This window comes from Heterodontus francisci, chromosome 3, assembly GCF_036365525.1.
Source record: "Heterodontus francisci isolate sHetFra1 chromosome 3, sHetFra1.hap1, whole genome shotgun sequence".
Lineage (NCBI taxonomy): Eukaryota > Metazoa > Chordata > Chondrichthyes > Heterodontiformes > Heterodontidae > Heterodontus > Heterodontus francisci.
The window spans coordinates 18,814,766-18,875,713 of NC_090373.1; the positions used below are offsets into that span (position 1 = coordinate 18,814,766).

General features: G+C 44.2%; 1 protein-coding gene across 1 annotated transcript; it reads left to right on the plus strand.

Moving 5' to 3' along the window:
- Positions 1-7,264: 7,264 nt before the first annotated feature.
- eys (eyes shut homolog) lies at positions 7,265-59,458 on the plus strand. Its single transcript, XM_068020142.1, has 5 exons — positions 7,265-7,449; positions 12,238-12,412; positions 25,205-25,377; positions 46,100-46,261; positions 58,223-59,458. The coding sequence occupies exons 1-5, from the start codon at positions 7,350-7,352 to the stop codon at positions 59,419-59,421; spliced, it is 1,809 nt and encodes a 602-aa protein (XP_067876243.1). The 5' UTR covers positions 7,265-7,349; the 3' UTR covers positions 59,422-59,458.
- The last annotated feature ends 1,490 nt before the right edge of the window (positions 59,459-60,948 follow it).

The following is a 60,948-nucleotide window of genomic DNA, read 5'->3' on the forward strand; positions in this document are numbered from 1 at the left end:
AGCCTGCTTCTTATTGAATGGTGGAACAGGCTTGAGGGGTCGTATGGCCTACTGCTGCTCCTATTTCTTATGTTCTATGTTCTTATGCAAAACACGGTATACAGTAACACATGCCATACTGTAACACGTGGTATACTGTAACACATGTATACTGTAACAAAGCCTCATAAAGCAAGCTCGGCAGAATGCCAGTCTAAGAATTCCGAACATCAATCAGCTTTGATACATCACCATTTGGAAATTGTCGATTTCCTCGGTTGCTAGGTGATTTTTTTTGTTGCAGTAGCTAGAGGCCCAGGTCTGTTTAATATCAATTCCCATGATACAGGAGATAATTTGCAACTATGCTAAGGTTTGTTGTGGTGACTGCACACGGATGACTTCACTCTTTATAAGCAAGCTGGCTGTGTCTCAATGCATCACATGCGGGTCAGGCAGTGACTGATTACCTTGGTCATGGTTAAAGGAATATTGATTTTTTTCGACTTTTAAATGTATCCCTGTTCTGTGTGCTTTGATTCAGAGATGCAACATTGATTTTTGTATTCATTACTTTAAAAGCATTGTCAGCCATGGCTCAGCTGGTGGCTCTCTTGCCCCTGAGTTGGAAGCTTATGGATTCAAGTCCCCACTCCAAAGACTTGAGTACACAATCCAGGCTGACACTCCAGTGCGGTACTGAGGGGCTGCTGCACTGTCAGCGGTGCCATCTTTCAGATGACACGTTAAACCATCTGACCTCTCAGGTGGATATAAAAGATCCCATGGCACTATTTCGAAGAAGAGCAGGAGAGTTCTCCCTGGTGTCCTGGCCAATATTTATCCCTCAATCAACATCCCAAACACAGATGATCGCGTTACTGTTTGTGGGGTCTTGCTGTGTGTAATTGTCTGCCGCTTTTCCTGCATTACAACAGTGGCCACACTTCAAAAGTACTGCATTGGCTGTAAAGCACTTTAGGTCGTCCTGAGGTCATGAAAGGTGCTTTATAAATGCATGTTTTTTTTTGATGAAGCCATGTATATAAAAAAATCAAAGGCAGACAATGACCCAGTTCCAGAACCTGATGTGAACGGAGGCAATCAGTTAGTGGGTTCATGTATGTCAATGTTGAATCACACAAACATTAAAGGTTGAAAACCGGGTGATATGCAAGCATACTGCGGAGTTTAGTGGCTTTTGACACTCATTTAACCTGATTGGTCAGTTCTCTTGGTTACAAAGATGTGGGTTTTCCCTTTATTGCGTGTCTTCTTTATGAGCTTTACACAATAACATAAGAAATTATATAACTGCACAAAGAAGCCATTCAGCCCCTCATGCCTATTCCTTCCAGGGAACACTTACAATTATCCCCTTTCGTACTCTGCACAACCGACCTAATCTCCTGAGGGAGGCAACCAACCACAGATGTAAATATTGGAAGAGTTCCAGTTGCCTTGGAAATGCCTTTAAAGTGTTTTGTTAACATTGGCAACAAAGTCCTTGTTGACAGCAAGGCTCCATGCACATTGAATATCAACAGCATCTTTACTGCCAATTTCTGCCTCGTCCATGGCCAAAATGACAGGGTTTTTAAGTTACTTTTTTTATCAATTTACTTTGTAAAAAAATCATATCACAATAATTTAAAATGAAATCTTTTTACTTCATTTATTATTGAGATATGAGAGAGGCTATCAGGTTAGCACTTAGTTACCCTGAGAAGGTGATGGTGGACCTTCTCCTTAAACCCTTCGAATCCTTGTTGTGTTGGTACTTCCACAGTTTTGTGAGGGAGGGAGTTCCAGGATTCTGACACAGCGACAACGAATAAACAGAGATGTATATCTACATCAGGGACTTGGAGGTGGTGTGACATTTCTGTTTTTGTTGTGCTTGGTGGTAGAGGTAACGGGTTTGGAAGGTGCTGTCAAAGGAGCTTTGGTGAGTTGCTGCAGTGCATCATGTAGGTAGTACACACTGCAGCCACTGTGGAGGTTGAAATACAAATTTTTAACGTTGAGTTCATTGAGAAAGACAATAGCGTTTCTTTCCATTTTATTTTTATTATCTCAGTTTGAGCTGCCAGTAAAGAAAGATTTATATTTGTATCAAAAACAAGAAATGCTGGATTCACTCAGCAGGTCTGGCAGCATCGGTGGAAAGAGAAGCAGAGTTAACATTTCGGGTCAGTGACCCGAAACCGGTTCCGAAGAAGGGTCACTGACCCGAAACGTTAACTCTGCTTCTCTTTCCACCGATGCTGCCAGACCTGCTGAGTGAATCCAGCATTTCTTGTTTTTGTTTCAGATTTCCAGCATCCGCAGTATTTTGCTTTTATTTTATATTTGTATCATTCCTTTCATAACCTCAGGACATCCCAACACATTTTACAGGCAATGAAATAGCATAGGCATTGTTATAATGTAGGAACTGCCACAGCAAGCTCCCACCAACAGCAATATGATAAGAACTCTATAATTCATTCTTAGTTATGGTAATGAGGGAGAAGTATTGGTTCAGTCACCAAACAGAACTCCCCTACTCTTCTTTGAAATGTTGCATGAGACCTTCTGCATCCACCTGCAAGAGTAGACAGGCAGTAGTTTAACATTCCTTCTGAAGGACAGCATCTTCAACAGTGCAGTACTTCTTCAATACTAGTACTTCAACCCACAACCGTTTGACTTGGGGACAAGAGTTCTACCAATAGAGCCATCAATAACACACTTGAACGAAAGAGCTTTTGTTTATAATCCATGAGGTGCTGTGCCTAAGATACCCAGACCCCTTTCAAGAATGATCCTTACAACTAGCAGAGAAGAGAATTTGTCAGTTTGGGATAGCTGAAATCTCATTGAAAAGAATGATTTTCAAATCACCTGTAATATCAGTCCCACTGATATTTTATCTAATTTCAATTAATTTTGCAGTACTCTAAAACTAATTTATACAAACAAGTTCCCAGCTTGCTGCATAATACACACTGAACATTCCCAATACAGCCTGCAAAATGAGCATGTGGGCCCCACATAATCCTCACCTGGCCAAATGTTTTTGTAATGGGGGAGAAAGCAGGATGAGATCAGTTGGAGCAAGGTGACCCAGCTTCCCTTTTCTGCTTGTGGCTCGCTTTTTGTTCTTGTTGCAGAGGAAACTCTTGATTTCATTTGCATAAACAAAATATATTTTGCCCCATATTAGTCTTCACGCCTTGTGATGGTTTGCTAACTCTTGTTGTGTCTCTCTCCAGGGTTGAACGGAGATGATTTCCTCGTGCTGGGCCTGCGAAATGGAAGTGTAGTTTACAGCTTTAATTTAGGTTCTGGTGCCACTGTAATAGTCAGTGAGCCTCTGGATCGGCTCCTCAAGATACACGTCGTTCATTTAGGCAGGTTCCTCAAGACTGGATGGTTGAAGGTTGGTATGGGTTGTCAGGCATGGGGAATGGCGTGGAGCAGCTCATACACACCTTCATATAAATAGATCCTTTCACATCCTATCCCTTGCTTAGAGAAGAAGGGATATCCAGGAGTGATAACAAGGTTATGATTTAGTCAAGTGGTCCAATTTGTTCTCAGAATGTGGACAATGCTGACAAGGTTGCCACAGTTGGCCAAGCCTTGTTGCCATGAGAAGGTAATGGTGGGGTCATGTGGTTCAGGTGATGGTTATATGCCAAAGGAGAGGCTCATGTTCTTCAGTACCTTCCTGGTGTCCCTTTCTTATATTACAACAGTGACTACATTTCAAAAGTACTTCATTGGCTGTAAAGCACTTTGGGATGGCTTGAGGATGTGAAAGGCACTATATAAATGCAAGTGTTTCATTTTCTTCTTTTGCAATTATTCTAGAGTTCAGGTGGGCAACTGTTTTCTATTTCTTGTATTGTGTTTTATAGTTGGTGTTATAGTAGATGGCAGCCAGGATGCTTTGGCCAATCATCATAAGTTGGGCAACCGATGGCACCTGTATCATTTAGGGGAGGGAGAAGAAAAGAGGGGAAAACAAAATCAACCCGTATCACAAACAGCACGAGCAAAGAAAAAAATAGGATCAACTTGCATTTCTATAGTACCTTTCTCAACCTCAGGACATCCCAAAGCACTTCACGACCAAGGAAGTACTTTTTGAAGTATAGTCATTGTTGATTTGTAGGAAACCAGTGGCCAATTTAAACATGACAAGGTTTCACAAACCAAAATATGATAATAGCTAGATAATCTGTTCTTGTGATGTTAGTTTGGAGATAAATATTGGCCAGGGCACCGAGGAGATCTCCCCTACTCTTCGAAATAGTGAAAAAAGACGGGACCTCAGTTTAACACCTCATCTGAAAGATGGCACCTCCAACAGGGCAGCACTCCTTCAGTATAGCAAGGCTGCTGAAGGAGGCCTGAAAACCTATTACTCCCCACACTTCTCAGGAAAACAATACATGGCATACTAGCCGTTAAAATTAGGCAGAAGAAAATAGTCATCCCAAATCACCAAAACATCACATAATTTCTCCCTCCCTATTCCTGTCATATCTGCTCAGATGATGACTGTGTTGTGAAATTACATTTTACCTTGTTGCCTCAGTTGGCAGCAATCATTCATGCCTCACTCCAAGTCATAAGCATAGATTCTAGGCCGACACTTAAGTGCTTGAGGTGATTTTTGACCTTGGTTCCCAAGGCGCTCCACCATTGGGGTTTTCCTCGGGTCATGTCTGGGTCTGTTTAGAATCATTGAATGAGATCAATTGTTATGATTAGTCAACAACTCCATTATCGTTGTATCATGTGACCACCAGGATGATAGAAGGCAAACCAGATGGACCTTGATTTTTCCTTGTTCAGCAATTGCTATGATCCTACTGAGGGAGCATTACAGTGTCAGAGTGGCTGTCTTTTGGATGAGAAGTTAAATTGAGGCCTCATCTGCCCTCTAAAGTTGATATATCATGTGGGGCTATTTGAAGAAGAGCAAGGGAGTTCTCCCTGGTGTCCTGGTCAATATATATCCCTCAACCAACATCACTAAATCAGATGCTGTAGTACTTACCATATTGGGATCTTGCTGTGTGCAAATTGGCTGCTAAGTTTCCTTCGAAAGTATTCATTGGCTGGGAAGTGCGTTGGGATGTCCTGAGGACATGAAAGGTGTTTATAAATGCAAGTTTCTTTTTTCTTTATAGCAATAACAACTTGGATTTTTGACCTTTTGTTGTGTACAAAGAGTATTTACAGGGAATTGGGGAAAGAGTAGGTACTGACCATTAGTGACAAAGGGTTTGGAGAGGAGAGAAGAAACACATATTAAGAGGGCTTTTGAACTTAGAGAGGCAGGTGATAAGGTTTGTAGGATGACCCTGCCACTGGCTCTGAAAAGGGAATGAAAAAGTTAAATAAAAATAAAAATAGAATTGAAGGCAATAGGGAAGGATTGATAATGGAAGAAAGGTAAAAAGGATGAGCAGTATTATTTTCAGAATTGTTTAGTTGTTGCAATTATTTTGAGGAGTTCAATATTATTGGGTTGAAATCAAAGTACAATAATACAAAACTGGCTAGCAGAGGGAAGGTGAAATTACCTTGAAACTGCTAGCACATTACATTGAACATCAACACACATTTTCCCGTGATACGCAAATCCATTGTGAGGTTAGTGTGTAGAAAGTGAAGCTTCCTTTCTTCTGCTGGAGTTCCTTGTCGAACAGCTGCAGACGGGCTGGAAGAAACAGAAAGCATAGCCTACATTTTTTAAATTTGTAAATGGACCAATCAAGTTATTGCTAAATCGTTATAGCACTGGTTTGGCCTCAGCTGGAGTTTTATGTTCAATTCTGGGTGCCAAACTTTAGGAAGGATGTCAAGGCCTTGGAGAGGGTGCAGAGGAGATTTACTAGAATGAACTTTAAATCTGAAACTGATAGATCTCTGTTAACTAGATGTGTTAAGGATTATGAAATTAGGTCACAGATCATCCATGATCACATGCTCGAGGAGATAAATGGCCTCCTCCCATTCCTATGTTCCTAATAGTACCAGGGCTGAGTGACTATGTGAAGGGACTAGAGAATCTGGTATTCTTCTCCTTTAGAGTAGAGAAGGTTAAATGGTAGATTCAATAAAGTATTCAAAATTGGGTGGCATAGTGGTTAGCACCGCAGCCTCACAGCTCCAGTGACCCAGGTTCAATTCTGGGTACTGCCTGTGCGGAGTTTGCAAGTTCTCCCTGTGTCTGTGCGGGTTTTTGTCAGGTGTTCTGGTTTCCTCCCACAGCCAGAGACTTGCAGGTTGATAGGTAAATTGGCCATTGTAAATTGCCCCTAGTGTAGGTAGGTGGTAGGAGAATGGTGGGGATGTAGTAGGGAATATGGGATTAATGTAGGATTAGTATAAATGGGTGATTGTTGGTCTGCATGGACTCGGAGGGCCGAAGGACCTGTTTCAGTGCTGTATCTCTAAATAAAATAAAATTATGAAGGGCTTTAATAGAGTGGGTAAGGAGAAACTGATGCTATTAATAGGAGGGTCAATAACCAAAGGACACAGATTTAAGATAATTGGCAGAAGGACTGAAGAGAGATGTTTTTATGCAGAGAGTTGTTGTGATCGAGAATGCACTACCTGAAAGGGTGGTGGAAGCAGATTCAATAGTAACTTTCAAAAGGGAATTGAATAGGTTCTTGAATGGCAGAAAACTACACAGCTATGGGGAAAGAGCAGGGGAGTGGGACCAGCTGGATAGCTCTTTTAGCAAGCTGGCTTATTATTTTAGAAAGGTTGCTATGTTTTTTTAATTGGATGAGGCAGGAGGTAATGTGGAACACTCGGTGGCAGTGTGCAGCAATATAAAATTCCCACCGGGAATATGGAACATTCCACAAACTGCGTAGTATTTGAGAGACACGGGTATGAATTAAATTGACAGTTCCCAAAAGGATGTTAAAAGTCAGGAATTTCCACACAAGTACCTTGAAAATAGGAAGCTCAGGGAAAAAAAACAAGCCACTGCAATTGTGAGTTTGATAGCATTGTGTTTATTGTTTCCATTCCTGCCCCAAGTGACTTAAGTAGATTTTGAGATTGCAATCCTGCAAAACATTATGCCAGCCTCCATTTATTGCTGAGGAAACAGTCTACAAACTAATGTGTCAAGACACCTGAGAGAATGATTTATCCCTTTGCAAGGTCAAAGGTGGCCATTCTGGGAGTTGGAATGTGTGCATTAGGTTTCCTGTCAGTTGGAAAAGCAGGCAGGATAAGGAACTGTTAAAGGACTCGAGGGGATTGTTTCATCCAGAAATTTTTAAAAAGCTGTTTGTTTTAAGGTGGACGACCAAAGGAATAAAACTAGCACTTCCGCCGGGATTTTGATGGGCCTCAATGTTTTCAGCCAACTGTACGTGGGAGGCTACAATGAGTACACCCCAGAACTCCTGCCAAACGGGACGCATTTCAGCGACGGTTTCCAAGGTAACCCTCTCCTCACTCTGTTGGTTGGACTTTCAAATAGGTTGTGTGAAAACTGAACAGAAATTAATTACAATAGCTTTTTTTTTGTCTTTAAACAGTAGCTTGCATTGTTTTGCTAGAGAAATTGGAGAGTAATTTTTTTTTATTTGAAAGTGTTTTGATCAATAAAACTGAGGAAATAGTCTACAAACTAATGTGTCAAGACACTTGAGAGAATAATTTTTCCTTTTGCGAGGTCAAAGGGGACTTTTGGTCATTTGATATCAAATTCCTAATCTTTTTTTTTGAATAAAGCTTACAGTGTGTTATTCTAAATGTTGAGTTTATTGCCCTTAGCATTTCCAAGGCTTGTTGTTTTCTGTCAGAGTTCCAGGACAGTCAAACTATTCCATAATGCAGATAGCAGATCCCTCCATTTTAATTTTAATCCAGATTTACCAACATCAAGTAACCTAAACAGCAATCATTCTGAAGAAATAAAAACAGAAAATGCTGGAAACACTCAGCAGCTCTGGCAACATCTGTCAAGGGAAAGAAAGGAGAAGAGTTAAAATGGCCTTTTGTCGGAACCATTCCAAAAATTCGTATAGGCCTTCTTAATAGGCTTTTTGTAGACTTTTGGGGGGAATGGGTAATGTTTTGAGAATTGCGTTGTACATATTGTTCACTTGAGGCTACCGTGCACACATGAGCCAACGGAGGGAACTGCAAGTGAATGTAAAACAGAATAAGGAATTATGTTCCATGATGTTCATGTGAATATTTAAGTGGCTACAGGGTGACCCAGACTGGGAATTGAATATTCAAGGATATTCGATGTTTAGGAAGGACAGACGAAAAGGAGAAGGAGGTGGTGTTGTGCTGATAACAAGGGATGTGATCAGTACATTAGTAAGGGAGGATCTCAGATCGGAAGAACAAAATGTTGAATCTGTTTGGGTGGAGCTAAGAAACTGCAAGGGGCAGCAAACATTGGTAGGAGCTGTTTATAGGCCACCAAACAGTAGTGGTAGTGTGGGGCATGGCATTAATCAGAAGATTAGAGAAGCATGTAGCACAGGTAATACAGGAAGCATGGGTGAGTTCAATCTGCATATAGACTGGGTAAACCTAATGAGCACTAATGCTGTGGAGGATGAGTTTCTGGAGTGTGTTAGGGATGGTTTTCTAGAGCAGTATGTTGAGGAACCGACGAGAGAACAGGCTATTTTAGATCTTGTATTATGTAGTGAGAAAGGGCTAATTAATAATCTTCTTGGAAAAGAACCTTTAGGGATGAGTGACCACAATATGATAGAATTTTACATTATGTTCGAAAATGAGGTAGTTCAGTCTGAAGCCAGGGTGTTAAATTTAAACAAAGAAAATTATAAAGGTATGAGGGGCAAATTGGTTAAGATGGATTGGGAAAATGCATTAAAAGCTATGACAGTACAAAGGCAATGGATAGTCTTTAAATAAATATTACATACTTTACAGCAACTATACATTCCTTCAAGGCACAAAAACCCCAAAAGTAAAGGCAGCCAAAAGTGGATAACATAGGAAGTTAAGGATTGTATTAAACGAAAAGGTCCATAAAGTTGCCAGAAATAGTAGTAAACCTGAGGATTGGGAGGATTTTAGAATACAGCAAAGGAGGACAAAGAAACTAAAGGAAGGCTTGCCCGTGCACAGTGCAGGGAGTGTCAGGAGGGTCTTATGGGAGGGGCGGCAAGAATCCCAGCTGAGGGGAGGCTGCGGCTTTCCTAGTGGTACCCAGAGGACCACCCCTGCTCCTCCTAGCCTTCGAAAAGAAAGTTTCCCATTCACCTTCAAGGGATTATCCCCACAGCTACCAATCTTCCTTTACCTGGCTAAAATGCAGTCGGGGTCCCATTTCCATAACAAGATCCCATTTGCATTCACTCATAAGGCTCTGGCTTGCTTCTGATGGCCATCTCAGCCATCTGATTACGGTGACCGTAATTGGTGATTAGCAGGAATGGAGTCTCAATGTTACATTTTAAACTCCATCATCATCAGCAGCCCCCACCCCACCCCACTCCGCTCCCCAAACACTACCTGCACCAGTCCTGTTCCCACTGGGTGAGACAGGTTAAAATTTACTCCTTTTGGTTAAAGAGTCAGCTGTGGCTCAATGAGTCAGGCTCTTGTCTCTGAGTCAGTCAGAAGGTCAAAGGTTCAAGCCTCACCCTGGGACTTGTGACCATAATCCAGATTGACACTTCCAGTGTGGCACCGAGGGAGTGCTGTGCTGTTGAGGTGTTAAACTGAGTCCCTACCTGCCCTTTCAAGAGGATCTAAATAATCTTGTGATATTATTTGAAGAAGTGGAGGTGTCCTGGCCAGTATTTATCCGTGAACCATGATCTGTGCATTTATTTCATTGTTTTTTAATACCATGCAGTAAATGGCTGCTATATACATTCTCCTACAACAGCGGCTACATTTCAAAACTATTTAATTGGGCATGAATGTTTTGCCATCTATTTTTTAAATCATATGCTTGATGGCCAGTGGTTGCTTGTGAGAGGGTTGGTATTTTACTGATCAGCACTGACTTCTGGTGACCCTGCTGCAATTGTGGAAATTCAAAGCATCCATTGTTTGTATTGTTGCAATGCCAAGATATCATGCCAAGGAACTGGTCCTGAATCTTCCACCTACAACAACAAGCGACAACTTGCAATCATACAGCACCTTTGCAATGCGCAAGTTGGCTGCCGCTTTTCTCTGCAATGGCTAGAATTTAAAAGTACTTCATTGGACGTGAAACACTTTGTAGTGTACTGTGAACATGAATACAAGTATTTTCTTTCCTTCTTTCCTCATACACAAAGACAAAGGGACCCTTCTTCAGCATGCTGCTAAGAAAAACCTAGTTCAAATTCACGGTATTTGGCCTAAAACAAATTGTGCAAAGAAAAATTATGGTTTGCGGCAAGATGAATTATTGCTGCCATCACAGAGGCAATAATGTTTCAGAATCTTACATTCGGCCCATCATACCTGTTGCGGCTCCTTGCCAGAGCTGTCCAATTAGTCGCACACCTCCAACTCTTTTCCCCGCAACCCTACAAATTTTTCCCTTTCAAGTATATATCCAATTCCTTTTTGAAAGTTACTATAGCATTCTAGATCATAATATGTCGGTGTGTTAAAAAAATCACCTTATCGTTTCCACCACCCCCGGTTTCTTTACAAGTTATTTAAAGTCCTTGGTTACCAACCCTCCCACCAGTATAACCTATTTCTCTCTGCTGTCCACTTTATCAAAACCCTTCGTAATTTTGAACATCTCTATTAAATCTCCCCTTTATCATTTGTGCTCTAAAGAGAATGATCCCAGATTTTCTAGTTTCGCTACTTAACTGAAGTCCTGAAGTATGCAGTTCCTGCACTTAAGTGGAATGATTGAAATGAGAGTGCATTGCTGAATATGTTGCTCAAACGTTTCTTTTCAATTTGAGCAACCGTCCTATGCATTGCCTATGGAATGAGGTGAGGATGGAGATGGAGTGGGCAAGATGTCCAGATCTTAGGTGGCAGAACAGTGAGGGTGTAACTGTGGTTGAATTGTTTTATGTATAATTTTATCTGGCACATTGTCGATGGCTTTGTTGCAATACTTTTGTATCAACCGCACTAGTGTTAGTCAAGAATTCCTGCTTTGGAGTTTCCCAGATTGTTTAGCGTGTAATGGCATTAGGTAATGTGCCCCTGAGCCATACAAACTCACAAGGTCCCCAGTTTAATTCCCAATCTGCCCAGAAAAACATTTAGGGTAGTACAATTACCCTTAACTGACCCCCCAACCGCACCCAAGGGTAAAGAGAGAAAAATTCAGCTATGGTCATCTTATATAGAATTACATTGACTTTACAGCACTAAAACTGGCCATTTGGCCCAACTGGTCCATGCTGGGTGTTTCTGCTCCAGCAGAGCTTTCTCCCATCCTTCTTCATTTCACCCTAGCAGTATATATTTCTCCTGAGTGATCCATAATGGAAAGAGGAAGGGTGGAGGGAGGAATTATAACAAAAAGTATCAGCCCCTTATCTAACTGCAGACGTTCATGTGAGTCGTGACGAGCAACTCCAGCTTCAGGCAATAGTTCTTCACATGTTGCTTCATATACTGCATAAAATTAATTCAAATATGGTGCAGTCTTCAATCAAGAAGCAATAGGAAAACAGGAATAGAAGTAAGAGTGTCAGTCCCTTGAGCCTGCTCCACCATTCAATGAGATCAAGGCTGATCTGTATCTTAACTCCATCTACCTGTCTTGGTTCCGTAACCCTTCAATACCCTTGTCTAACAAAAGTGTGTCAATCTCAATTTTGAAATTTTCAATCGACGCCCAATCTCAACAGCTTTTTGCAGGGGACAGTTCCAGATTTCCACGACGCTTCATCTGAAGAAATACTTCCTGACATCACCCCTGAACGGCCTAACTCAAATTTTAAGGTTTATGCCCCCTTGTTCTAGACTCCCCTCCTGATGAAATAGTTTCTCTTCATCTAGCCTGTCAATTTTTTAAAATCATCTTAAACACCTCAATCAAGGGAATACAAGCCGAGTCTAACCTTATAATTTACCCCTTTAAGTAAACACAAGTGGTCAGGGTTGACAACAGATCTTCTGAACCTGATTGTGAGGTTAACATTTATACTGCAAACGAAATTTAGTCATTAAAGGAACCAAAACTAAATTAGTCGAAATCATTCAAATCCTTTTTTAAAAATTAAAACTAGGTTCATTTTTTTTTTGCGCCATTCAATGCAGGTTGTATTTATGAGTTGCAAGTTCGAGCTGGCAAGGACAGATGGTTTAGAGCACCAGGAAGTCCAGAGGGCCATCCTAATACAGGCCGGAGTGTAGGCCAGTGTGGAGATTCACCATGTGCTCGGATGAAGTGCAGGAATGGAGGGACCTGTGTGGAAAAAGCTTCCACAGTCTAGTAAGTATGAAATTTTACCAAACCGCTGTTTGAAATATGATCTGGGCTTTTTTAAAATTTAACTTCTTTATCAGATATCGAGGGGTAGAGCTTACACTTATTCCTGATAGTTTGTGTTGTGGGACCACCTCAAGAAGCTGTAAGTGAAGATCACCGGAGGAAGTGATTTTGCATCACACATGACCAAAGAGTTGTTGGTGTAGCCCACCAGAGTAATATGGGTGTAAATATGCTCGTTTCTTGGAGGCACCCAAGATCACGTCGTTGGCACCAGCTGGACCTCATTGTCACAAGGCGAGCCTCTTTAAACAGTATTCAAATCACACGCAGCTTCCACAGTGCGGACTGCGACACCGACCACTCCCTGGTGTGCAGCAATGTTAGACTCAAACCAAAGAAGCTGCATCACTCCAAGCAGACGGGCCACCCGCGCATCAACACTAACAGAATCTCTCATCCACAGCTGTTACATAGGTTTCTAAATTCACTTGAGAAAGCCCTTCAAAACACTCCCACAGGGGATGCAGAGACCAAGTGGGCCCACATCAGAGACTCCATCTATGACTCAGCAATGACCAACTATGGCAAATGTGTGAAGCGGAATGTAGACTGGTTTCAATCTCACTTTGAAGAGCTGGAACCTGTCATAGTCGCTAAGCGCATTGCAGTGTTGAACTACAAGAAAGCCCCCAGCGAGTTAACATCCGTAGCACTTAAAGCAGCCAGAAGCACTGTACAAAGAACAGCCAGGCACTGCGCAAATGACTACTGGCAACACCTAGGCAGTCATATTCAGCTGGCCTCAGACACCGGAAACATCAGAGGAATGTATGATGGCATTAAGAGAGCTTTTGGGCCAACCATCAAGAAGATAGCCCCCCTCAAATCTAAATCAGGGGACACAATCACTGACCAACGCAAGCAAATGGACCGCTGGGTGGAACACTACCTAGAACTGTACTCCAGGGAGAATGTTGTCACTGAGACCGCCCTCAATGCAGCCCAGTCTCTGCCAGTCATGGACGAGCTGGACATACAGCCAACCAAATCGGAACTCAGTGATGCCATTGATTCTCTAGCCAGCAGAAAAGCCCCTGGGAAAGACGGCATTACCCCTGAAATAATTAAGAGTGCCAAGCCTGCTATACTTTCAGCACTGTATGAACTGCTTTGCCTGTGCTGGGACGAGGGAGCAGTACCTCAGGACATGCGCGATGCCAATATCATCACCCTCTATAAGAACAAGGGTGACCGCGGTGGCTGCAACAACTACCGTGGAATCTCCCTGCTCAGCATAGTGGGGAAGGTCTTCACTCGAGTCACTTTAAACAGGCTCCAGAAGCTGGCCGAGCGCGTCTACCCTGAGGCACAGTGTGGCTTTCGTGCAGAGAGATCGACCGTTGACATGCTGTTCTCCCTTCGCCAGCTACAGGAGAAATGCCGTGAACAACAGATGCCCCTCTACGTTGCTTTCATTGATTTCACCAAAGCCTTTGGCCTCGTCAGCAGACGTGGTCTCTTCAGACTACTAGAAAAGATTGGATGTCCACCAAAGCTACTAAGTATCATCACCTCATTCCATGACAATATGAAAGGCACAATTCAACATGGCGGCACCTCATCAGACCCCTTTCCTATCCTGAGTGGCGTGAAACAGGGCTGTGTTCTCGCACCTACACTTTTTGGGATTTTCTTCTCCCTGCTGCTTTCACATGCGTTCAAGTCTTCAGAAGAAGGAATTTTCCTCCACACAGGATCCGGGGCAGGTTGTTCAACCTTGCCCGTCTAAGAGCGAAGTCCAAAGTACGGAAAGTCCTCATCAGGGAACTCCTCTTTGCTGACGATGCTGCATTAACATCTCACACTGAATAGTGTCTGCAGAGACTCATTGACAGGATTGCGGCTGCCTGCAACGAATTTGGCCTAGCCATCAGCCTCAAGAAAACGAACATCATGGGACAGAACGTCAGAAATGCTCCATCCATCAATATTGGTGACCACACTCTGGAAGTGGTTCAAGAGTTCATCTACCTAGGCTCAACTATCACCAGTAACCCGTCTCTCGATGCAGAAATCAACAAGCGCATGGGAAAGGCTTCCACTGCTATGTCCAGACTGGCCAAGAGAGTGTGGGAAAATGGCGCACTGACATGGAACACAAAAGTCCGAGTGTATCAAGCCTGTGTCCTCAGTTCCTTGCTCTACGGCAGCGAGGCCTGGACAATGTATGTCAGCCAAGAGCGACGTCTCCATTCATTCCATCTTTGCTGCCTCCGGAGAATCCTTGGCATCAGGTGGCAGGACCGCATCTCCAAAGCAGAAGTCCTTGAGGCAGCCAGCATCCCCAGCTTGTACACCCTACTGAGTCAGCGGCGCTTGAGATGCCTTGGCCATGTGAGCCGCATGGACGATGGCAGGATCCCCAAGGACACATTGTACAGCGAGCTCATCACTGGTATCAAACCCTCCGGCCGTCCATGTCTCCGCTTTAAAGACGTCTGCAAACGCGACATGAAGTCCTGTGACATTGATCACAAGTCATGGGAGTCAGTTGCCAGCGTTCGCCAGAGCTGGCAGGCAGCCATAAAGGCGGGGCTAAAGTGTGGCGAGTCGAAGAGACTTAGCAGTTAGCAGGAAAAAAGACAGAAGTGCAAGGGGAGAGCCAACTGTGTAGCAGCCCCGACAACCAATTTTATCTGTAGCACCTGTGGAAGAGTCTGTCACTCTAGTATTGGCCTTTATAGCCACTCCAGGCGCTGCATCACAAACCACTGACCACCTCCAGGCGCTTACCCACTGTCTCTCAAGACCAGGAGGCCAAAGAATATATATATGTATATATTCATAGAGTCAGAGTTATACAGCACAGAAACAGGCCCTTCGGCCCATCGTGTCTGTGCTGGCCATCCAGCACCCAACTATTCTAACCCCGTATTCCTGCACTTATATGTTCCAATTAAGTTATAGTAAAAGCCCACATATTCTTTGGATATTACTTGGCGACCTGTGAATCTTAAAATAGCGCACATACCAAAGGAACAAGTAATAGTACATGGTGGCAATGTTTGGGATATATTTTTCTGAAGAGCATCAAATATTATATCATGGCAGCATTTGATTTTTTCTGAAGAACACACCAAGAGAGAACAAGTAACAGTAGGTTGCTTACCAGGAGTGCAGCAGGCAGAAGACCTCACAACAATGCAGCAAGCTAGGACTGCAGACAGGATCCCAGGAGTTATTGAAACTCTGAGTACAGTAGGCAAATTACAAGAAGATCTGAGCTTTCAACTAATCTGGCAATGTGTCGAAAATTTAAAAAGAAGTAGCTGTAACCATTATTGCATTAGTTTTCCAAGGTTTTTTGTGTCGTATGTGGAGCCGAAACCAAAAAGATCGGGAAGTGCTCAGCAGCACCACTGGAAGTCTCCAGCACAAAGTAAAAGGCTGGTTGTGGCAGCTGCCAGTACTGCAAACTGCAGCTCTCTACAGAGGAAAAAACACTGCTCTCTCAGTTTAAAAAAAAAACAAAGGAGCTGTGTAAAGAAAGAAAGCAGTTCTAGTCTCTCACTCTTAAAAAGGGCAGGCCTGCAAAAACAAACCTGTCTAAAAAAAGAAACAGCTGTACCTATGATACAGGAAACCTGTAAAGAGAGAGCCTGTAAAAGAATTGTGCCTGGTTAAAAAAAAATGTGAAAAGCCTATATTTGTGAAAAAAACAGGATCTTCCAGAAAATAGCCCTCAGGTATCCAGTTATGGATTAGAAGGAGTGGAACATAGTGTCTAAATTTAAACTGCTTCACCAGTAGGTGGAACTATGTTTTCTGGATCAAGAAGTGAGCAAACCAGAGAAACAAACTGTAAAAAGCAGAATCACACTGGGCAACAAGGGTCTGCAATGAATCAACACATCAGGATTGTTGGATGATGATCAGAAGAACCTTAGAAAGCTATGGACATTCCTGGAAGATCAACTCACGCTAAAGGTCAATTTCAGAGTACATAGGCTTAAGCTTATGACCTACTGGCAACGGCAAATGAGTCCACTGACCATTTTGTTGCAAGGTGCCGAGACAAAGTTCAAGAATGTGACTTTGCAGATATGGAATTGTCGGGTCGGGTTATAAACTTAGTAATAGCTTTTACCCCACGAAAGTCCTTTCAAAAAGACTTGCTAGAAAGAAGAAAGGGCACTCTATAGATGCACTACTTAATGATGGAAAGAAATTTGAAACCATCATGGCAGGGTGCCAATAGTTACAAGCGTTGGTGGTGGCTATGACAATTGGTGTAGTAACCTTGAGGCAAACGTGGCCTGACACGTTCAATTCACAGTTATGCTGCATACCAGGACATGTGCAAAGCTTGTGGCATGCGGGGACATCGGGCAAGGCAGTGCAGAAGGTCGAGCTCAGATACTGCACACAGGAATGATGGCAGATTATATGCAGAGAGAACGTCTGCAAGACAGGATGGCAAATGCAACAAAAGGTACGGCAGCACGCAACAAAAGCCCAAACAGTTACATCAGGCCAGCAGACAGTTAGATTGCCAGGAGGACACAGGTGAAGAGTGCACTCATGCGAACAGCGAACAAGCATTTCACATAGTTAATTTGGATCAACATTTGAATGCTATCACACAATCTGAGGCATTCACCATGATTAGGATTATATGTCCACAGAAGAGTGACAAGCATAAGCTCAGAGTGAAAATTGACACCGGAGCCAGTGCAGATATCCTGCCCCTCCGTATACTGAAGGACGTGTATTTAAAGAAATGGGAATCTATGGTGTTGCCCACATGGCTAGGCTGACGGCCTACATTGGTTCTCCAATCAAGTAATGAAAACCTTGCTGTGCAGCTATGGGAGCTCTGAATGCCTACCGCAAATGTTTTATATTGTAGACACAACTAGACCAGCTATCGCAGGACTTCCATTGTGCTGAGATTTACGCATTGTCACAATACATGAGATCAGCACTGCACTGAAAGGTGTGGAAGGTTGCAACATGGAGTGCATTGAATTGTTTAGCAAACTGAAACTACTTTACCCAGACATCTTTGATGCAATCATCAATTTCTAGGATGATGCCATATTTCATGTGAGGGAGGATGCAGTTCCTACTATTGGCATGCCAAGGAAGTGCAGCGTGCACATTCAAGAGAAGCTTAAAGTAGAGTTGGACGAGATGAAGCGCAATAGAGTCATCCGCCGAATGCACCAGCATTCCGATTGGTGCAGCTCCATTATTTGTGTGCTGAAGAAAGATGGCAATCTCAGGATTTGCTTAGACCTGCGATGACTGGATTTAGCTCTTAAGAGATGCCTGTATAAAATCTCGACCCTGGAGGAGCTGATTCCTAAGTTTACTGGTGCTAAGTATTTTTCAAAGCTTGATGCAAAGCATGGCTACTGGTCCGTCCACTTAGTCAAGAAGTCTCAGTTACTCACAACTTCTGGAACTCCATTTGGGAGATACTGTTCAGATGGTTACCGTTTGGTCTGTGCAATAGAGGTATGCAAAGGAAACCCGACCCAAGTCCGAATGCTGGACCCGGAAGCCCGACCCGACCCCGACCCCGACAACATGCCATCGGATCCAGTTGGGGTCAGGTCGGGTAGCAGGCCTTTACCGTTGTACTGATGTAAAGGCCTGCCACCCAACCCGATCCCAACGGGTCCTGATGACATGTGTCAGGTTCGGGTCAAGTCGGGTTTCCTTTGCAACATTTTCCAACAATACGTGGAGATGATAATGGAAAATGTCCCGGGCTGTATCTGTATATCTGATGATATTGTGGTTATGGGGCAGACTAAAGCAGAGCATGACTGAAACTTGCATTTGCTAATGCTGGCTGCTCGTCATGAGGGCCTTGTGTTTAATAGCAAGAAGTGCCGGGTCAGCGTTGGGCACATCAACTTCTTTGGGTCAATATATTCCACCACAGGAATTTACCCAGACCCAAATAAGATCAAAGATGTCGGAATCATGCCAACTCCTCAGGACCAGGAAGACCTACAACAGTGTCTAGCGCTGTTCAACTTTTTGGCCCCGTACATCCAAAATTTTGTTGAGTGTGGGAGGAATGCCACAGGTAAGGAGCATCTTTGGCTTCTTCACAAGTGTCAGTTTCACAACTGACAAGTGCTGAGAGGGGGGACAGCACTTCTGAACTTCGGACAGTTTCAGGGTTTTCCGGTGAGTTCCGATTTTTTTTTAAAAGCATGACGGAAAACCCGAATCTGTCCGAAGTTCAGAAACTGCTGTTCCCACTCTCAGTACAGAGGAGGGACAGAGAGAGGGGAGGGGCAGAGAGTGAGAGGGGGAGGGAGAGAGAGAGAGAAGGGAGAGAGAGGGGGGAGAGGGAGAAAGAGAGAGAAGGGAGAGAGAGAGGGGGAGGATGGAAGAGGGAGGAGAGAGAGAGGGGAGAGAGATGAACCCAGAGGTGAACGAGATGGACCCAGGGGGGAAAGAGAGGGGAGAGTGATGGAAACAGAGAGGGGTTAGGAATGGACACAGAGAGGGAGAGCGTGAGTGAGAGGGGAGAGAAAGAGATCAAGATCACTCCAGACAGATGGACATCTATCCAGATTCTCTGCACTGCTACATCAAGTGTGTGGGCAGACATTGACTACTTGTGCAAGCAAAAACAATGGCAGGTATCTCACGAAGTAGGGAGCAATGTGTTTTACATCGTACTGTGTTTGGATGGCATTAGGTTGGCTATACACTTTATATACAGATTAATTGCTCCCATGTTTATGGCTGAGTCAATAATTTTGTCAAATGTCCGTGGTGCAACATCTTGGTGCCTATCCCTGGATTAGGTGCCTGCATCACGCAGAAAGGGAAGCCAATCGCCTTTGCATAGAAGGGTTTGTCACAAACCCAGTCCAATTGCTCTAACATAGAATGTGAAACCTTAGCTCTGGTTTTTAGTATCACTAGGTTTCACACCTACTTTATGAAAAATGGTGTGTCAGTCCCTGGGTCACATAAACAGACAAATGACAGGTTTTCTTGTAGGTTTATAAAAAAAGATAACTATTTTAAAAACAATTCCTAAAATGCTCGCAACCTTCACCCACTCATGCATTCACACACACATTGTCATGGGAGTGCTTTTTCTTTCTCTGTTTTTAAAAAACTAAGAGGGTCTGTATGTCTTTAAGACTGAGAGCAATTTTTATATTCTCTGGGAACAGTATGTGTGAGCTGCAAGCCTGTTCTTAAGCAACAGGAAGAGAGAGAGGTCACATGCTGTATTGTATCAGTTTGACTGTGTATAAAGACTGGCTAGAACCGGGTTGATCTGGCAGACCAGCAAAGCATGCTCTCCCTGAAGGAAGGATTTGTCTCTCTCTCTCAGCAGAAAATCTACATTGGCCTACAGGCTGTGTTTCACCTAAAGAGGAAAAGACTCCTGGAAAGGAATCTTTGCATTGTTGGAGGTAGCAAATTCCTTTTTACTTCCAGTCTCTGAGAAGTCTCTGCCTCAGGAGTGACTTTCTGTTGCCTTTTGTGTTTCTGGGAGTTCTGGAATTCTCAGGAAAATTTCCACTATTAGACTGCTAATTTAAAAATCCAAATAGACCTGTTGCTACACTCCTTGTTGAAAGATTTGTGACACGCCTGCTGCAACCAAAGTGCCTTGAACGCCTATCCATTACAGACTGTTCATCAAACTTGCCTGGAGACTTTGAGTGGCATCTGACTATTCGACTCTGGGACATCTCACCGAACATAACCCATCAAGACTTACAACCCAGTTATTTTGTTATTCTTGAGAAACAGCTCTAATTTAAAACATCATTTAAAAACCAGTTAACCGTTGGTTTTTGAATATATGTGTGTGTGCATGAGGGTTAGGAGGAATAAGAAGTTATAAAGTCTTTTCAGACATAGATTTATCTCAGTATTGTTTAAGATTTAGTTTATTAATAAATAGTTAATTTGTTGTTGTTTAATGATACCTGGTACCAATAGTGTATTGTATTCTGAAGGTTAATAAAATGTTTAATTTGGCTAATTTCCAGGAGGTGGGAAACTTTAATAATATGCTGTGACCTGTGGTGTAATGGAACTGAAATGACAGTGTATTACTCCAGCCTCAGTCGTAACAATGTATATACACAAAAATAAGATAGGCAGAGAGAAATGGTCAGATGCAATTACTGTTGAATCTTCTCAAGAGGAAAGTCTTTTATTAAAGGTGCAGGCCTGGATGTTTGCTGTATTGAACTTGTTGAGCTGTTGTAGGGTTCTAGTAGTTAAAACCCAGACCAAAATTGGTGTGATTTTGGTTTACCTTCACAGATGGAGAGTCCAAAGTCACTTTGTAATTTCTCTGCTGTAGTGGTTGTTCAGTTCTTGTTCAGCAGGGTCCTTCTGTTTAGCTGTGGCTGGAAACTGGCTTTTTGTGGTCTTGGCTTGATCTACCTCTCTCTCTCTCCCATGGGGTCACCTTCTAAGGTAAAATCCATCACATTTGAGTTTCTGTTAGGTAACACATGACCCTCTCCTCTGGTGTGACCACGCAATGGACCAGGATATGGAAAACATGGCCACCTATTGATGTCTGAATGGGGATCATTTAGTTATAATGGTGTTACTTCCTATCTGTTCATTTTGGTTTTGAGTGTGAGTCAGTCTGTCTCCAGAACCTTTTGTTACTTCATTCATGTAGCTAGGAGTCATCAATATGCAATAGGTCCCTTTCAATATCAATGGGTTCTCCCCAGAGCTATTTCAGATGAGGTTAACAAGTTTCATCCTCAACAGATGGAGGTGTATATTTCCAGTACAGCAAGGGTCATGTGACTGCTACTCCATTTTGTCTGTGGGACAAGTGTGGTTCAGTTTAACAGTTGACTTTTTATTTTCATAATTCCTCCAGTTCATTGATTATTTCATCTCAGCTCCTTCCAAGCATGACAGAATATAGAGACATTGGAGCAAGTGCAAAAAAGATTCATGAGGGTGATACCCAGAATACTTATCAGGAAAGGCTGAACAGGCTGGGACACTTTTCTCTAGAAAAGAGACGTCTGAGGGATAGAGGTCTTTAAAATTGTGAAGGGACTTGATAGGGTAAATATAGAAAAAATGTTTCCACTTTTGGGGCAGCTCAAAACTAGGGGGGCATAAATATAAGATGTTCACTAATAAATCCAATAGGGAATCCAGGAGAAACCTCTTTACCCAGTGAGTGGTTAGAATGTGAAATTTGCTACTACAAGGAGTGATTGAGGTGAATAGCATAGATTCATTTAAGGGGAAGCTAAATAAACACGAAGAAGAAAGGAATGGAAAAAACTGCTGATAGGGTTAGATGAAAAGGGGTAGGAGGAGGTTCCTGTGGAGCATAAATGCCAGCGTAGACCAGTTGGGCCAAATGGCCTGTTCCTATTCTGTAGATTCAGTGCAACACAATGTACTGCCTGAAAGGGTAGTTGAGGCAGAGACCCTCAACCCATTCAACAGGAGTCAGGATATGCACCTCAAGGGCCTTGGCTATGGACCAAATGCTTGAAGGTGGGATTGGAATAGGTGGATTGTTTTTCGGCCGGCACAGACACAATGGGCCAAGTGGCCTCTTTCTGTGCCTTAAACTTTCTATGATTCTATGATTCTAATATATTCCTAGTCTGAGTTAGAGGCTCAGATTCAGTATGTCAAATGAGCACAAGGTGTAGAACTATAATTGAAGCAAGCACAGTAGATGAGTCAGAGCTATTGGCTGCGGAGGTGGATTAGAACGCGATCTTTCAATACTGACCTCCGTTTCGAAAAAGACTGAAGGCATAAAAGTTTCCCTGTCTGGTAGAGTGCAAAAATATATGAGTTTGTGTTCAGTTTCTACTAACCAGTGACTTCCCATGTTTCTTCCCTCACTTCCTGCATGCCACACACACATGTACGTATACATACACAAAGATGGTCACTTTGGGCCTGATTTTTAGGCCGCACTGGGGCCAAGAATGGAGACAGGGTAGATGCTAAAATTAGCAACGCTGGCCAGCATGCAGGTTCCCTGGCTCCATTCCCCTCCCCACCCCTACCCTCCACCCACACACCCCCGGGCCATTTTCCCAGAGGTGGGATGGGGTGGTGGTGGCAGGGCTACCCACCCACACATGACGGCTAGTCGATTGGGCTCATTAAGGGCCATGCAAGGTCAATTGAAGGAGGCGAACTGGGATTTTCCAGTCGCCCTCCAGGTGTGTGGAGGCAGCCTCCCAGCAGCAGACCAGGGAGCCAGCACTCCAGGCAGGCCTCGAGGCCCTCCCTGCCTGCCTGGGCAGCCGTAGGCCTTTCTGTGGAGGGGTTCCTACACTGCAAACCGCACCCCCCCCGCCCCAACCCCCCAGCTGCAAAAGCCATTTTTTATTTTAAACTTTAAAAAATTGGAGAGAGACCGCCTCCACTTTGAAACGTCCTCTCCTTCACTTAACCTGCCAGGGCATCTTTCTGCTGTTTGCAAGCTCGAAGGCCTCTGATTGGTCTTTCAGCTTCGAGAGCGACCCCCCCCACCCCCCACCGCCATCCTTATTTGGACGGCAAGCCCACCCTCTGGCCATTAATTGGCCACTCTGGGGAAAATCACATTGAGTGAGTGTTTCCCACACAGTCCAGGCTTCTGACCCTCTTTGAGCCTGATGGCAGGATTCAGAAGCCTGCAGGGAAAATCCAGCCCTTTGTCTCTGAATCCCCATCGGGCTCTCTAAAGCTGTCTCAATCTACCCAATGTACTCTAAGTGTTTTCTGCGATCGGTGGGCACCAGAGGGCCTGGAGTGCAACATCACCACCGGGAACGATATTTCAGTTTGATTTAGTTAAGTTTCCTTTATAGTTTGTTTTTTGTTACTGTACGGTACTGGTGCCACTTCATTGGCAATATCTAATCCCTTCCCTTAATTTGTGTTTCAAAAGAGGTCTAAGTGTTTTCTCCCTATTGACTGAATATAACACAATGGCAGCAAAACAGTTAACTTGCTCAATTGACACTGTTTGCCAGGCAACGGGATTTGCTCAGCACTTCAAGTCAAGCCTATTGGTTAGCTGCCTCATTGTGAACGTTCTAGTAGATAATTACGTAAATGAGATATTGTAGTCACAAGGTAACTGAATCATTCGTTCTATTAAGCCCTACCATCAGTTCAAGAGAAACATATGTTGTGCAAAACCCATTGTTTACTCATTTCCTTGAATAAGAGAGACTCCAATTGAATGTGACACATTCAATAACACAAACTTACCTGTGCAATAGTGCTGCAAGTAATCTGAGTATGAAGCATTTAAGGAAGCCAGATAGAGGCAAAACAAGAGGGGCCAACTTTAGCCATTAATTGAGAGCAACAGCAGATCCTGCCTCATACTTAACACAATCTTTTTAACTGGATGTTCTTGCAGGATCTTATAGCCACTGTGTTTAGTTGAATTATTGTTGAGTCTAGGAGGGAAACAATGCCATGAAGAAATCTATCTTGTTTTTAGACTTCCTCAGAGAGTGCAGACAAGAGAAAATTCATCATACTAATTGCCTAAAGAGAGAGCTTGCTTCCCATGTTGTAGCAGCCAAGGCCAGTGGCAGACAACATAATAACCCCTACTACCTGTTTCATCATATTAACATTTTTTATCAGGGTATTCTCAACAGACTGCAATGTTCTGGTGTGGACATTGTCATATGAATTACATAATTAATAATCTCCTTTGCTCGCCATAACTTTAGGCTTTTACAATGGGCCTTTCTTTTGTCTCTGTGGTGATACCACAAATAAATGTCATGACACATGGTGCAATGAGAAACTATCCTCAGATCAGCAACCAGTTCAGTTAATGCTGACTCAAACCCACTGCTGCCCAAAGAAATTCCACCTACTCTCTTCCAAAAACTTAAGCTCTGCAGCCCGTAATCTAACTCACACCAACTTGTGCTCGCTGACCTACGTTAACTGGCAATACACGATTATCAACATTCTCATCTTTGTGTTCAAATCCTTCCATGGCCTTGCCCCTCCCTATCTATCTGTGCAACCTCTTACAACCCACCGAGAGGGTTTTATTCCACCATTGGTGCCTTCAGCTAAGCTCTGGAATTTCCTTCCTAAACCCCTCTCTCCTCCTTTAAAACTTACCTCTTTGACCAAGCTTTTAGTCACCAGTCCGAAAATCTCCTTATTTGATTGTGTCAATGTTTGTCTGATAACACTTCTGTAAAGAACCTTAGGACATTTTTACTGTATTAAAGGTGCTATATAAATACAAATTGTTGTTGAGACTTTGCTTCAATCTCCATTAAGCTGTTTTCTCTGTATTTTGGGAGGGTGGGGGAATATTTCATTTCTCACCGATGGAGTCTCACTGAACACGACTACGGATTAGAGAATCAATGGGTGCTTCTCATGTTCTAATTTCCCTACTTTCTGAGAGCAGAAGGATCAACCACTTATAGGCCTCCTCCTATCCTACTCTGAAACCATACCATGGTACACACTGAACTTCTGCTCATCGAAATAGTGCCACGGGATCCTTTCCTCTCACCCGAAAGATGGCGCCTCAGTACTGCACTGAAGTGTCAGCTTGAATTTTGTGTTCGAGTCTCTGGTGCGGGATTTGACTGTCTGACTCAAAGGATAGAGCCATGACTGGCACTGTAATTTACTACAACCCGAGTACAACTAATCTCAATGCTGCTGAGCTCTGGAAATATGGTGCTGTTGCATAATAACCATCGCTATTGTTAATTCTGAAACCCTGTTTTTTTTCTCTCTCAAATGTAGCTGTCGATGCGCCCCTGGTTGGAAGGGAGCCTTCTGCACAGAAACTGTCACAGTATGTGATCCTGAGCACAAACCTCCGCAACAGTGTGCACCGGGAGCTCCCTGCATCCCACTGCCTGAAGGTTACACCTGCCGTTGCCCTTTGGGAACCACAGGAATCCATTGCAAGAAAGGTATCCATGTACAGCATACATTACATTTGTCATTCTTATTGCTTATATTACATTATTGCCGAATATGGTACATTCATTTCAACAATCTACTACATTACCGTCATCGGTACACTTGTGCTTTAGTACCATAACTAATTTGGCAGCCAGATATTAGGTGAGCTGTTAAGTGGGCAGGAAGAGGGAGAGGGTGGGGGGGAATGTGCAAGTAGAAACAGCAGAGTCTGAAAGTGGTGGAACATTGCTTTATGCTAGCTGCTCTCATAGGGTGAGCCCTTAGCTCAGTCGGTAGCACTTTCATCTCTAAATTAGAGGTTGTGGGTTCAAGTCCCATTCTAGAGACTTGAGCGCAAAATGTAGGCTCATTCTCCAGTGTGATACTAAGGGAGTGTTGCTCTGTTGGAGGTGCCATCTTTCAGATGAGCCATTAAACCAAAGCTCTGGCTGTCCTCTCAGGTGAAGTGGTAACAGATCCCATGGTTCTATTTTGAAGAGCAGCGGAGTTCTCCCCGGTGTCCTGGCCAATATTTATCCCTCAATCAGCATCACAAAACAGATTATCTGCTCATCGTTACATTTCTGTTTGTGGGATCTTGCTGTGCACAGCTTGGTTGCTGCGTTTCCGACTTTACAACAGTGAATACACTTCTAAAGTACTTCATTGGCTGTAAAGATACTGCAGATAATGATGATACATTACATTTTTTTAAATTACTCCAGACATCAACATTCCCAGTGCACAATCCCCCAGAATTTCTGCAGGGTTTTGCCAACAGGCAATCCCCAGGGAAATTACGATACTGGCTAAAAACGGTCATTTACAATGTTTCTCTGAGTTTTCGCCATGGTTACAACAGAAGGTTAGGAGAATCCTATGAAGGTTCATGGCCATTGAGTGTAAGTGGGTGTAATCACATTCTTTTATGCAATTTTTTTCATTGGTTTTGCTCCCACTTATGAGAAGCAGTTTACTGCAGTGGGCCAAGTTTTATAACCAAATTTTAATCCTTCCTACTGATATTTCTTTCGGGCCCAGTAGACAATTCTGTTGAAAATGAAAGACCGCATTATTTTGGAGCTGAATCTGTCAATTATATTTTTTTCCTTTTGTAATTGGAAATCTGGCAGAAATAACAGAAAAAATAATATGCGGTAAAGGAACAGAAAATGAAAACTTGTACTTTCGCATCCACAGGATGACCTCAAGCTCTCCATGGGCAATGAATTACTTTTGCGTAGTGATCACTGGTGTTATGTAGTCATAAAAAGGTGACCATTTTGAACACAACAAGATCCCACAAGTTGCAAGTTAATATGACTAGTCCATCTGTGTTTGGTGGTATTAGTTGGAGATGAAGCCATTGAGAGTTGAAGGACTTCAAACCCTTTCCAGTAGTCTGCAATGCCTAAAGTAAACCACATCCCTTGTAATGTTGTCTAATTGTAGATATTAAAGTACATTGTCATTTTTGCCCCAGACCCATGTTGCATTTAAGGAAGAGTTTCAGTCCCGTTGATACTGTTCATAATTTCTAGATAGGCGTGCTAATCCAAGAATTGCATTTAGCTAAGTAAAATGATTGAAAATTCCATGGCTCACTGGCTTCTATCAGCATTGCCTCTGAACCGGCTTCTAAGGAAAGGCATGAAAATAGCCTAGTATGAAGAATCCTCTGATTTTTCTCCCCTCTTCGTCTCAGCTCCCACTTTCCGAGGGGGTAGCACATGCCTACTGTTTGGCATCTCCTTTCAGTGGAACTTGCATAGAATCACAGTCACAAACTCCCACCAAGTAGACTGTGCTAGCTCACAGTTCTAACTTGCACACACAGTAAGTCTGAGACTCGGATTAAGCAGAATAGATCAAGTCACAATCTTTAGTTGGGGTGGGGAGGGAAATCCTTTAGATTGAGACCTTTAAGTGAGTGAGTTGCTGTGCAGGTTATTCTTTTAGAAAAGTGTGAAAACAAACTGTGAATCTATCTCACCAGGAAACAAAAATCTAATATCACAGTACCCTGTTTATAAACACTGCAGGCTCCACATCTGTCTCTTATTAGTGCTAGAGCAGCTGGCCTGTAGTAGCTGTTAATAAGCTTACCTCATTCTGCTGGTGTTCTGCTCTAAATGGAGTTACTGCACAATACTGCTATGTACAGACCACTCCAGAGAGTGACTGCTTATTCCAGCCTCTGTTAAAGAATCTCAGCCCTGGTTCAGTGGGTAGCATTCTCACCTCTATGGCATGTGGTTGTGGGTCTCACTACAGAAACTTGAGCACATAATCCAGGCTGGTACTGCAGCACTGAGGGAATGCTGTGCTGTCAGAGCTGCTGTCTTTTGCATGAGACATTAAACTGAGGCCTCGTCTGTCCTCTCCTGTGGATGCAAAAGATCCCACTGTTTCAAACAAAAGCATGGGAGTTATCTCCGGGGAGTAATTGCCCCGGCCAATATTTATCTTTCAATAAACATCACAAAAACAGATTATCTGGTCATTATCACATTGCTGCTTGTGGGAGGTTCTTCTTCTTTGGCCTCCTTGTCTCGGGAGACAATGGGTAAGTGCCTGGAGGTGGTCAGTGGTGTGTGGAGCAGCGCCTGGAGTGGCTATAAAGGCTAGTACTAGAGTGACAGACTCTTCCACAGGTGCTGCAGATAAAATTGGTTGTCGGGGCTGTTACACAGTTGGCTCTCCCTTTGCGCTTCTGTCTTTTTTCTTGCCAACAGCTAAGTCTCTTTGACTCGCCACTCTTTAGCCCCACCTTTATGACTGCCCGCCAGCTCTGGCGATCACTGGCAACTGACTCCCACGACTTGTGATCAATGTCACAGAACTTCATGTCACGTTTGCAGAAGTCTTTAAAGCAGAGACATGATACCAGTGACGAGCTCGCTGTACAATGTGTCCTTGGGGATCCTGCCATCTTCCATGCAGCACACATGGCCAAGCCATCTCAAGCGCCGCTGGCTCAGTAGGGTGTATAAGCTGGGGATGTTGGCCGCCTCAAGGACTTCTGCATTGGGGATACGGTCCTGCCACCTGATGCCAACGATTCTCCGGAGGCAGCGAAGATGGAATGAATTGAGACGTCGCTCTTGGCTGACAAAAGTTGTCCAGGCCTCGCTGCCATAGAGCAAGGTACTGAGGACACAGGCTTGATACACTCGGACTTTTGTGTTCCATGTCAGTGCGCCATTTTCCCACACTCTCTTGGCCAGTCTGGACATAGCAGTGGAAGCCTTTCCCATGTGCTTGTTGATTTCTGCATTGAGAGACAGGTTACTGGTGATAGTTGAGCCTAGCTAGGTGAACTCTTGAACCACTTCCAGAGCACAGTCGCCGATCTTGATGGATGGAGCATTTCTGATGTCCTGTCCCATGATGTTCATTTTCTTGAGGCTGATGGTTAGGCCAAATTCGTTGCAGGCAGCCGCAATCCTGTCGGTGAGTCTCTGCAGGCGTGAGATGTTAAAGCAGCATCATCAGCAAAGAGGAGTTCCCTGATGAGGACCTTCCGTACTTTGGTCTTCGCTCTTAGATGGGCAAGGCTGAACAACCTGCCACCTGATCTTGTGTGGAGGAGAATTCCTTCTTCTGAAGACTTGAAAGCATGTGAGAGCAGCAGGGAGAAGAAGATCCCAAACAGTGTAGGTGCGAGAACACAGCCCTGTTTCAGGCCACTCAGGATAGGAAAGGGGTCTGATGAGGCGCCACTATGCTGAATTGTGCCTTTCAAATTGTCATGGAATGAGGTGATGATACTTAGTAGCTTTGGTGAACATCTGATCTTTTCTAGTAGTCTGAAGAGACCACGTCTGCTGACGAGGTCAAAGGCTTTGGTGAGATCAATGAAAGCAACGTAGAGGGGCATCTGTTGTTCACGGCATTTCTCCTGTAGCCGGTGAAGGGAGAACAGCATGTCAGTGGTGGATCTCTCTGCTCAAACGCCACACTGTGCCTCAGGGTAGACACGCTCACCAGCTTCTGGAGCCTGTTTAAAACGACTCGAGCGAAGACTTTCCCCACTATGCTGAGAAGGGAGATTCCACGGTAGTTGTTGCAGTCACCGCGGTCACCCTTGTTCTTATAGAGGGTGATGATATTGGCATCGCGCATGTCCTGTGGTACTGCTCCCTCATCCCAGCACAGGCAAAGCAGTTTATGGAGTGCTGAGAGTATAGCAGGCTTGGCACTCTTGATTATTTCAGGGGTAATGCCGTCCTTCCCAGGGGCTTTTCCGCTGGCTAGAGAATCAATGGCATCACTGAGTTCCGATTTTGTTGGCTGTTCGTCCAGCTCATCCATGACTGGCAGAGACTGGGCTGCATTGCGGGCGGTCTCAGTGACAACATTTTCCCTGGAGTACAGTTCTCGGTAGTGCTCAACCCAACGGTCCATTTGCTTGCGTAGGTCAGTGATCGTGTCCCCTGATTTAGATTTGAGGGGGGCGATTTTCTTGATGGTTGGCCCAAAAGCTCTCTTAATGCCATCATCCATTCCTCTGATATTTCCGCTGTCAGAGGCCAGCTGAATATGACTGCATAGGTGTTGCCAGTAGTCATTTGCGCAGTGCCTGGCTGTTCTTTGTGCAACGCTTCTGGTTACTTTAAGTGCTATGGATGTTAACTTGCTGGGGGCTTTCTTGTAGTTCAACACTGCAATGCGCTTAGCGGCTATGACAGGTTCCAGCTCTTCAAAGTGAGATTGAAACCAGTCTGCATTCCGCTTCTCACGTTTGCCATAGGTGGTCATTGCTGAGTCATAGATGGCATCTCTGATGTGGGCCCACTTGGTCTCTGCATCCCCTGTAGGAGTGTTTTGAAGGGCTTTTTCAAGTGAATTTAGAAACTTATGTAACAGCTGTGGATAAGAAATTCTGTTCGTGTTGATGCGCGGGCGGCCCTTCTGCTTGGAGTGAAGTCGCTTCTTTGGTTTGAGGTTACTGGGAGGTTACTGTGCTCAAATTGGCTGCCGTGCTTCTTACATTACAACCGTGACTACAATTCAAAAGTACTTCCCTGGCTGGAAAGGGGCATCCTGAAGTTGTGAAAGACTCTATAGACGCAAGTTTTTCTTTAACAGGATCATCAATGCACACATGCTCTCGGTATCAGTAGCATTGTGAGCTGTCAATATGATAAACATAGACATTGATACGTGGTCTGTTTATTGATCAGGCTCACTGACCTAAGCAGATTTATTTAATGCTGTTCCTCTGTTGTGTTCTGGGAAGAGGGTGAAGATAGAAAGCTCCCGACTGATTAGTTGTGTCAATGTGACTCTGATTACTAACATGCGAGCTGGCACAAGAGAAAAAAGCAGAGTAAGGATTTTGGTGGTTGAGTTGAACCCACACAGAAGGGCCATTGTGCAGATGTTAATTGGCAAGAGTCGTCAGATTGCTCATTGCAATCTGCCTGTGGGGTTTATTCAAGGTAACAAATTCTAACTGCAGCTCCAAGAAAGTCAGGCTACAATGAATCAGCAACCAGGAAAGACAACATAGCTTTGAGCTTTTAGAACAAACTGCTATTTAAAAGGGATGTACGTGATTTTCTATTGCTGATGGTAAAATCCCCAATAAAAAAGAAAGAACTTGTATTTATCTAAAGCCTTTCATGACCTCAGGACATCCCAAAGCATTTTACAGCCAATGAAGTACTTTTTCTAGTACTTTAGAACTTTTTCAAGTTTAGTTTCTGTTCTTAGAATCACAGAACTGTTACAGTGCAGAGGGAGGACATTCGGAGGCAGTGCATTCCAAACCTGAACCACTCGCTGCGTGAAAAAAATATTCATCATGTCACTTTTGCTTCTCTTACCAAATACTTTAAATCTGTGCCTTCTCATTCTTGGTCCTTTCACGAGTGGGAACAGTTTCTCCCTATCTACTCTGTCCAGACCCCTCATCATTTTGAATACCTCTATCAAATCACCTCTCAGCCTTCTCTTCTCGAAGGAAAACAGTCCTGACTTCTCCAATCTATCTTCATAACTGAAATTCCTCATCCCTGGAACCATTCTCGTAAATCTTTTCTGTTCTCTCTCCAATGCCCTCACGTCTTTCCTAAAGTGCAGCGCCCAGAACTAAGCGCAATACTCTAGCTGAGGCTGAACTAGTGTCTTATACAAGTTCAATATAACTCCCTTGCTCTTGTACTCTATGCCCCTATTAACAAAGCCCAGGATATTGTATGCTTTATTAACCACTCTCTCAACCTGTCCTGCCACCTTCAATGACTTACGCACATATACACCCACGTGCCTCTGCTCCTGCATCCCCTTTAGATTGTACCTTTATTCTGTATTGTTTCTCCATGTTCTTCCTACCAAAATGTATCACTTCACATTTCTCTGCATTGAACTTCATCTGCTACAGGTCAGCCCATTCCACCAACTTGTCTATGTCCTTTTGAAGTTCTACACTGTCCTCCTCACAGTTCACAATGCTTCCAAGTTTCATATCATCTGCAAACTTTGAAATTGTGCCCTGTACACAAAGGTCTAGGTCAGTAACATATATCAGGAAAAGCAAGGGTTCCAACACTGATCCCTGGGGAACTCCACTACAAACCTTCCTCCAGCCCGAAAAACATCTATTACTCAGCCAATTTTGTATCCATGTTGCTACTGTCCCTTTTATTCCATGAGCTATAATGTTGCTCACAAGTCTGTTGTGCGGTACTATCAAATGCCTTTTGAAAGTCCATGTACACTGCATCATCGGCATTGCCCTCATCAACCCTCTCTGTTACCTCCTCAATCTGAGCTCCCTCTCAGGTTCCCATCCCCTGCCAATCTAGTTTAGACCCTTCCCAACAGCACGAGCAAATCTCCCTGCAGGGATTTAGTCCCAGTTCTGCTAAGTTGCAACCCATCCATCTTGTACAAGTCCCACCTGGTCCCAAAGCCTCAGAAATCTGATGCCCTCCCTCCTACACCAGTTCTCCAACCACATATTCAATCGCTCAATTCTCCTATTCCTATGCTCACTTGCACATGGGATGGGAGTAATCCTGAAATTACTGCTTTTGAGGTCCTGCTTTTTAATCTCTTCCTAGCTCCCTAAAATCTGCTTTCAGAACCTCATCCCTCTTCCTACCTATGTCATTGGTGTCAATGTGGACCACGAACTCTGGCTGTTCACCCTCCCCCAAATGAATGTCCTGTAGTTGCTTCATGACATCCTTGACCCTGGCACCAGGGAGGCAACACATCATCCTGGAGTCACAACTACAGCCACATAAACACCTGTCTGTTCCCCTAGCTAATGAATCCCCTATTACTACTGCACTTCCACTCTTCTTCCACCCCTTCTGTGCAGCTGAGCCACCTGTGGTGCCACAAATGTAGCTCTAAATAATCCAACAGTTTCATGATTGTTATTGCTAAGACTAACTTTTGATTCCAGATATTTTTATTATTTGAATTTAAATTCCCCAGCTGCTGTGATGGGACTTGAAATCACATCACTGCAGTATTAGTCCAGGCTTCTACAGTATTAATCCAGTAACATTCCCACTGTGCTACTGTCCCCATTGTTGTTTCTGTTGGAAATAAACAACAATGAGATAAATGACAAAATATTCTGTTTTAATCATGTTGGTTAAGCATAAATATTGTCCAGAGCACCAGGGAGAAATCCCCTGCTCTTATTCTAAATCTGCCACGGGATCTATTACCTGAGAAGGTAGACGGAGACTGGACTCAAGGTCTCATTCAAAAGGCAGCACCTCTGACAGAGCAGCACACCCTAGGTACTGCACTGGAGTATCAACCTGGATTATGTGTTCAATTCTCTGGAGTGGTACTTGAATGCATAAGCTTCTGACTCAGAGATAACGTTGCTATTAGGGGGGAGTTCCAGGTTTTTGACCCAGCGATGACAAAGGAATGATGATATATTACCAAGTCAGGATTTGGAGGGGAACTTGCAGGTGGTGGTGTTCCCATGCACCTACTGCTCTTGTACTATCAGGCAGTGGAGGTTGCCGGTTTGGAAGATGCTGTCGAAGAGCCTTGGTGAGTTCTTGCAGTGCATCTTGTAAATGGTACACACTGCTGCCGCTGTGCGCCAGTGGTGGAAAGAATGAATGCTTAAGATGGTGAATGGGGTGCCGATCAAGCAGGCTGTTTTGTCCTGGATGGTGTACAGCTTCTTGAATGTTGTTCCAGCAAGTGAAGAGTATTCCATCACACTCTTGATTTGTGCCTTGTATGTGATGGAAAGGCTTTGAGGAGTCAGGAGGTGAGTTATTCGCTGAAGAATTCCCAGTCTCTGACTTGCTCTTATAGCCACAGTATTTATAATACTGGTCCAGTTTCTGGTTAATGGTAATTTCCAGGATGTTGATGATGGCAGATTTGACAATGGTAATGTCGTTGAAAGTCAAGGAGAGGTGATTAGACACACTCTTTGGGGAAATGGTCATTGTCTTGCATTTAAGTGGCAGTTAACACTTGAGCCACATATCAGAGCAAGCCTGAATGTTGTCTTGCTGCATGCAGGTATGGATTGCTTCATTATCTGAGGAATTGCGAATGGTACTGAACATGGTCTAATCATTAGCGAACATATCCATTGACCTCATGATGGAAGGAAGGTCATTGATGAAACAGCTGAAGATGTTTGAGCTGAGGATTCTACCCTGAGGATCTCCTGCAGTGATATCCTGGGAATGAGATGATTGGCCTCTGTCACACACACAGGAAGTGCTTTGATACAAAAACCATGGATCAATGCTGAAGAGTTATGAAAAATGGACTTTGTCTTTAAAAAGTAAACCTTTATTTTACAAAGTGAGCAATGGTTCAAATGGCCACTGAAGAAAAAGGGATTGGCCTTTTGTGTAACCAAACTGTCTAACAAAGACAAAGGACAAATCTTCAAAGCTGAAAGGTCAATGGAACCCATCTTACATCTATTCCAGAATTCCAGAATTGAATGTCTCCTTCTGAAACAAAGGAGGTGTCGTCCTGGGCCATTGTGCGACCACCATGGGGTAGAAACCAAAGCATTTCTTAATAGGAGGTCAGAGATAACAGCTTTTCATTAAAAAAAGAGACAGCCAGAGAGAGAGAAAGAAAGACACTCACCCAGGAGAGAAGCAATATCTAACAGCTTACGCTCCAGCCAAGTCAAAAAACAAATGCCCTGCTAAGAAATCCAACACCTACATTATACAGCAGTGACAGCTAGAAATAACCCAATGTCTTCAACAGAACCTTCAAATCAAGAGAGAAATCGACACTCATCTCAGGCCTGCATCCATCTAGAACTTGATTTCCAAGAGAATTCAACAGATTTACTGTAACTTTTTCCCCCTACTAAAAGCCTTCACTTCTCTATCTGTCTCTTCTTGTGTGTGTGTGTCTGTGTGTGGGGGGGTAAATGCATGAGTGAGTGCAGTTGTGACAGTTTCGCAATAAGTATTGATCAATAAACAATTGATTTTCTGTTTTTTAAAACCTGCAAGAAAACCTGTCGCTGTCTATTTATTTGAAAAATAAAACACCAAGGGGCTAAACTCTAATACAAATACACTTGTTGTAGTCAGGTGGGGAGTCGAACAGTGGGACCCATCCATATCACACAACATGGTTGTAACAGATTGGGGGCTTGAAGCCAGGATCTGAACTGCTAGACAAACGAGAGATTTGGAAAAGGGAAGGACATTGACCTCTAAAAATTGTGGAAAAATAAACAATCAGGTTTTCTTGTATTCTTCTGTTTTTTTTTCTCTATGGTGCTAGAAACAAAAGAGATGGGCATATTTAATGCTAAGGAGTTTGTCGAGCAGCGAAGGATTTCCCATGATAAGTTAAACCAATTAAGTGTTACAGATTTAAAATGTTTAGCTATAGAGGTGGGAATCACTTTCAGACAAAAAGCAAAAAAACCTGAACTAGTGAAAAGTCTAGTTAACCATTTTAAACTTACCTCTGAACTAGAAGAGGACAGCATAGAACCAGAAACTGAAAAAATAATTCTAACTAGAATACAGTTGCAGCTGAAAAGGGAAAAAAATATTGTTTCAGTTACACGAGGAAAGATAAAAAATAGAATTTCAGTTGAAATGAAAGGAAATACAATTGCAGAGGGTTGAGTTACAGAGACTGCAAACCCAAAATGAAAATGCTCCCAGCCACTCAAACCTTATCCCCAATTCAGAACAAAACCTTGATGTGCTGAGACACTCACGGTTAGTGCCAAAATTTAATAAGGAGGAGGTTGAGTCATATATTATCTCATTTGAGAAAATAGTTACCAGGCTAAAAGACCGAAAGAATTTTGACTCCCTTCTTACAAGGCGAGTTTGTGGATACAGAGTTTGTGAAGTTTTTTTTCCCTGTTATCAGAAGAAAGTTTTTCTGATTATGAACAAACTAAAACTGCAACTCTAAATACATATGAGCTGGTACTGGAAGCATATAGACAGAAATTCCGACCCACACGGAAAAGACCCACACAGACTCACACTGAATTCGAAAGAATCAAACATATGGCTGTTGATCGCTGGATACGATCTCTCAAGCTTAGACCCCTCATATGAAAATTTGAGAGAAGTGATGTTGCTGGAAGAGTTTAAAAAGAGCATCCCAAGTAGTATAAGAACCCATATCGAAGAACAAAGAGTCACAAGAGTAAGGGAAGCAGCTAAAATTGCCAACAGCTATGAATTAATACACAAATCCCTAACTCCGAATAAATTTGCGTCTGGTAACTCATACAAGCTAGGGAGAGATAGCAGGGATACAGAGGAAGCAGAAATGGGCTCGAGAGAAAAGAAGAGCAGAGAAGGAAAACCTGACCAGTCTCCAACTTTTAAAAGAAGGAACCTAGGAGATATTCCAGTCGGGGTCTGCCTGACATGTTTCCAGTGTGGAAAATCTGGGCATGTCCAGGCCAATTGTTGGTATGCCAAAAAAAGCAGGAGGCATTGCAGTCAAGGCTGTGTTTGTGGCTTTGAAAATGATAAGCCTGTGTTCTATTATAACTCACGAGCAGAGCACATACCAGAACCTTTTGCACAAAGGAAAAATGACTCCTTTTGCATCCCAGGCACCAGACAAAGAGATAACTATCTTCAAAGATACCAGTTGTTTTCAAACCCAACTGGCAGCCAAACTGACAGAAATGCCATCGGAAAGAACAAATATCCTGGTATTTGTAAAAGGGCTTACTGGCAAAGTTCCCTCAGTTAAAATCGACCTACAGAGTAAGTTGGTCACTGGGGTAGTGACAGTCAGAATCATTCCAAGCTTACCCATGCAGGGGTTAGACCTATTGCTGGGCAATAACTTTGCAGAAAGCACAGTATTTTACCCAGAGGGTCCAGAGCAGTCCATCGAGACTAAAGAAACTGAGAGGAGGAAACAAAACTCTGTACATCAGCAGAGGGCTGGGGAAGTCCCAAAAACCCCATTGGGTGTGACAGAGCCAGAACAATTTAAAAGGGCCCAGATAGAGCCATAAGAATTTAAGGAAGCTAAACTAAAAGCTGCAAAAGCTGAAGGAAAAGCAACTGAGACATGGTTAGCTGAAACCTTTTTTAAACATTTAAATAGAGACAAGGGAAGTTCCCAAACAAAATAGCCAAGAGATGCCTCATTTCGTTAAAGTGCCACAGGGAAGTGCAGTGAAAGTTGGACAACCATCTGCAAGCAACAGTTTCGCAGAGGACATGGAGAAGATTAGGAAACACCTATCACTGAAGTAAAAGGAAAAGAAAAGAAAACATACCCTAAAATAAACCACACTTGTGAAAATCACAAGAAAACTAAAAAAGAGGTCAGCATGGATATACCCACTGAAGAATCACATGATCAGGTTCCAAATCCAAAACTAATCAAACCCAACAGTTTAGATTCAGAACTCAGCAAGAACAAGGGACAGGAAGAAATCCCAAATGCCTTGCAAGGGTTGAAAAAAACAATTTATCACCCACTATCACCCTAGAAATAAGAACTATCAATGTGCTAGAATCTGAATGGTTAACACCATGCATTGTGGAAGCAATAGTTAAGGGGTTAAAGCTTGTACAAACAGGGAATCTTACAACAAGCAGTAACGGAAAATTGCAGACTACATGCTTCACCAACAATCACATGGTCCTGGAGATTAACATTCCTAAAGTAGTACAAACTGATGTGAGAGAAACTACAACCCCATTTGATAACACACGACCAAAAGAAATTAAATTTTTGATGGTACCTCATCCAAAGGAAGGATGATGAATAAACTTAAACTTGAACCTCAAATGGCCATTACAAGCAATGCCAGCTGTAGCAATTGTAAGATGGAGTGAAGAAAATGAATATGTACAGTGGTGTGACCAAAAACATTCTTACTGTTTCATTTTTCCATCTTTCTGAAGTGCGATGATACAACATTCATGAACTAACTCTGAAGAGTTATGAAAAATAGACTTCGTCTTTAAAGAATGAACCTTTATTTTAAAACGTGAACAATGGTCCAAAACGGCCACCGAAGAAAAAGGGATTGGTCTTTTGTGTATTCAAACAGTCTGATAAAGACGAAGGACAAATCTTCAAAGCTAAAAGGACAATAGAAACACCTACATTCCAGAATTGAATGTCTTCTTCTGAAACAAAGGAGGTGTGAAGTAGCCACAACCTGGGCCATCGTGTGATCACCTTGGGAAAGAAACCAAAGCATCGCCTAACAGGAGCTGAGAGATAACAACTTTCCCTTAAAAAAGACAGCCAGAAAGTGAAACACACACACCCAGGAGAGAAGCAATATCTAACAGCTTGCCTTCCAGCCAAACCAAAAAGTAGATGTCCTGCTGAAAAATTCATCATCTATATTATACAGCAGTGAGAGCCTTCAATCAAGAGAGAAATCTACACTCATCTCAGGCTTGCATCCATCTAGAACTTGATTTCCAAGAGAATTCAAAAGATTTATCATAACCTTTCCCCTCCCACTAAAAGCCACCTTCCTTTTTCCCTTCTCTATCTGTCTCCTGTGTGTGTTGGTACGTGTGTGTTTCTGCACACGCGCGAGCGAATGTGAATGGATGTAGCTGTGACAATTTCGGGATAAGGCGTGTTGATTAATAAACAATTGATTTTCTGTTTTTTAAAACCTACAAGAAAACCAGTCACTATCTGTTTATTTGAAAAATAAAACAACAAGGGACTAAACTCTAATACAAATATCAGATGGGGAGTTGAATAGTGGGACCCATCCACATCACAACACGTGGTCGTAACAACTCCAACAATCGTAACCATCTTCCTTTGTGCTAGGTATGACTCCAACCAATGGAGATTTTTCCCCCTGATTCCCATTGACTTCAGTTTTGCTCGGGCTCCTTGATGACGCAATTGCTTAAATGCTGTCTTGATGTCAAAGGCAGTCACTCTTACTTCACCTCTTGAGTTCAGCTCCTTTCACCAGGTTTGGACCAAGGCTGTAATGAGGTCTGGAGCTGAGTGGTCCTGGCGGAACCTGAGCATCAGTCAGCAGGTGAGTAAGTGCTGCTTGATAGCACTGTTGATGACATCTTCCCTCACTCCACACCAATGATTGAGATTAGACTGATAGAGTGGCAGTTGCCCAGATTGGATTTGTCCTGCATTTTGTGGACTGGACATACCTGGGAATTTTTTTACTCAGTCAGGTAGATGCCAGTGTTGTAGCTGTAGTGGAACAGCTTGGCTAGAGGCATAGCTAGTTATGGAGCACGTCTTCAGTACTATAGCTGGGATGTTGTCAGAGCCCATAGCCTTTGTTGTATTGAGTGCCTTCAGCCATTTCTTGATACCCCGTGGAGTGAATCAAATTGGCTGAAGACTGGCAGTGATAGTGAGGTTTTAAGGAGGTGGGTGAGATGAATCATCCACTCGGCACTTCTGGCTGAAGATTGTTGCAAATGCTTCAGCCTTGTCTTTTGCACTGATGTGCTGAGCCCCCCCCCCCCCAATCATTGAGGATGGGGATATTTGTGGAGCCTCTTCCTCCAGTTAGTTGTTTAATTGTCCACCACCATTCACAGCTGGATGTGGTAGGACTGCAGAGCTTAGATGTGATCCGTTGGTTGTAGAATCCTTTAACTCTGTCTATAACATGCTGCTTCCACTGTTTGGCATGCATGTAGTCCTGTGTTGTAGCTTCACCAGGTTGGCACCTCTTTTTTAGGTGTGCCTGGTGCTGCTCCTGACATGATCTGCTACACTCTTCATTGAACCAGGGTTGGTCCCCTGGCTTAATAGTAGTGATGTGAGGGATATGCAGGGCCATTGGGTTACAGATTGTGGTTAAATACAATTCTGCTGCTGCTGATGGCCCACACGCCTCATGGATGCCCAGTTTTGCCAAGTAGAGATAGGGTGGTGGGGTGTAGACACCTGCAACCTGACCCTTCTCTGTCATTCCAGGCCACCTTACACAGTGCTAACCAAGGGGCCAACTCTGACACCAAAGGTAGGGTTACCAACTCTCCAGGGTGGGCCGGGCATCTCCAGGAATTGAAGATGAAACTCCAGGACACTGCTGCAAATAACACCCAGAAGAAAAATCATAGGGAAAATAAAGAAAATTGTTGTTTGTACTTTCTTTGAGCAATTTCATTTATTTGCTGTAAAAATATTGGGAATGGGGAAAATTGACTGTTTGACCGACAGTCAAGAGTCATCCAATTGAGTAACAACAGCCCTGCTGTTTACAGGGAGGTGAGGGGAAGCGTGGGCATGTGTTCAGAGCCAGAAAACGCAGAAATGCCAGGTAGGTGGAGGTCCTGCTGCTTCAATGGCAGGAATGCATTCGACAGTCACTGGGTACTGTCCCTGGTGACCAGGGAAGATTGGAGTTTGGTGGTCATGTAGCAAGGTGGAGAGGAGGCAGAGGTACAGACAGGAGGGGGGGAGAGGGAGAGATTGAGGGGAGAGATCTCAAGGAGGAAAGGATTGTGCAGAGGCGTGAGGTGGGAGTAGATCATTTGGGGAGAGCTTGGATCAAAGGTTAGCCTGGGGATGGGGGAGGGGGGGGATGGTGGCGTGGGAGGTGCTGGAGAGAATCAATCCTGCTCCAGCTGGCCCACAAGCAGTGCTGGAAAGATATGTACCTTCTTGAACAGACAGCATTCCGCTCTAGATACTGGGTTATCCGAGCCCTGGAAATCCCCAGCCCACAGCCATTAAATCCAAATCACTGCCTAAATCTGAGTAAAGCAGTCTCAGTTCAATATTATAATTAAGGACCCGCCTCTCAAGGCTAGATTTCTCAACTGCCTGCACCACCCCCCCCCCCCCCCCCTCTCACCACCCCCCCCACCCCCCACCCTGGTTAAACCAGATATAGACATATGTGTGGCAGCATGGGTTCAGGTTTTCCAGCTTTAATAATTTAGCTCCCTCCCCACCCAACATGTCCTTGGCCATCCTGGGGGGTGTAAAATTGGTTCTAAAGTGTCTGTTTACACTTGGCTTGGGCAGGTGGGGCACGACAAGGATGGACATGCCAGGTGGGAGTGTGGGAGTGGGGCGGTTGGAGGCATGAAATCCCCTCATGAAACCTCTGAAAATACATCCAAGCAGAGTTGGCAATCCTACCCAGAAGGTCATGATTCCAGGGTATATGCCAGGATGAGAGGTGACTTGATAGAGGGGTACAAAATGATGAGAGGCATAGATAGAGTGGATAGCCAGAGACTTTTTCCCAGGGTGGAAAGGGCTATCACCAGGGGGCATAATTTTAAGGTGATTGGAGGAAGGTTTCGGGGAGATGTCAGAGGTAGGTTCTTTACACAGAGAGTGGTGGGTGCGTGGAATGCGTTGCCAGCGGTGGTAGTAGAAGCAGATACATTAGGGGCATTTAAGCGACTCTTGGATAGGTACATGGATGATAGTAGAATGAAGGGTAGGTAGTTACTTAGATCTTAGAGTAGGTTAAAGGTTCGGCACAACATCGTGGGCCGAAGGGCCTGCACTGTGCTGTACTGTTCTATGTTCTATGATCTCAGGGCTTTTAAGAGCCTCAGAATCAGGGGCCAAAGTGGTCTGTTGGCCAGACTCGCACTTTTAGCTCCAGCTGGCTGTGAATGAAAAGACAAACCTGAATGACGTTACAAAAACAATTTACTTCTTAAGGCAGCTAAGCTGCATCTGTTACCTTATTCACGGCAGGGCGGGGGAGGGCTATTTACCAGACATTACGGCTTTGAAATGAATCAATTATATTAAATTTTAGCAGAGAATGGCAGATTCCCAGAAATGATTACAAAGCAGTAATCTCCTCAAGGGGTTTAGGTGATGTCATGGATCACAAGAGTGACTGAAGCTGTTTATAATGCTTACTGAATCCCTGAGATCATACAATAGCCTCACCCTTATCTGCTGTTCATATGGTGGATTTGGCTTGGGAGCTTGAGTGACTTCACCTACCTGTGTTCTGGGTAATTCAGTTGCTTTTTGCTAGGCTAGTTCCTCAGCTGTCATCCCAGCTCTGATGCTTCCCTTTCCACTAAGATGCAGTGACCACCATGTCATATCTACCTCTTAGTGAAGACACAGCAGGAAGTCACACTTCACAAACCAGACTCAACCTATTCGAGCTGACACCCTGTACTTAGGAACAGGCAGGGGCTGTTTTCTTTGCAAAGGGAAGTCTGAGGCGTGACCTAATAGAGGTGTTTAAAATTATGAAGGGGTTTGATAGGGTCAATCTCATTTGTAGGAGAGATGAAAATCAGGGGTCTTAAAATAAGATAGTCACTAATAAATCTAATAGAGAATTCTGGAGAAACTTCTTTGTCCAGAGAGTAGTTGGAATGCGGAGCTCACAACCACATGGAGAAGATGAGGTGAATAGCATAGATGTCTTTAAGGGGGAACTAAACAAGCACAAGAGGGAGAAAGGAATATGCTGACAGGGTGAGATTTTTTTTTATTCGTTCATGGGATGTGGGCATCACTGGCGAGGCCAGCATTTATTGCCCATCCCTAAATGCCCTTGAGAAGGTGGTGGTGAGCTGCCTTCGTGAACCGCTGCAGTCCATGTGAGGTAGGTAGTGCTGTTAAGAAGGGAGTTCCAGGATTTTGACCCAGTGACAGTGAAGGAACGGCGATTTAGTTCCAAGTCAGGATGGTTTGTGGCTTGGAGGGGAACTTGCAGGTGGTGGTGTTCCCCTGCATCTTCTGCCCTTGTCCTTCTAGGTGGTAGAGGTTGCATGTTTGGAAGGTGCTGTCTAAGGAGCCTTGGTGCGTTGCTGCAGTGCCTGTTGTAGATGGTACACACTGCTGCCACTGTGCGTTGGTGGTGGAGGGAGTGAATGTTTGTAGATGGGGTGCCAATCAAGTGGGCTGCTTTGTCCTGGATGGTATCGAGCTTCTTGATTGTTGTTGGAGCTGCACCCATCCAGGCAGGTGTGGACAGGCTTTTGGGAGTCGGGAGGTGAGTTACTCGCCGCAGGATTCCTAGCCTCTGAATCGCTCTTGTAGCCACAGTATTTATATGGTTTCTCCAGTTCAGTTTCTGGTGAACAGTAACCCGCAGGATGTTGATAGTGGGGGATTCAGCGATGGTAATGTTGTGAGATGAAGTAAGATGAGGGAAAACTCATTGATCATAAACACTGGCATAGACCAGCTGGACTGAAGGGCCTTTTTCAGTGCTGTAAATTCTATGTAATTGATCCTTATGGGTCAGGCAACATGGGATGGTCTTTGAGAATTCTTTGCAGCCTTTCACCAGTCCGACTGTAGTTTTTTTGCTCTGAATGGTCCAGCCTGTTGTTCCTGCTGCCTTGATAACTCTGATGCATCCTGAGCTCATTTTATCTTCGCTGATAAATTTGTATATCTGATGATAATTTGTTAAATGCAACTTTGTTGAAGAGGAATGTTGTTTGTTGTGGTCATGTACCTTCACCAAATGTTCCTTTTGACCCCTTGTCACAAGTATGTTTCATAACATCAGTGGATCCTCCTGTCCCCCCTCTTCAGATTCAGAAATGCACAGTTCAGTCAGTGGCTCTCCCAATGAGAAGCTCTCCCAGCTTGTTTGTCTCTTCCAGTTCCAGTATCGATGACCTTAGGAAACAACCTCCTGCCTTTACTAGACAATGAATGACGGCAAGCTTTATGCCTGCCAGATCTGCCAATCCTTCCTTCTCTCAGCTCCACTACGACTTCTAGTTTCCTACTTTCCACCCTTTCACAGACCTTCTTTCCTCCCCTCCCCCCTTTCCCTGCCTCCTGTATTTGTTTAAAAACCTGTTACATCTCTAACTTTTTCCAGTTCTGATAAAAACCTGAAACATTGGCTGGACATTTTCGTTGGGGGGGCCCTATCCAACGGCTGAAAAGTCGGTAGCGATCCTGCTTCCATCGGGCCTGGGGAGTCAGACCGGATTTTATGCTCCCCCGGCTTTTAATTGGTCTTGGGTGGGAATTCCACCTCTTTGAGACAGGAAGTCCAGTTTTATGGAGCTGCCGGCCAATCAGCTGGCCAGCAGCTCTTAGTCCCAGCAGCGCCACCGGGAACGGTGGCCACTGCTGGGACTGCATCTAGCCATCGGAAGAAGATGAAGCACGGCCCCTGAAAAAGGTACGTTTTTAAGGCCTCGCTGGGGATAATTGGTGGAGGCAAGGGGGGGAGGTCGGTTGGGGGGGGGCCGCCGGGGGTGGGGGGTGTTGTGCGTTGGGGCCGGTTGAGGCTTCGAGGGTGGCCCTCAGTGAGGCACAGTGTGCCCAATTCGGAGGGCCCACCCCCCAGCAAGAAGGCCACCTGCTTTCATCAAGTGGGCTTTTTGAGGTCTCAGCCACTGCCAGCCAAGGGTAAAATACCCGTGGCTCCAGGTGGAGGCCTTTAATACCTGTTAATTGGCCACTTAAGGATCTTGATTGGCCTGGGGCGGGCAGGCCATTTCTCACCGCCGATGCCCCACGTAAATTGGCAACGGGGTTGGGAGGGGGTCAGGAACCCTCCCCCCTCCCCCACCTCCCGCTCAATTTTACGACCCCGCCATCAGCCTGCTCATTTGGGGGGTGCGTACAATTCTGACCATTAGCTCTGTTTATCTCTCCACAGATGCTGCCTGATCTGCTGACTATTTCTGTCATTTTCTGTTTTTATCTCTGATTTCTAGTCCTGATGTTATCCCTCTACTTAAGCATACCTTGTTCCTTTGCTATCTCAATCTCTCTCACTCCCAATACACTTTTCCTTCTGTTTGGATATTGGTTGATGTTTATCTTATTCCTAAGGAAGGTGATTCCATATTACCCTGTCAGCTGCTGTCTTAACTGTGCATTTAATAATTTCTAAAGTTATGGATGTTTTTTCAGGATGACAGTACCACAGGTAAAAGAAAAGAAAGACTTGCACACCGGTTGGCCCAAAGCACTTTACAGCCAATGTAATACTTTTGAAGTGTAGTTAGTCACTGTTGTAATGTAGGAAACAGGGTCGACAATTTGCACACAGCAAGCTCCCACAAACAGCAATGTGATAATGACCAGATAATTTGTGTTTTGTGATGTTGATTGAGGGATAAATATTGGTCAGGACACTGGGGAGGACTCCCCTCCTCTTGAAATAGTGCCATGGGATCTTTTATACCCATCTGAGAAGGCAGACAGGCCTTAGTTTAATATCTGCTCTGAAAGATGGCTCCTCTGACAATGTTGCACTTTCTCAGTACTGCACTGGGAATGTCAGCCTTGACTTTTGTGTTCAAGTCCTAGAGTAGAACTTGAACCCACAACTTCCTGACTTAGAGACAAGAGTGCTACCCACTGAGCTACCGCAAGCAAAGCTCTGAAATGCTCTTGAACACTTTGGTGATTCATGAGATTCTTTTGGACATCACAAAACTATTTGACTCACTCGATGCAATTTTAAACATGTTTTCCCACATTTGTAGGTATTAGTGTACTGGAGTGGAACAGTTATCCCATGTTTCTGTTTAAAGAGTTAGCAATACAGAAATACAATCTAGCTCTCCCTAAGGTCACTTCAGTATCCTTACATTAATTTCTCTTCCAGGACTCTTCTACAAACTCACAAAATAAATCAATTAAAACTCATTTTTGACCTTAGTTTAACAGTGTGCAGTAAGCAAAGGAAGAACTTGCATTTGAAGTGTAGTCACTGTTGTAATGTAGGGAACTTCTACAACACTGTGCTCTGTGTCTTTCTGAATTGTTTGTAAAGTTTCTGAACATTGCTAATCTTGGTAAAGGAAACTTTAAGTTCAGCTGTCTGGTCCATTGATGCATCAAAATTGACATTTGCACACAGCTAGATTCAATGTAATTACTTCATTCACTATTTTTTTCTGAAGTTGGCAAAGATTATGGCCCCATTTCCCCCTGTCTTAGCTGGTGATGTAAGCATTTGTTCTATAACTGAAACCTTTTCCCATTTAAATATTACAGTCACCAAGACATTCTATGGAAGATTCAAGTCACAAAATGCTCCCTTGCATAATGTTCCATTTGCATTACTGAACCCATTTCCCCTTTTGATTTAGGAACTGCAAGTAAATAGACTGAAATGTCATATTAACCCAGTATATTAATGTTTCCTTCTCTAGTACACCATTCTTTTGTAAATCATGCTTATATTTTGTGATTACTTCAGTGTCTTTCTCCTCGTAAGTGCAGACTTTTGTTCCTTTCTGAGTGAATTAGATTTTATTTATCCTGCAGATTTCCATTCCCCATTCCCATGTTAGCACTTGTCTTTTCCAGCTCTTATTATCAGCGACCCCTCCTTCAGGAGTAATGAATCTTCCTGGATGGCATTTTCTCCTTTTAACATCCGCCACAAGACCCACATTAGGATGCAGTTCCTCCCACGGTCACCAGGTGGCATCTTGTTCTACACTGCACAGCACCTCAGCCCTCGCTCAGGTAAGGCCCAGTCCTTCAGAGTTAACCCTACCCTGTGCCAGACTCCAGCATGTAATGATAAAAGCTGTAGACTAACATGAAGACGTGCTTTAAAAGACAGCAAAATCCTGCTATTGTTTGTCTCGGAGTTGCTTTCAGGCAGATTAACTCTGAATTTCTAAGTGAATGAAAGTACGTTTTCCACTCATTGCTGCTTGTTTCTGTTTATCCTCGTTGCTGTTACTCTTGCACGTACTAATGAATCAGATATAGGAACAGGAAGAGTCCATTCAGCCCCTGGAGTCTGTTCCGCCATTTAGTTAGACCATGGCTGATGTGTATCTTAATTCCACCTTGGTTCCATATGCCCTTAATACCCCTACCCAACAAAAATTTATCAATCTCAGTTTTGAAATTTTCAATTGACCCCCGGCCTCCATAGCTTTTTGGGGGAGAGGGTTCCAGAGTTCCACGACCCTTTGTGTGAAGAAGTGCTTCCTGACATCACCCCTGAACGGCCAAGCTCTAATTTTAATGTTATGCCCCCTTCTTCGGGACTCTCCCACCAGAGGAAATAGTTTTTCTCTATCGACCCTATCAAATCCCATAATCATCTTAAATACTTCAACTAGGTCACCCCTTAATCTTCTATACTTAAGAGAATACAAGCCTAGTCTGTGTAACCTGTCCTCATAATTTAACCCTTTTAACCCCAGCATCATTCTGGTGAATCCGCAGTGTATCCTATCTACAGACAGTGTATCCTTCCTGCGGTCAATGCCCAGAACTGAATCAGAAATATCTAGGTTTCCAATTGATTGGTTAAGTTGGATCAGAATCCCATAGAGTTGTGTACTCTATTATGTAGTTATTGTACTTCAAGCATCTGGCAATTAAATCAAAATCGGTCCAACTATTCAAACGTTGGATTTGAATTTTCCTCTTTCTGTTGGAATGCATGAACTGTTAGTTCTATGGGTGATCCTGATCCTCTTCTCGGTTAATATCTTCACACATACCAGGGTTGCTAACCCTTCAGGATTACTCTGGAGTCTCCAGGAATTACAGACTAATCTGCAGAACACCGCCTCGAGTAAACCCAGGAGAAAAATCATAGGGGCAATAAAAGTATAGCTTTTTAAAAATTTCTGTGAACACTTTTGTTTACTATTCATAACAATCTTAGATATGATTGGCTGTTTTACTGACAGTCAAGAACCATCCAATGGGAAGAGTCTGTTCACTGTCAATGGACCAATGGAGGGAGGGTGGGATGGTTGGAGGTGGGAGGGTCAGGTAACGATATCTGCAGGAATAAGGCCAACCAGAGTTGTCAACCCGAGCATACACACATGCTCACATCCTTCCAGCAAGGTCACTAGATAATGACCAGGAGTTGGAGTCTCAGCTGATTTATTTCCCATTGTTTTTATATTTTCCATGCCAAGTATCTTTGTGGTCTTATTAAATGGCACCTTTTACTTAATGACACAACTGAGACAGGGCTCCTTCCTGAGAGAGTTGTGGATAAAAGACCTGCACCCACCACTCATTGAGTCAGTGCACTTTGATCTCCTCCTTGGCTAATTCCCACCAATAATTAGGCTTCTAATTTGAGTGGTCTGGGTGATGTAATGGATCTGAACACTGAGATGCAGGATATAACCCGCGGGACTTTTGTTCACTTCTCTCGACTGTTTCCCCCCTGCTTCACAAGTACTCATCGCCTGCTCTGATGGTGGCTTTAAGTCCTGAGCAGATGTAGAAGAAGCAATGAACCCACAACACAAAATAGGAAAACGGTGCCATTAAATAAAACTGTCTCACCAGAGAGAGAGAGTCCACAAGGGTACATCAGGTGGAAAGTGAAAACACAAGAAACTGGGTGCAGTAGGAGCTGTTCTATGGTGGGGCCTTCTGGAATAGAATAGAATATCTATTGACACCACTGTGTCAGCCAATGAGCAGACGGCACTGCGGCACTTATCGAAACAGTCTATTAAACAGCAAACAATGTCTATTAATTCACCTAACATAAAAGCAAACAAAGTCCACTTAAACAGCGCACTAAGGTAAATAGAACTCTTGGACCAAAACTGCAGCAATGTCTCCTGATAAAAGCAGGATTATTTCTCCAGCAAAATGCAGTGAGTGGAGGATAGTTACACAATTCAAATTATATGGGTAAAATCATCCCAGTCACTTACAGCAGTGCGATCTCCAGGCGTGATTGATGGGGACGTTATCTAATCATCTCCTTTCTGTTTGAGATTAGTGATGTCGCTGTATGAGGCTGTTGGCTATGTTTTACACAAACTGAAAAAATTTGACGATGAGTTTGAAATACTGTCATGTTCCTGTTGTCTACACCTTTCGGTCAATTCCACCGAGTTATCCATTGCCCAAAATGCACTCACAATTTAAACCCAATTTCTGAACCAAGAGTGCAAGGGGCAGGGTTTCATTTTTAAGAAAAAATACATTTTTAAAGGCATCTAGGGCCGTGGTTTCCTCCTAGTATCAACAATAACAACAACTTGCATTTATCTAGCACCTTTAATGTCATAAAAGATTCCAAGGTGCTTCACAGGAGCATTATCAGTAAAAGGATGACACTGAGCCGCATAAGGAAATATTAGAATAGGTGACCAAGTGCTTGTTCAGTGGTCAGTTTTAAGGAACGTTGCAAAGTTGGAAGTGAGGTGGACAGGCTGAGCGGTTTAGGGAGGGAATTTCAGAGCTTAGGGCCTTGGACAGCTGAAGGCACAGCCGCCAATGGTGGAGCGATTAAAATCGGGGATATGCAAGCGGCTAGAATTGGAGGAACACCAATATCTCAAAGAGTTGTGGGGCTAGAGGATGTTTTTAAAAGCGCACAAAATTTTGAAAAGAGCCCGACTTCTAATTTGGCAGACGGATCATCAAGATAAGCAAAAGAAACACACATTAAATAACCTGCCTTAGCTAAGCCTATACAGGCCTTATGTAACTACACCCAACTGTAGCAGTAATGCGATCTTCATCACATCTTTTTGACCACAGCGTAACATTGCCCTCTAAAACTGTTCAGTCATCAAAAAATGGTAGACTTATAGTACAATCCTTTATTAGTTATGGTCGGCAAAGAGCTTGTAGTTTTGCAAAAGAGTAAAAATGATTGCTCAGAGGATTAGCAGAGCCCTGAAGCATGTAAAAAAAAAGCTTCTACGGTTTACTGTGCTGACAGCTAAATCTTCAGATTGCACTGGTCTCTGGGGGATATTCTGAATGTCAATATTATGGTTTAAAAATAATGTGGCCCTTTCAGCGTTGAGCTGTTTACCAAGCACGGAATGCATTGCTAATTATATCTGGGAGGTGGCAGTACCAGAAGCCTTAAATGTCAGGAATTATAAATGTCTTTCATTTAAGTGTACGTTTCCCTGGTTAAGTTTGCTGCATTAGGGGAATTGAGGCTTGAATGACCCGCCCAGAGAATAAAGACTATTTCATTGGTCCTACAATCTGTTTTGATATTGCACCATTCTCTTCAGCGGGCATTCTGAAAACTGTCAGAATAGTAAAGAGGTCACCCTAAACAGGTTCTGCTGATGAAACAGCTTGACATGCAAAATGGGAACAGCTCTGTTAGAGCAGGAGTGTTTCAAAGGGGGTGCGCATGTGCACCATGATTCTTGAATATACTCGGAGCTTACATAGAATTTACAGCATAGAAACAGGCCATTCGGCCCTACTCGTGTTTCTGCTCCACATGATCCTCCTCCCACTCCTCTTCATTTAACCCTATCTGCATAACCTTCTATTCCTTTCTCCATTAACTGTTTATCTAGCTTCCCATTAAATGCATCAATGCCTTCACCTCCATTACTCTGTGTGGTAGTAAGTTCTATCTTCTCACCACTCTCTGGGTAAAGAAATTTCTCTGGAATTCCCTATAGGATTTAGTAGTGACTATCTTACATTTGTGGCCCAAGTTTTGGTCTCCCCCACAAGTGGAAACATCTTCTCTATGTCTACCCAAACAAACCCTTTCATAATCTTAATGACCTCTATAGGGCCAGCACTCAGCCTTCTCTTTTCTAGAGAACAGAAGTCCAGCCTGCTTAAGAGGCCAATCAGTATGCAACAATAAGGGGGTAGCAGCACAGTGGAAATATTACTGGGATAATACTGTGGTGACATGAGTTCAAGTCCCACTACTGTAACTGGGAGAATTTAGATTCAATTAACTGATAAAAATCTGGAATAAAATGTTAGCCTCATTAATTATTAGAATTAGAATTAGAATATTACAGCGCAGTACAGGCCCTTCGGCCCTCGATGTTGCGCCGATCATCTGACCTACACTATTCCATTTACATCCATATGTCTATCCAATGACCACTTAAATGCCCTTAAAGTTGGCGAGTCTACTACTGTTGCAGGCAGGGCGTTCCACACCCCTACTACTCTCTGCGTAAAGAAACTACCTCTGACATCTGTCCTATATCTTTCACCCCTCAACTTAAAGCTATGTCCCCTCGTGTTTGCCATCCTCATCCGAGGAAAAAGACTCTCACTATCCACCCTATCTAACCCTCTGATTATCTTGTATGTCTTTATTAAGTCACCTCTCCTCCTCCTTCTCTCTAACGAAAACAACCCCAAGTCCCTCAGCCTTTCCTCGTAAGACCTTCCTTCCATACCAGGCAACATCCTAGTAAATCTCCTCTGCACCCTTTCCAAAGCTTCGACATCCTTCCTATAATGCGGTGACCAGAACTGCACGCAATACTCCAGGTGCGGCCTCACCAGAGTTTTGTACAGCTACATCATGACCCCGTGGCTCTGAAACTCGATCCCCCTACTAATAAAGGCTAACACACCATATGCCTTCTTAACAGCCCTATTAACCTGGGTAGCAACTTTCAGGGATTTATGTACCTGGATACCAAGATCTCTCTGCTCATCTACACTACCAAGAATCTTCCCATTAGCCCAGTACTCTGCATTGCTGTTACTCCTTCCAAAGTGAATCACCTCACACTTCTCCGCATTAAACTCCATTTGCCATCTCTCAGCCCAGCTCTGCAGCCTATCTATGTCCCTCTGTACCCTACAACACCCTTCGACACTATCCACAACTCCACCGACCTTCGTGTCATCCGCAAATTTACTAACCCACCCTTCTACACCCTCATCCAGGTCGTTTATAAAAATGACAAACAGCAGTGGCCCCAAAACAGAACCTTGCGGTACACCACTAGTAACTAAACTCCAGGATGAACATTTGCCATCAACCACCACCCTCTGTCTTCTTTCAGCTAGCCAATTTCTGATCCAAAGCTCTAAATCACCTTCAACCCCATACTTGCGTATTATCTGCAATAGCCTACCGTGGGGAACCTTATCAAACGCCTTACTGAAATCCATATACACCACATCCACGGCTTTACCCTCATCCACCTGTTTGGTCACCTTCTCGAAAAACTCAATAAGGTTTGTGAGGCACGACCTACCTTTCACAAAACCGTGCTGACTATCGCAAATGAACTTATTCTTTTCAAGATGATTATAAATCCTGTCTCTTATAACCTTTTCCAACATTTTACCCACAACCGAAGTAAGGCTCACAGGTCTATAATTACCAGGGCTGTCTCTACTCCCCTTCTTGAACAAGGGGACAACATTTGCTATCCTCCAGTCCTCCGGCACTATTCCTGTCGACAATGACGACTTGAAGATCAACAACAACGGCTCTGCAATCTCCTCCCTGGCTTCCCAGAGAATCCTAGGATAAATCCCATCTGGCCCAGGGGACTTATCTATTTTCACTCTTTCCAAAATTGCTAACACCTCCTCCTTGTGAATCTCAATCCCATCTAGCCTAGTAGGCTGTATCTCAGTAATCTCCTCGGCAACATTTTCTTTCTCTACTGTAAATACTGGCGAAAAATATTCATTTAACGCTTCACCTATCTCCTCTGATTCCGCACACAACTTCCCACTACTATCCTTGATTGGCCCTGTTCTAACTCTTATCATTCGTTTATTCCTGATATACCTATAGAAAGCCTTAGGGTTTTCTTTGATCCTATCCGCCAATGACTTCTCGTGTCCTCTCCTTGCTCTTCTTAGCCCTCCCTTTAGATCCTTCCTGGCTAGCTTGTAACTCTCAAGCGCCCTAACTGAGCCTTCACGTCTCATCCTAACATAAGCCGCCCTCTTCCTCTTGACAAGCGCTTCAACTTCTTGAGTAAACCACGGCTCCCTTGCTCGACAACTTCCTCCCTGCCTGACAGGTACATACTTATCAAGGACACGCATTAGCTGCTCCTTGAATAAGCTCCACATTTCGTTTGTGCCCATCCCCTGCAGTTTCCTTCCCCATCCTACACATCCTAAATCTTGCCTAATCGCGTCATAATTTCCTTTCCCCCAGCTATAATTCTTGCCCTGCGGTATATACCTGTCCCTGCCCATCGCTAAGGTAAACCTAACCGAATTGTGATCACTATCGCCAAAGTGCTCACCTACATCTAAATCGAACACCTGGCCGGGTTCATTACCCAGTACCAAATCCAATGTGGCATCGCCCCTGGTTGGCCTGTCCACATACTGTGTCAGAAAACCCTCCTGCACACACTGGACAAAAACAGACCCATCTAAAGTACTCGAACTATAGTATTTCCAGTCAATATTTGGAAAGTTAAAGTCCCCCATAACCACTACCCTGTTACTCTCGCTCCTGTCGAGAATCATCTTCGCTATCCTTTCCTCTACATCTCTGGAACTATTCGGAGGTCTATAGAAAACTCCCAACAGGGTGACCTCTCCTCTCCTGTTTCTAACCTCGGCCCATACTACCTCAGTAGACGAGTCCTCAAACGTCCTTTCTGCCGCTGTAATACTTTCCTTGATTAACAATGCCACACCCCCCCCTCTTTTACCCTCTTCTCTGTTCTTTCTGAAACATCTAAATCCCAGAACCTGCAACATCCATTCCTGCCCCTGCTCTACCCATGTCTCCGAAATGGCCACAACATCAGGATCCCAGGTACCAACCCATGCTGCAAGCTCACCCACCTTATTCCGGATGCTCCTGGCGTTGAAGTAGACACACTTTAAACCAAGTTCTTGCTTGCCAGTGCCCTCTTGCGTCCCTGTAACCTTATCCCCTACCTCACTACTCTCAACAGCCTGTACACTGGCACTGCAATTTAGGTTCCCATTCCCCTGCTGATTTAGTTTAAACCCCCCCGAAGAGCACTAACAAATCTCCCCCCCAGGATATTGGTACCCCTCTGGTTCAGGTGAAGACCATCCTGTTTGTAGAGGTCCCACCTACCCCAGAAAGAGCCCCAATTATCCAGGAAACCAAAACCCTCCCTCCTACACCATCCCTGCAGCCACGTGTTCAACAATTATGATCATGAAACTACTGGATTGTTATGAAAGAAAACCTATCTGATTCACAAATGCCCTTCAGGGAAGGAAATCTGCTCTCCTTCCCCAATCTGGCCTACATGTGACTCCAAACCCACAGCAATGTAGTTGAGTCTTAACTGCCCTCTGAGCAGAGGTGACAGCACAATGGTATACAGTTGAGAGGAGATGGCCCTGGGAGTCATCAACATTGATTCCAAACCCCATTCAACTCACCTGACATTGGGTCAAACATAGGCAAGGGAACCTTCTGCTGATTATCACCTACTGCCCTCCCTGAATAAATCAGTACTCTTCCATGTTGAACACCACTTGGAAGAAGCACTTAAGGATAGCAAGGGCACAGAATGTATTCTGGGTGGGGAACTTCAGTGTCCATCACCAAGAGTGACTCAGTAGCACCACTACATCAAGTCCTTTAAGTACATATCATTGAAAGGTTGCAGCACAGAAGGAGACCATTTGGCCCATGCTAGTTGGCTCTCAGCAAGAGCAACTCAGCTAGACCCACTCCCATGGCTCTTTCCCCACAGTCCTTCACATTTTTTCTCTCCAGATATTTATCCAATTCCCTTTTGAAAGCCACGATTGAATCTGCCTCCACCACTCCCTCAGGTGGCACATTCCAGATCCTAAGCACTCACTGTGTAAAATGTTTTTCCTCATGTCGCCTTTGGTTCTTTCGCCATTCACCTTAAATCGATGTCCTCTATTTCTCAACTCTTCCACCAATGGGAACACTTTCTCCCTGTCGAGATCCCTCATGATTTTGAACACCTCTATCAAATCTCTTCTCAACCTTCTCTTCTCTAAGGTGTCTGCCAGACTGGGCCTGCAGCAGGTGGTGAGAGAACCAAGAGGGAAAAACCTACTTGAGCTCTTCCTCACCATTCTACCTATCACAGATGCATCTGTCCATGACAGTATTGGTAGGAGTGACAACTGCACAGTCCTTGTGGAGACAAAGTTTCATCTCCACAATGAGGACATCCTCCATCCTGTTGTGTGGCATTACCACCTTGCTAAATGGGATAGACACAGAACAGATCTAGCAACTCAAAACCGGGCATTCATGAGATTCCCTGGGCCATCAGTAGCAGCAGAATTGTATTCAACCACAATTTGTAACTGCGAGGCCCAGCATATCCCGCACTGTACCATTACCATCAAACCAGGGGATCAACCTTGGTACAACGAGGAATGTAAGCGTGCATGCCAGGAGTAGCACCAAGCATACCTAAAACTGAGATGCCAACCTGGTGAAGGTACAACACAGGACTACATGCATGTCAAACAGTGGAAGCAGCATACTATAGATAGAGCTAAATGCTCCCACAACCAATGGATCAGATCAAAGCTCTGCAGTCCTGCCATATCCAGTCGTGAATGAACATAGAACATAGAACAGTACAGCACAGTACAGGCCCTTCGGCCCACGATGTTGTGCCGACCCTTTAACCTACTCGAAGATCAAACTACCTACATACCCTTCATTCTACTATCATCCATGTACCTATCCAAGAGTCGCTTAAATGTCCCTAATGTATCTGCTTCTACTACCACCGCTGGCAGTGCATTCCACGCACCCACCACTCTCTGTGTAAAGAACCTACCTCTGACATCTCCCCGAAACCTTCCTCCAATCACCTTAAAATTATGCCCCCTGGTGATAGCCCTTTCCTCCCTGGGAAAAAGTCTCTGACTATCCACTCTATCTATGCCTCTCATCATCTTGTACACCTCTATCAAGTCACCTCTCATCCTTCTTCGCTCCAATGAGAAAAGCCCTAGCTCCCTCAACCTTTCTTCATAAGACATGCCCTCCAGTCCAGGCAGCATCCTGGTAAATCTCCTCTGCACCCTCTCTAAAGCTTCCACATCCTTCCTATAATGAGGCGACCAGAACTGAACACAATATTCCAAGTGTGGTCTAACCAGGGCTTTATAGGGCTGCAGCATAACCTCACGGCTCTTAAACTCAATCCTCCTGTTATTGAAAGCCAACACCCCATATGCCTTCTTAACAACCCTATCAACTTGGGTGGCAACTTTGAGGGATCTATGGACGTGGACCCCAAGATCCCACTGTTCCTCCACACTGCCAAAAATCCTGTCTTTATGCCTGTATTCTGCATTCAAATTCTACCTTCCAAAATGAATCACTTCACACTTTTCCAGGTTGAACTCCATCTGCCACTTCTCAGCCCAGCTCTGCATCCTGTCAATGTCCCGTTGCAACCTACAACAGCCCTCCACACTATCCACAACTCCAGCAACCTTTGTGTCATCGGCAAACTTACTAACCCAGCCTTCCACTTCCTCATCCAAGTCATTTATAAAAATCACAAAGAGCAGAGGTCCCAGAACAGATCCCTGCGGAACACCACTGGTCACCGAGATCCAGGCTGAATACTTTCCATCTACTACCACCCTCTGTCTTCTATGGGCCAGCCAATTCTGTATCCAGACAGCCAAATTTCCCTGTATCCCATGCCTCCTTACTTTCTGAATGAACCTACCATGGGGAACCTTATCAAACGCCTTGCTAAAATCCATATACACCACATCCACTGCTCTTCCTTCATCAATGTGTTTTTTCACATCCTCAAAGAATTCAATAAGGCTTGTGAGGCATAACCTGCCCCTCACAAAGCCATGCTGACTATCTCTAATCAAACTATGCTTTTCCAAATAATCATAAATCCTGTCTCTCAGAATCTTCTCCAATACTTTGCCCACCACCGACATAAGACTGACTGGTCTGTAATTCCCAGGGTTATCCCTATTCCCTTTCTTGAACAAGGGAATAACATTTGCCACCCTCCAATCATCTGGTACTACTCCAGTGGACAGTGAGGACTCAAAGATCATCGCCAAAGGCGCGGCAATCTCTTCCCTTGCTTCCCGTAATAACCTTGGGTATATCCCGTCAGGCCCCAGGGACTTATCTATCCTCATGTCTTTCAAAATTTCCAGCACATCCTCCTTCTTAACATCAACCTGTTTCACGCTGTCCTCACAAACGTCCAGGTCCCTCTCACTGGTGAATGGTGGTGGACAATTAAACAACTAATCATTTTGGCATCCTCCTGAGGTTCCACCATCATAGATGCCAGTCTTAAACCAATTTGTGATGCCAAGACACAGCTGACAACATCCTAGCTGTATTACTGAATACTTGTGCTCCAAAACTAGCTGCAACCATAGCCAAGCTACAACACTGGCATCTACCCAACAATGTGAAAAATTGCCCAGGTACGTCCTGTCCACAAATCCAAACCGGCCAATTACCGCCCCATCAGTCTACTCTCAATCAGCAGAAAAGCAATAGAAGATGTCATCAACACTGCTTTCAAGCAGCACCTACTCAGCAATAACCTGCACACCAGTGCTCAGTTTGGGTTTGGTCAGGGCCATTCAGCTCCAGAACTCATTACAGCCTTGGTCCAAACATGGACAAAAGAGCTGAATTCCAGAACTGAGGTGAGAGTGACTGCCCTTGACATCAAGGCATCACTTGACCAAGTATGGCATCAAGGAGCCCTAGCAAAATTGAAGTCAATGGGTATCAGAGGGAAAGCTCTCCACTGGTTGGAGTCATATCTAGCACAAGGAAGATGGTTGTGGTTGTTGGAGGTCAATCATCTCAGCCCCAGGACATCATGCTGGAGTTCCTCAGGGTAGTGTCCTTGGCCCACCCATCTGCAGCTGCTTCATCTATGACCTTTCCTCCACTGGGAGGGCTGAATTTAATAGCAGAGGTAGTAGCCGCATCCACCGGCCTGAAAGCCGGGGGCAACCTGCCTCAGCCATTTTCAGAAGCTCCATCAGAATTCAGTGTCAATCAGGCAGTTAACACTGGAAGCCCTGCCTCCTACAGGGACCAGCACTGGGAGTGGTGACCACTGCTGGCACTGCAGGAGGCCCAGAGCAGAAGCCCTGGAATTAAGGTAAGTGGGATCGGGCTCGCTGCACCACTCAGGCAGGCCGTGGCAGGGGGATGGGGGTGGGGTGGGGAGGGGGTTCATTAATGAGGCCCAGGAGGGTCCTTTCAGTGGTGGTGGGGAGTAGGAGGTCCCTTGCCACCAGGGAGCCTTCCAAGTGCTATAGGATGCCCGGTCACAAGGGGTCTCCCCCCCCCACCCCCCGATCCCACAGGGAGGCCGCCAGCTTTTACTGGGTGGCCTCCTCATGTGGGGAGAACCCAGATGCTGTTGGTAAAATACTAGCAGCGGTTGGAAGAGGCCTTTAAATGGCCCTTAATTAGTCACATAAGGGCCTCAATTGACATCGGGGCAGGAAGGCCGTCCTGCACAATCCCTACCCCTGGTAAAATTCCATTGTGTTGGGAAGGCGACGGGCACTCAACCCAAGCCCCCTAGATCTTGTGCTCAATCAAGTCTTGCACCCACTGAGAAATGGCTTAGACTGTAATTTCTATTCCAGTGCTCCCTCTGTACTGTCAAGTGTTACCATAGATTGTGTATAATATTGCTGCTACAAAGTGTGCTCTGCAGTCATTCAACTGTAAATGCAAACTGTTCTGTGTACTTACAGGTGACTTCCTGAGCATTGCACTGGTGCATGGCTTTGTGCAGCTCCGTTACAACTTAGGAGACATGACAGTTGTCTTGCAGACTACCACAGCAGTGGACACAAGCGGACGAACCTGGCACCTTATTGAGGCGGGTCGGTCTGGAAATCAAGGGTACCTGGCACTGGATGGAGTCAATGTGACCAGACTGGCCAGTGTTGGCATGACTGCCTTAGACACCAAAACCCCTTTCTTTGTGGGTGGAGTGCCCAACCTGAATGATGTTAATGCAATGGCGGTGGAGGATGAACCCACAGGCTTTGATGGCTGCGTCAGGGAAGTTGTGGTCAATGACTTCGAACTCGAGTTGACCGAGAAAGGGGCCAAAGATGGAAGCAACATCGGCGATTGTGATGGGACGTCATGTGGTTACAAAACATGTGAAAACAAGGGAAACTGCAGCATAGACGCGGCAAATAATATCTCCTGTAGCTGCCCGTTGCTGTGGGTTGGAAGCACTTGTGAGATATCTGTGTTCTGTCTCAACCATCAGTGTGAAAGTGGCTCTCTTTGTATTCCTAATCTCGCCTCCAGATCGTACAACTGTGCTTGTGCCCTGGAAAGGGCTGGGGCCCACTGTGAACACCGAAACACGCTTTCCATCGCAAGATTTACTGGCAACTCTTACGCCAAGTACAGAGACCCACTGTACCTGAAAAGAGATCTCTGTTTTACCTCCATCTCTTTCAACTTCACCACCAGTGAGAGGGAAGGTCTGGTTTTGTGGATAGGAAGAGCTGAGGATGAAGACAACGATTATCTTGCTGTTGGTGTCTCCAACGGACACCTCAAGATCGCAGTCAACCTGGGAGAAAGAATCGCTCTACCTTTTGTCTTTAGCAACACTTCACTCTGTTGTGATAGATGGCACTTTGTGTCCATTCACCAAAACCAGACCCTCATCACCGTGAAGCACAATGGGGAGAGGATACTCTTCGAAGACCTGGATCTACAGAGGAGATATGTTGCCTTGAATTATGGGGGGATTTGCTACTTTGGTGGTTTTGAGCTCTCCAGAAAAGTGAAGAGTGTCACGGCTGGCCTTTTTACCCAGGGATTGGTGGGCCAAATTAAAGATATTTTTCTATTCAAGGACCCAAGACAGGTCCTATTTTCTAATAACACCGAAGGGTACAACATCCTAGGCAGGAATGAGAGATGAATTGCAATGGAGGCATTGTCAGATATCAAATCTAATATTAAGGCACAAGTTTGTTATTTACAACTGAACGTTCATCAATACCAGCTTCTTTAAAATCTGAAGCTTTGATATTTCTAAAGTCATAACTTAATTCAATATCGCTCAATCTGAAATAAGGCTTGAATCAGTTTGTTTTTGAGTACAGACATCATGTGCTGTTTTAAATGCTTAATTCAAATGACTAATTCAGCATTTTTAGTGCAGATACAACTTTGACTTAGCACTGCATTTGAATTCATCTTTTTCATTGTTCTGCTACAATATTCATTTAAAAAACAAATTGATTAATTTCGACTAAATAGAAAGCCTTGCATTAAGCTGTCCTAACCTTTTGATTAAAGTTAGATTTGCTATAAGTTTTAGAGTTCTGTCCATAATGCATGTGATATTGTTGTCTCTGCTGTACAGAATAATAAGCTAGAAATGAAATTGATGACAAATTTGCATATTTAATATTTAAAATATTGATTTTGAAACACAGAAACCCTGCACTATTTTAAGAGACAAACCCGGATTTTATTTTTAAATGTGATACTATTTTAGGCACTTCCCTGTTTCCAACAGTACATAGACCGGAATTTTACACCGCCCCCCCCCCCCCCAACCCCTCACAAAATAGCGGGCTGGCAGTGGAGGGGTGAGGGGGGAGCGTAAAATAGAGTGGGATGCTCAGGGGTCCCTTCCAGACCTGCTCCTGCCTCCACCACCAATTTACACGAGGCGGCAGCAGGAAGAAATGGCCCGCCCACCCCAGGCCAATCAAGGCCCTTAAGTGGCCAATTAACGGCCACTTAGGGGCCTTCAGCCGCCACTACAGGGTTTTACGGTTGGCAAACGAGCAGCAGAAGCCTCAGAAAAGCCACCTGATAAAAGTAGGCAGCCTTCTGACGGCCGGGGGGGTGGGGCCCACCTGATCGGGCACCCTATGCCTGACGAAGGGCCGCCCCCAATGCCCCAACTGACCCCCCTTCCCTCGCTGGGGCCTGACTGATTGCCCCGCTGATTGGCCAGCAGCTCTATTAGACGGGACTTCCTGCCTGAATTAGGTGGAAGTCCCGCCTAAGAGCAATTATGGGCCTGCAGACTGTAAAATCCAGTCTGGATCCCTAGGCCCGGTGGAGGCAGGATTGCTACTGATCTTTCAGTTGGTGGACAGCTCCCACCCCGGGGCACCATGAAATTCCAGCCATAGGCTGTTTCTGTTAATCGTTAAGCCCATATTTAGTTGCGTCCATTATTTACAGTAAAGTTTACAAATGAGTCAATTAACCTTCTCTGTGAAAGATGATGCTGATAAACAAACCCAATAATGCAACAGCATCAAACACAATAACTGAGTATAGTTCTATGTATGGCTGTAGATGTCAGCAAGGAATTGTAACTCATCCAGGCGTGATATGTTAGTGTTGCCAGGAAACAGGTGGATTTATTTAATCATACCATTTGAACATTTGGACGTGTTCGCTTGTTCTTGATGGTACAAAGTTA

Coding starts and splice junctions, on each gene's coding strand:
- eys (XM_068020142.1), top strand. CDS start 7,350: ATGGGCCTCAATGTTTTCAGCCAACTGTACGTGGGAGGCTACAATGAG. Junction 12,413..25,204: donor GAAAAAGCTTCCACAGTCTA/GTAAGTATGAAA, acceptor TCTCAAATGTAG/CTGTCGATGCGCCCCTGGTT. Junction 25,378..46,099: donor AGGAATCCATTGCAAGAAAG/GTATCCATGTAC, acceptor TGTCTTTTCCAG/CTCTTATTATCAGCGACCCC.